This window comes from Nicotiana tabacum, chromosome 12, assembly GCF_000715075.1.
Source record: "Nicotiana tabacum cultivar K326 chromosome 12, ASM71507v2, whole genome shotgun sequence".
NCBI classification, from domain to species: Eukaryota; Viridiplantae; Streptophyta; class Magnoliopsida; order Solanales; family Solanaceae; genus Nicotiana; species Nicotiana tabacum.
The window spans coordinates 10,305,857-10,377,945 of record NC_134091.1 but is presented as its reverse complement, the minus strand read 5'-3'; the positions used below and the strand labels follow the sequence as shown (position 1 = coordinate 10,377,945).

The 72,089-nt window shown below is 35.1% G+C and overlaps 6 protein-coding genes across 11 annotated transcripts; 1 reads left to right on the top strand and 5 right to left on the bottom strand.

The window, feature by feature from the left end:
• Positions 1 to 6,947: 6,947 nt before the first annotated feature.
• On the bottom strand, positions 6,948 to 9,504 carry LOC107824991 (BEL1-like homeodomain protein 11). Of its 4 annotated transcripts, none has more exons than XM_075226126.1 (5): positions 8,541 to 9,504; positions 7,856 to 8,235; positions 7,700 to 7,760; positions 7,468 to 7,612; positions 6,948 to 7,386 (listed from the first exon to the last, which is right to left on the bottom strand). In XM_075226126.1, the coding sequence occupies exons 1-4, from the start codon at positions 9,252 to 9,254 to the stop codon at positions 7,469 to 7,471; spliced, it is 1,299 nt and encodes a 432-aa protein (XP_075082227.1). In that variant the 5' UTR covers positions 9,255 to 9,504; the 3' UTR covers positions 6,948 to 7,386; position 7,468. The 4 variants fall into 4 exon arrangements, with proteins under 4 accessions (XP_075082227.1, XP_075082230.1, XP_016507301.2 ...); XM_075226129.1 differs by having other exon boundaries at positions 6,949 to 7,313; XM_016651815.2 differs by having other exon boundaries at positions 6,950 to 7,329; positions 8,541 to 9,502.
• Positions 9,505 to 13,244: 3,740 nt separating this feature from the next.
• Positions 13,245 to 18,001, bottom strand: LOC107824990 (BEL1-like homeodomain protein 7). Of its 3 annotated transcripts, XM_075226125.1 has the most exons (6): positions 17,282 to 17,353; positions 16,396 to 16,735; positions 15,752 to 16,303; positions 14,443 to 14,810; positions 14,276 to 14,336; positions 13,245 to 14,020 (listed from the first exon to the last, which is right to left on the bottom strand). In XM_075226125.1, exons 2-6 carry the CDS (start codon positions 16,432 to 16,434, stop codon positions 13,463 to 13,465), a joined length of 1,578 nt encoding a protein of 525 aa, XP_075082226.1. In that variant the 5' UTR covers positions 16,435 to 16,735; positions 17,282 to 17,353; the 3' UTR covers positions 13,245 to 13,462. The 3 variants fall into 3 exon arrangements, with proteins under 3 accessions (XP_075082226.1, XP_016507299.1, XP_075082225.1); XM_016651813.2 differs by having other exon boundaries at positions 15,752 to 16,735; positions 17,282 to 18,001; XM_075226124.1 differs by having other exon boundaries at positions 15,752 to 16,735; positions 17,213 to 17,284.
• An 11,934-nt stretch (positions 18,002 to 29,935) lies between these two features.
• Positions 29,936 to 30,538, top strand: LOC142167005 (uncharacterized). Its single transcript, XM_075227154.1, has one exon. The coding sequence runs from the start codon at positions 29,936 to 29,938 to the stop codon at positions 30,536 to 30,538; it is 603 nt and encodes a 200-aa protein (XP_075083255.1).
• Positions 30,539 to 50,000: 19,462 nt separating this feature from the next.
• Positions 50,001 to 56,500, bottom strand: LOC107776490 (uncharacterized). The gene is made up of 10 exons (XM_016596389.2): positions 56,122 to 56,500; positions 55,939 to 56,006; positions 54,956 to 55,052; positions 54,750 to 54,878; positions 54,369 to 54,477; positions 54,125 to 54,269; positions 53,667 to 53,709; positions 52,425 to 52,598; positions 50,875 to 50,990; positions 50,001 to 50,705 (listed from the first exon to the last, which is right to left on the bottom strand). The coding sequence occupies exons 1-9, from the start codon at positions 56,356 to 56,358 to the stop codon at positions 50,889 to 50,891; spliced, it is 1,104 nt and encodes a 367-aa protein (XP_016451875.1). The 5' UTR covers positions 56,359 to 56,500; the 3' UTR covers positions 50,001 to 50,705; positions 50,875 to 50,888.
• Positions 56,501 to 57,497: 997 nt separating this feature from the next.
• LOC107776491 (putative ubiquitin-conjugating enzyme E2 18) lies at positions 57,498 to 61,761 on the bottom strand. The gene is made up of 6 exons (XM_075226130.1): positions 61,604 to 61,761; positions 61,375 to 61,478; positions 61,128 to 61,230; positions 60,363 to 60,426; positions 58,087 to 58,175; positions 57,498 to 57,973 (listed from the first exon to the last, which is right to left on the bottom strand). The coding sequence occupies exons 1-6, from the start codon at positions 61,631 to 61,633 to the stop codon at positions 57,878 to 57,880; spliced, it is 486 nt and encodes a 161-aa protein (XP_075082231.1). The 5' UTR covers positions 61,634 to 61,761; the 3' UTR covers positions 57,498 to 57,877.
• A 2,831-nt stretch (positions 61,762 to 64,592) lies between these two features.
• LOC107791003 (cytokinin dehydrogenase 5) lies at positions 64,593 to 71,273 on the bottom strand. Its single transcript, XM_016612981.2, has 5 exons — positions 70,165 to 71,273; positions 69,431 to 69,558; positions 68,549 to 68,824; positions 67,153 to 67,415; positions 64,593 to 65,112 (listed from the first exon to the last, which is right to left on the bottom strand). Exons 1-5 carry the CDS (start codon positions 70,742 to 70,744, stop codon positions 64,776 to 64,778), a joined length of 1,584 nt encoding a protein of 527 aa, XP_016468467.1. The 5' UTR covers positions 70,745 to 71,273; the 3' UTR covers positions 64,593 to 64,775.
• Positions 71,274 to 72,089: the final 816 nt, after the last annotated feature.

Here is a 72,089-nt window from a genome sequence, read left to right as displayed (position 1 = left end):
AATCATGTATGAATACAAGATTTATGATGTCTAAACCTTTGTTTTGATAACAGAAACTTAATACTATAATCTTGTGAATAACAAACCTTTAGTTGATACGGAGTATATTTTTTCTTATTATCACTGATGTAAAGTAAAATTATAATAGTAATTTAGTATTTATCATCACGGACCTTGCAAATATGCACTTTACCGCACCGTAAACTGCTCTGTCATAATTCAAACTCAAAGATGGGGAAATTCAAAATACAAATCAGTTAATCAGCATTAACAATTAGAAACTATTTTTTCTTATGCGTGAAATAGGAGGACATCTAATTATTTGTGTTTATATATACTGCCAAAACTTGAAAAAGTATAAATAAAAAAATTAAGATATTGTCATATTGATGATTATTGATGTGCGTTATCCTGCATTTTGTCTACTTTATCACGAGAATTTTCAGTTTACCCCTTCAACTTTTATGGGGAGTATAAATGATACCCCTTTATTTTGCATAAACATTTCAAAACTAAGGAATTAAAGGATTCTACTCCAGTAATAAATCAAAGTTGGACGATCAAACTATCATTAAGTGGAAGCTTTTAATCTAGCACCATCTTGAATTGAGCGAATAATTACACTTGACTAATTCTACGTTTGGAAACGATCTCTTCTATTGTTATTAATAATTAATAAAAGTCGAAATCCATATTACGCATCTTCGTTCACGAAAAATCTTTTACACACTCAACCTTTCAAAAGTGTGTCTAAGACACACCACTTTTATGCTTGACTAATTTTTCAGATAACGTGAAAGTCACGCCCTAATAGGGTCGTGACACGTGTCATTGACTTTTAAAAGGAAAAAAAATATTAGAAATTACAATTAAAACCCATCTTCTTCATCTTCTCTTTTTTTATCTTAAGCATCATTGTTGCTTCTACCATAGTTGTTTGTGAGAAAGTTTTAAACAACACCAAATTTCAACCACACTATCTAAAGAACTAGTCGAAATAATCGAGCAACAAATTGAATTCAACAACCCAATAATCAACAAGACCCAATTAAATTTTCAAGCTTTTTTCGATCCCCAACAATGATGGATTCTAGATTTTTTCTCCAAACCTTCAATACTACTGTTAAAACTTTTAAATCTTATCACAAATAAATGGTTTTCACAAAATTTGGACAATAAACCAACAAAAATCGCTCAATTTTAGATCTAAAATTTAATATTCTTTCAAAAATTCTATTTGGGGAAGAAGATGAGGGGGAGGGTGGTCTGAGGAAGAAGACCAGAGGGAGAGGGAGAGGGAGGAGAGAAGACAAAAAATAGGATTTTTTACGGTTTTCACGCATTTTTTTGTATGTAAACACGCAAGTGCTATCTAGTCAAAAATAGTGTCTTAGATACACTTTTGAAATGTTGAGTGTGTAAAAGGTTTTCCGTGAAAAAGAGATGTGTAACAAGGATTTCGCTACAATATTGATGGGTAAACTATGTATTTTGTCTATAAAATATTGATAAACAGTGAATATTTATTTGTATAAAAATTCCTTTTTCTTTCCTCTCTTTCTTGTTAGGTGGAATAAGTATTTTCTTATCCGTGAAGTATTTCTTTTTCTTATCTAACCCTTTTCCATTGGAGAAACAAGTAAACGGATTGTGTTATAAAATAAAAGTAACTTAGTAAAACATGAACAAGACATGTTGTTATGAAATAAAAGCAATTTAGTAAAACATGAACAAGAAATGGAGATAGAGAGAAGAAAGAGATTTTCTTCTTCAATTGTGTGTATTTTCCTATCTATTACAAGGCCTTTATATAGGCATGAAAAGTGAAGAAAAATATGTTATTGAATATGTCATTAAGCATAGAAATATGTCGTTGAATATGTCATTAAGCATTTGAGAAGATCATGGAGGAAGAGTAGACATTCACCATAATTTAATTTTTCTTATAACACTCCCCTTTGGATGTCCATAGATAATGTGCCTCGTTAAAACCTTATTAGGAAAAAACTCTATGGGAAAAAAATCCTAGTGAAGGAAAAAGAGTACACATGTTTAGAAATACGCATTTTGGTTGCCTCGTTAAAAACCATGCAAGAAAAACCCAGTGGGACAAAACCTTGTAAGGGAAAAAGAGTACAACGCGTATTAACTCCCCCTGATGAGAGCATCAATTCACATCCTTGAGCTTTGCATCCCAATTTTGTACACTAGTTTCTTGAACGTTGGCGTCGGTAGAGATTTGGTGAACAAATCAGCCATATAATCACTTGAACGGATCTGTTACACATTGATATCACCATTCTTTTGAAGATCATGTGTGAAAAATAACTTTGGTGAAATGTGCTTTGTCCTATCCCCTTTTATGAATCCTCCCTTCAACTAGGCTATGCATCTTCATACAAAATTGTAGGTAGTTTGTCACACTTCAAACCACATTTGTCTCGAATAAGGTGTATTATAGACCTCAACCATATACATTCTCAACTTGCTTCATGAATAACAATTATCTCAGCATGATTAGATGAAGTAGCCACGATTGATTGCTTAGTCGATCGCCAAGATATGGCAGTGCCTCCATATGTAAACACATAGTCTGTTTGAGATCGAACCTTTTGTGGATCATATAAATACCCAGCATCGGCATAACCAACAAGATCAGGACTGCAATTATTACCATAAAATAAGCCCATATCGATAGTCCCTTTTAGATACCGCAATATGTGTTTGATTCTATTCCAATGTCTCCTTGTAGGAGCAGAGCTATATCTAGTTAAGACATTAACTGAAAAAGTTATGTCAGACATTGTCATGTTAGAAAGATATATTAGTGCACCAATTGCACTAAGATATGGTACATCGGGACCAAGAAGCTCTTTATTATTTTCATGAGGCCGGAATGGATGTGCTTTATCCATATATAATCGCTTTAAAATTATTTTAGTGTATGCTGATTGATGGATAAAAATTCCATCTTTCATATACTCAATTTGTAGACCAAGACAAAATTTTGTCTTTCTAAGATCTTTCATTTCAAATTCTTTCTTTAAATAGTCTACTATTTTAGGAAGCTCTACTGCTTTAGGAAGCTCCCTAGGAGTTCCAATGATATTTAAATCATCAACATACACGGTGATTATAACAAATTTAGATCCAGATCTTTTTATAAAGACACAAGAACAAATTGAATCATTCTTGTACCCTTCTTTCAACAGGTACTCACTCAGGCGATTATACCACATGCGCCCTGATTGTTTCAATCAGTATAAGAATTTTTGAAGCTTTATTTAATAAATTTCTTGGAAACCTTAATATGCTTCAGAACAATTTAAATCCTTCAATAATTTTCATTATACGCATATCACATTTTTCTTGTATTGCCAGATTAAAACCTGAAATGGCGACATCCACCACAAGAGAACATGTCTCTATATAATCAATGCCAGGATATTTACAAATCTTCTTGTGACACAAGTCGTCTTTATGTCTATCGACTTGACCTTTTTTTCGCACAAGAACACATTTATATCTCCACTGGCTTTATACTTTCAGGTGTTGGGACTATCCGTCCAACTTCATATTTTTCATGTGAAATTAATTTTTATTGCGTATTTTTCATTTGGCCAATCATTTATCTGTCCAAATTTCATGACAGATTTGAGCTCAAGATCCTCGTCAATATTAATAATATTGAGCGCTACATTATATTAACAATATCGTCGACGATCATTTTATATCGGTTCTACTATTACCCAATAAAGACATAACTTATTGAAATCTCTTTATCTTATTATTTTCAGGTACCTAAGCCTCTCATATGAGGTCTTATGAAGTGTTATGTCATTGTGCTCTTCTAGAGCACTTGCCTCCTTATTATGACCATCTTGAACATTTGCTCCTCTCCTTCTTCAAGGAGTTTTATCTTTGGAACCGATTAGTCTATTATGCTTTATACATGCCATGGACTCTATTCATTATGAACTTTATTTTATTTGGAGCATTAGCAGCTGAATATGATATTTAGCTTTGGGTCAGCAAATACGCCTGGCATTATTTTTTCAGCTGCTCATTTTCTCCCACTATTATTGGGATCACCAACACATATCTCTAGCCTTATTTGGGGATTCATCTTTGTGCATTGTGGTTGAATAATTAAATCATATAGCACATTCATATTTTTAGATGGAAATTATTTGGTTCCTGACCCTGAACCGATTGTGATAGGGAGAACTTATCTTAACTTGGCTAGATGCGTACAAGTGCTATTGTATATTAAATAATACATCACATACCAAATTTTATTTTGGCAATTTTGTTCTCATAACCAATGGTTTAGATATAATTGGAGGCATACAATTTCTGCTAAACCAACTTGAATTTAAACTAGTATTATCAAGATAAATCATCATAATTTATATTCTGGAACTGTGCTCTAATAATTTGAGCAATCAATCTTGCAAAAGCCAAACTACAAGTTGATAACAAATGCACATGTGACCATAGAATAGATGCATCTTTTAAAATTATATAATAGTAAACGGTCCACATGGAAGATGACTGGGCCCATATATTTATCACCTTTTATTCGTTCCAGAAATCAAGGGATTCAATCCCAACTTTAACTGGTATATCATGAGAATAAGCAGCACAAGAGAATTCTTGAAGAATCTTATATTTCTTCAATATATGGCAATGTAATTCTCAATTAATTTTTTCGCATCATAATTGAACCGAGATGGTCAACCGGTCATGCCAACTAATATTTATTTCAGTAAACCTCTAGTTTACTTGTGGCTTGTGATTGCATCATCATGCTTATACTTGTGTAGTACAAATAGAAAAAAAGTCAGGTAACCTTTCATATTTACCCGGTATGATTATAGTAATATAAAGATATTCAATCTTCTTTTCATTTATAGTCTCAATATGCCAACCACTTTGGCTAATATATTTGTAAATTAAAATATTTCTTTTGAGACTTACTACAATATTAATGTCATGAATAATTTCATTCATGCGGGTAGTAACAAATTAGTTCTTTCAGAGCTCTTAACTGCTTTTGTACTACAAGATCTTTTGTCACACCATCCATATAATGAATGTCTACTTCACAAAGAGAATCTTATCATAATAATTGCTATGTTCAAAATCATCACAAGCAAAAATAATTTTTTGCTTTAATTTTACTTTTAATAACTTTCATAAGGCATGACAAAATATTTTTGGCGTATCACATGCATGCGACCAATGATATATTCATGTAACTACATAATAATATTCATTATCTTTCTTTGTCTCAAACCTCTCTTAGAGGTGAGTTGTAGTATTTATCTAACTATGCACAAGTACATTATTATGCATAATCTTTATCATATATATATTTTCACTTTCAGGAATGAGTATGCAATCTCAATATTTATCACAAGACACATTCTCTTCAAAGAATTTCTCCCTTTTTATAATTACCACAGTTATAACTATTATTATTTTGGCCTTTCGCACGCCCACATTCATTGGTCAATCACTTGTCTTTATTTAGACTTATCATGCACTGCTATCACATTCACTTCAAGAATGGAGTAAATCAAGTGGGACAAGCTTCATGCTTTTTCATGAAAATTACATTATTTTTTCTTTAGTTATTATTATTATTAATAATATGGTGCATTAGGACTCAAACCCAATGCCTTACTCATATAAAGGCATGCTAGGCCATAATGCGTTGGAACTTGAATCCAACGTCTTTTCATCAACATAGTGCGTTGGGACTTGAACCCATCATCTTACCCTCAATCTTTGGCATAATAGGCCAAAATTCACTAGGACTCGCACTCGAGCCTTTAAAATATTATTACTTCATAATTATAGGCATAAGTAAATTAACTTTCAAGAAGACATACATAACTATTTCAATCTTGAAACAGTTCCTCTGCAACAAAAATGCTAGTTAGGATATATGCTAATTTTGTTTTCAATGAAATACATCATGTTATGGTAAAAATATTATTACTAAATTACCTTAATAATTATCTATCATAGTATGTAAAAGGTCAGAACATATATATACGTTGGAATATTATCTTTGTCCTATAAGAGATGTAGCAAATAAAGACATACCTTTCCAGTTCTTTATTTCACTGGATACAATTGAAAAAAATATTTTTACTAAACACTGCACATAAAGTTAATGCAAAGATATGAAAATATGAACGTGTTTAGATGGATGTAAAATTTATCTTTGTATTATCATACAAGACATCTTTCATTGTACTTGATCTCATTGTCTGGTTATAATTTACATAGTCTTGACGTAGAAGATCATGAAATGAGCAATTCATGCTGATAACGTGTTATAAAATAAAAGCAACTTAGTAAAACATGAACAAGACATGTTGTTATGAAATAAAAGCAATTTAGTAAAACATGAACAAAAAATGGAGATAGAGAGAAGAAAGAGATTTTCTTCTTCAATTGTGTGTATTTTCCTATCTATTACAAGGCCTTTATATAGGCATGAAAAGTGAAGAAAAATATATCATTGAATATGTCATTAAGCATAGAAATATGTCATTGAATATGTCATTAAGCATTTGAGAAGATCATGGAGGAAGAGTAGACATCCACCATAATTTGATTTTTCTTATAACAACATTATATTTATAAATATTAATTTATTTTATCAAACATGATGGTGCTTCGTGCATGTTTCCTTGTCCTCTAAAACCTTTTATTGGTGATGTCTTGTTAGTTCAAACTTCAAAATTCAGCAAGATAACAAATTTCAAATGGTATTTGATTAAATTTCATTTTTTTATTGATTAAAATAACAAAAGATGGCATGTTACACAACTTGCAAAAAAAAAAATATATATCAGTAAATTATTTCGTAGTTGTACACTGAAGAGGGACTAATTTACATCACATAGTTTTATGTCTCGCCATGAGAGCGTGCTATAGTGTTTTTTATAATCCTATCATTTTTGTTAAAATATTCTCTTTTAACTAGCCTTTTTTTTTCCTACCAATGTTCGTGAATTTGTTAACAATGCATGCAATGCTTTTAACTTTTAACGTGGGAATAGGGCTACTCCCTCAATTCTCAAACCCAAAGGCTATGCTAAACATAGAATTTCAGACATTTCGTAAAAGCATTACTACAATTTTCAGACTCTATATTATACGTACTAGTATTTTGTAACAACAAGTACTAGGTACAAGAAATGCCACCTATTCAGGCTAGATTTTGTCTTTTCTAATATGTTTCTGCTTGCCACCTTGTACTTCTTCAGCTTTTTTCCACAGTCAAATCCTTTATCCTTCAACAAATTCCAACTGTAAAAACATAGTATTATTACATAAAATATAATCCTCATTTTACTCTCTTCAACCCTAAGAATTACAAGAAAAAACTACAATCAGTTAAGGAGATGTTTGCAAAAAGTTGGCACTCAAGTTTAATAAATATCTTACTTCATTCCTCTGCTGAATCTGTAACACCTTCTCTGTTTAAAAATGGATCTGAATCCACTGAAGATTCTGCAAATTCTTCCTTATACATTTCCTCAATCATGGGTTTCCACAGCCTAACTCGAGCATTAATAAACCAGTTTGAAACCTTAAAACACATCACAAGAAACCAAGTTAATTTATAATAATTCACTATTCAAATATATGTTCACTAAGTGGCAAAAGGAAAATTTACCTGATTTTTTGATAAGCCTGTCTGAGATGCTAACATAAGCTTTTCAGAATCATTTGGATAACTGCTAAAAAGACCACTTTCAGTAATCATTTAATCGAATAAAGGCTATAAATGTTGCAGACATAATTAAGTAAATAAAAGTTTAATAGCACGTACGGATGAAGGAAGTGTTCGAATAGCCAAGAACGAAGAATTGCCACCGATGTTTCTGGCAATCCTCGAATTGGTCTCCAAGCTTGTCGATTACTTTGGATAATTCCAAGTTGTTGAAGAGGCATTCTGTTCTGCAAAGTCTCTTTCTCAAATAAGCTCAAGTGTGACAGACCACTGCTAATTTTCGGCACATCTCGTGGCATTTTTTGTCTAATCACATTAATTTGAGATATGATTGCATCTCTTAAACAAGAAAAATGTCTAGACATGGCTTGAAGTGCAAGTGCTGTGTAAGGTTTCCCTGCTCCAAATCCTGCTATTACCTCAAATGTAGAAGTAATTTCTTCCATATGTTGATAATATTGCTCATACCTTCTTTCCACCTATAAATCCAGCAGTAAATTTTTAAACCAAAGAATGTCAACTGAAACATGGAAGCCATGTTCGAGATAGAATTAAGTAAATAAAAGTATAAAAGTGTGTCAGTATTAACAACTTAAGCTTTTAAACGAAATGATGATACAATTTGACATGATATGAGCACGTAAAGTGCCACCCATTATCAAGAGAATTTTCACGTTAATACAATTGTGACATCCCTAAATGTCTAAGTTTTAGACGAAATGGTTACACAATTTAACAACTAAGTCGATTGGAAAAATCAAGAATGCAGACAATTTCTGCTTACCTCCTCCAATAATGTAATGAGCTTCATGATTTTAACATAAAGTTCATGTCTTTCATTGAACAATTCATTGCTAGGAATCTCTGCTTTTAGCAAGGCGCGAAGGCTTAACGATCCTTTCTTGCTATTGCGCGATAATCTCCTGATAAATTTCTCATTACTCAAGTCAATAGTCTTGCCACCAGCACAAACCAATTCTTCCAAGAGGGATTGAGCTGGTTTCAAATATTTAGAGTTTCCAATGGCAGAAACAAAGGATTCAGTTCCACAAACATTGGAAAATGATTGGTTCATTGCAGCTGCAGAGAAAGAAAACTCATTGTTCCTTTGATCAATTTCTTGGCTTATATAACTAGGATTAGTAAAACTTGAACTTAAGGCTCTTTCTCTACAGTGCAATGAAGAAACAAGTGAATGAGAACTTAAAGAAAGTGAGAGTCTTTGAGCTTGTTGATTAGCATCATGTGAAGCTCCAAGTAGATCCATTAAATGTCTACTGTTGTTAACATCAGAATCAGTTGTAAACTGAGAAGGATTAACAAATTCTATGGATCTAGATAATACACCAGGAGGCTGATAAGTAGTAGTATTAGCACTTAAACCAGATTGATAAATGTCAAAATGTTGACTTCCAATTTGACTAGTGATGGAGTCTGAGTTTATGAATTGGTGTAAGATGCTTGAGTGTGTAGGTGGGGGTGAATCTGTTGAAACCATGTTGTGCTATAGAGTTCAGAAATGACTGATCAAGGAATGTTGAAAACTAGGAACCTAAGCATTGGAAAGAAGAAAAGATCACAAAGATTTCATGAAAAAAAATGACTCTTTTAATACTTATGAAATGTGATCACTAAAATCCTTAACACATAAAAGAACCAATGGGGATATGTGATATGAAAAGGAGGGGCAAAGAGGGAGAACAATTAATAGTATGACAGTCATTTAAATACTTTTGTACTATTTCTTTTTTGGGAAATGACGCTATATAGTCGATCTCAAAATAATAGCCGAAAAAATATGTATATATATATATATATATATATATATATATAATTATAATTATATAAATTTTATATATTTTTTCGGTTATCGAATGTAAATAATTTTTGGGTCGGGCTAAAAATGAAAAAACCCTTTTTCAGCCCATGATAGTAAAAAGGACAACCCGATGCATTAAGCTGCCGCTATGCGTGAGTTACTAAGATACGCATGCTTAGAATATATACTATCAGCCTCCTGATAATAATAAACATAAACTAGGGAAGTTATTGGTCTACAAAGAAAAACACCAGTTTATGAATGAAAACATACAAATGCTTAGGATTTAGGAAAACTACATTGAATGAAGAAAGCAAAGATTCCTCTGCATGCACTCTCTTTCTCAGTTTCTGAAGTTTAGCATACCCTATACACACTAGCAGCTGAAAGCTATAGAACCTAAAGTACTATAGACATCTTTCAAGCTTCATTTAAAACAAGAAAAAGCATATAACTAGCCAAACAGAAAATGCTGACAATGACATGAAATTTATGGTCCCCCTCTTTCTTTCTTTTTTTGCCTTGGCTAGTTAAAAAACAAGCAAAAGTATTTAACTCTTCATCTTAGGTGCATACTGTTGCATTTCTTTGGGATACTCAAAAAGCAACTTCAGACTTCTCTTTCTTTGTTCTTAGGTACACACACAGGGGTAAGGGGTAGATTAGAAAGGAACAAATGTAAATATGTATGATAGCAGTTTTGTGCTGAATAGATTTCTGTCATATAGAGAAAAAGAGAAGGAAAAAGTAGGCTATCTTTTACACACTCCCAGTTTTAAGATTGTCTGCTTGTGAATCTGTGAAATATATATTGCAATATCTATCCTCTTTTTCCTGTTCGCTGTTGTTTTCTTACATATTGATGTTGAAAGGACACTGCATGCACAATCCTTCCAATGGAAAGTGTGTCTATTAAACCAATGCGTGTTTTTAACTTTCTGCTTATTTTTTTTTTCTTTTTTTCTTTTTTTCATAAGGGTGGGGGATAGGTGGTGACTAGGGCCGTCAAACGGGCGGATTTGGTCAATTTTTGGCGAGTTAAAATGAGTTGAGTTAATAATTGGGCGGATTCAAAAATTACTTGGGCTAAGAGGGGTTAGGTCAAGATGGCTAAAATGTGTGTCATAACCCAACTTGCCCTACTCTTATCAAGCTTTACTTAATAAGTGTTATTTTCTTATGAATGGTATAATTACTAAATAAGATTTTTTTTTTCTTTTGTTATGGTCATATATAACATATCAAACAAAACAAAAAATTATTTCTAAGACATTTTGGCAAAGTTACTCATGGATCAATTTGAGCACAACTTTAAATGGGTTTAGATGAGACTCAGTTCAATAAATGGGCGGGTCAATAACATGCTCAATCTTGGATGGGTCATTTGGGGTGAAATTCAAAAATAGCCAGATTTACGAGTGATAATTGAAAAATAGCCACAGTTTCAAAAGTAATCGAAATTTAGCCATTTTTCATATAAAGATAAATCTGAACGAAAACACTGTTCAAAATCTGAAAAAAATTCCAGCATAATATACTGGAGTTCCAGCATAATATACTGGTCCAGCATAATATGCTGGAAGTTCATACACAAGTGTTCCAATCTCCAGTATATTATGCTGAAACTTTCTATGTGCTGGAGCCGGAAGTTCATACACAAGTACACCAATTTTCAGTATATTATGTTGGAACTTTCCGTGTTGCAGCAAAATAGTGACTATTTTTCAATGACTTTGCAAACGATGACTATTTTTCAATTACCAATCCGAAAATTAACTAGCCCGTGCTATTTTTACGTCATTGGGCTTGGGCCAAATTTGATAGCCCTAATGGTGACAATAGCAAATCCAACCATGAGTTCTCAAGTTAAACATAATCCAGTACTTCAAAGTCAAATTAGTGAGTGAGCCACAGTCTCAAGGGTGATTAATTGAATCCCGTTCTTTTCAACAAAAAAATTACTGTGTATATAAGTTAAAATTTTTACTGTACATATATTTACTATTTAATCTCATTCCACAAAAAGAAACCTTTTAACAAGTGCCAAATATTTTTTTACAAACGGGTTCTATGTATACTTTAGGTCATAGACGACTCCTAGCTGTGACATTTTAGTATTCTTTTAAAGTGACTTTGCCTTCGGTGGAATCTGTTATATAAATATAGTTGGATATGCATTTGTGTCCGAACACAACTTCTAACCTTCAATTATTTTCAACTCCAATTTCAAATACTTATTTTTTCAACTTCAACCAAATATTGTTCTAATATTTAAGCGTTTAATTTTTCAGCTTAGTACTCAAACAATAAACAAAGAGTAATATATACGCAAACTTTATATTTACCTTGAGAAGGTGGAGAGTTATTTCCGATAAACCCTCGGCTCAAGACAGTTTTAACTTAATACTCATAACGTTTAAATTCAGAATCCGGTGGAGAAATGGACCAACATACTGTAGTAATGATTACTATCTTTGTTCTATTGCCCCCTTACAGTTGTCACTTTCCCATTCCGTAGTTTCTATTGGTTACTACAAAAACCAAACTAAGGCCCACTCACTGATTAAAGTGCCTGCACAAATCTGAATATCTGAATGAATTTATCAGCAGAGAAAATTCTGCTTTTAACATTATCAAAAGATAATTCACTTTTTACCCCTTTGAATCATAAATGCAAGTTACACTAGAAAGAAAAGAGACACAAAATGAATGCTCCCTTGTCCTTCTCCACACTACACATAGTAGTGTACAGAATAGAAATCAAATGTTACAGTATTCTGGGCATTAAAGATTGTCAATCTTAAACTCAGAGCTCATGCTTCTATCATTTATGAATCATCAAAACCTAGACAAACTGAGTGTTCAACCATACCCTTTTAACAAAGTCTGAATATAATAAATAAATTTGAGAAAAAATTATTTTGTTGATGAATGCTCGAGTGCAATTCCAAGTATCTCTTAACTCTTGTGTCCTAAGTTGCTCGACTTGATTCGAGAGGTGAAGTAGCGTGTTTCTTGAATGAAGGATGATCTGTATTTGATCTACGAGAAGCACGAATTGATCGAGAAGGATTATTGTCTCTTGACCATTCCACCCTTGCTAGAGAACTATGATGTAGTCGATGTCTTGATACGAACCTCTCCCTCCACCACCATCCAAAAAAGAAAAGGAAAAAGAAAAAAGATATGTGAATCATATGTTGGTTGTGGATAGATTGTAGTGTACAACTAGCTTAGTAGCTGCTGCAAATTAACATCCATAATATATTTATATACAGAGAACATTGGATTACTTTTTTTATGTCATGCACCATAACCACAGACAAGAAAAAGGGCAGCCCAATGCACAATCCCGCTGATTCCACGGCTCGAACCCGTGACCTATAGGTCACACGGAGACAACTTTACCGTTGCTCCAAGGTCCCCCTTCAATAATCACAGACAGTTAAACAAAAGAATCATGAAGAAAATACCCATTGCCATAAACTGTGTTCACATCCAAGTCCAGTGCTATTGCCATAATTTTCATCTGCTGTTAGCTTTAGGAATCATTCAGGCATATCCTCAATGTTCCAGAGCAAGACATTAACCAACCCTAAAGAAAAATCATTGGTGCCTTAGAATATTATCTAGGTTCCATACACTAGCTGTAAAAGGGTGGAAGAGGACTTACCATTTCAAATTCTATAGGACCTTTATTCTCATATTCAAGCACAAAATTACATAGATGTATATCATTTGAGGATTCTAAGTCTAAACTATTCACAATCTCCTCACTATTATACAGACGGATTATCCATTAGTATATTCACATATTTGGTAACCCACTTCTCAATGATACAGTAAGTGGTAAAAAAGGTCTTATAACCAATATAAGCAAGAAATCATTATGCTACAAAATCGGATAGCAGATGAGGCCCTGAAAACCTCTCTTGCTGGTTTACTGGGTCGATGTAATAATATTCTCCTTTGCTAATGTCCAGAGTCGATCCTGTCTTGTCATCTTCCGCTAACTGTGCCCTACCAGATATTGGCTGCTGATCAATTTGACTGTTTTGTAGACGTAGAGCGAGTGATACTTGATTTCCCATTATATCACCTAACATGGAGGCGTGGTATGTATTGACAGCATCAATCTTCTCGTGTTCATAAGTACCGTCTTGAAAAATAAATTTGGTTGTGAATGAATTATTTTGTACATTCGTAACAACATTACTTGACTCGTCAGAGGGGTCGAGATGACTGCAATTAACAGCTGGTGTAGTAAAGCTTTCAGGAATCTCTTCTCCTGTGTTCTCAGCTATTGACTTTTCTTTGGACTCTTCTGGAGCACGGTCTGGTGAAGCTCCGGATCCTGCTTCCGCCTCACCAAACTCTTCCTTGTACATATCTTCAATCATGGGCTTCCAGAGGCGCACCCGAGCATTTATGAACCAGTTCGCCACCTAACTCAAGCACGAGTTTTGTTGGTTAGATAGCTGGCCATGGCCTAAGCACCACAATGTCTTCTAATACTAATGCTAAATTTAACACAGAACTAACAAATAAGAGATAAGCTAGAAGGCTAAAGGTTGTCCCAGGTTTCCTATAGTGTGTAAGTGGAAAACAGTAAGAGTAAGTTAATTCACTTGATTCCATACAAAAAAGAAGGGTGCTAAGATTTTTATGCTTTAAAGCGGAATAGCCATGGATTAGCATACCTGACTTCTTGTTAAACCTGTCTGTCTTGCCAGCATGATTTTCTCAGAATCTTTTGGGTAGCTGAAGAAACACGACGACCAAAATGAATCAGAATGCATGTTAACTGGTCCTAGATGGTGCATAGCACAAAGGTCACAGGAAAAAGAGAAGAGTGAGAGAAACATACGGATGGAGGAAATGTTCGAAAAGCCAAGCACGAAGGACTGAAACAGCAGTCTCTGGCAAGCCCCTCTGTGGCCTCCAAGGCTGGCGCATCATACCAAATTGCTGAAGGGACCTTTGCTGCCTCAGCTGCTGGTCCACGTAACGGAGACGATATAATCTTTCCCCTTGACTATCACCTTGCTCTCCCAAGCTTCGACGAGTAGCTTGAATCTGCTTCTTGATTGCGTCCCTCAAGCAGCGGAACTGGCGAGATATGGTTTTAAGGGCAAGTGATGTGTATGGTTTAGCTGCACCAAGTCCAGCAACCATCTCAAATGAAGATACCACTGCTTGCATCTGCTGGTAATATTCTTTGTATCTCCTATCCACCTATAACAAAAATATAATCACAATTCACAAGATAGCTTTTAGATAACGTTTACATGTAATCTGTTAATACTTAATAGCATATAAAAGATAGATGTCAAGTGGAAACTGAATTAGTCCAAGAATCTGCTAAGAGTTGGCATAACAAGCATTTGAGTAGCACAACAAAGGGAGACTTTGAAACAAAACCTGCGTATGACTTCAAGATTGGGAAAGAGAAATTTCAAGTTCTCAAAATTTTTTCTCCCAGTTGAAGTAAAATTACAGAAAACAAATCCTCTTAACAAAAGAACCATCAGTTTGGAGTTTTAATTCTCCTAAAAACTAATGCCAGTAGAATTATTTCAAGTAAAAAAGGACTTGCAGAGAACAAAAGCAATGACTTTGGATGTGCTCTATGTTCAACATCTGTCAAAGAACAACAATTTTCAGCGAAGTACTTGGCAACATAAGATCCAACTAAAATCTTCTGCAAAGTCTCATAGAATGCAAACACTTCATGAATATTTAGGAGGACCAAAGGAAGATTAGAGGAACATCCTAATTGTGAAATCAGTCAGATGTTAAAAGTTTTATAGGTGAGGAATACAAAGGAAAAAAATGTAGAACCTCAGTTGTCACTAAGAATGAAAATCTATTAACTTGTTCTGACCTAGAGCGCAAGCAGATTCCTAGTTCACTTTCACTAGGCAGTGTAATTTGCACAGATCATGTCACAACTAAATACAAACTGAAATCACCTTGGACCTGGATCCCTTGGAGTTATTACTTACTACTCCTACTAGATAAGGAAAAGAGTTTCAGCCTAGTCTGAGTCAGCATGTTGGAAAACAATGCTGAAAACAGTATGTCTTAGCAATATCTAAAGACATTACAAGCAACAAATGCATCCCCTCTTAGCAAAAAGTATCCCTTAAGATGAGTCAGGAGAAGTCCAGATTTACCTCATCCAACATGGAAAAGAATTTTGTCATCTTGCTCTCGAGATCATGTCGGTCAGCAGGTGAAAGTTCACCTTTAGTTGAATTATTATGATCACCAGATATACCAGAAGCTGAACAACTAGATTTGAGATCAGCCTCTTCAGAACGATCTTGCCCGAGCAAATTGAAGTTACGTAGTCTATCTGATTGTTTCAGTGCTTCCTGAACATTAACTACTTCATCAAGCAAATCTTGAGCAGCCTTTAGATATTTCGAGTTGTAAATGGAACGTGCACCAGAATTCATATCTCTGAGGCTCATGGAGTTTTGGGGATTATTTGCAGCTCTAGTTCCTCTAGATAAGTCAAATGACAAGTACTCGGCAACTTTAGATTCCTTGTTTTCAGATCCCTGCTCTGAGTGCAAAACATGAGTACCCACCAAAGAAGATAGACTTGAATTCGTATAGTCATCTTGATACGAATACACATGAAGCGAAGGTGGAACTTGCGTACCCAAACTAAGAGATAGTCCTTGATTTTGAAGGCTTTGCTCAACGTTGGGCACAAAAAGCTGTTTTGTTGGAAAAGAACGGGGATCCATCATAACTGAATTCTCCAAAAAATTGGGTGCAGAATTCACTGACCTACCAATTAGTTGCATACCTCCCGATTCACTGGTTGGTGGAATGAACAGCATCTCATCTTTGCCTCTTATTGTTTGAACTTCACCATAGTTCTGAGCAGGCAATTCCGAGTATGAGACCGTAGAAGAATGCTGGTTTAAATGAATCGAACTATCAGAAAGACCAGCTGAGTGATAAGAATCAAATTTCTGGTCTGGCAAAAAGGACATTGGCAAAACCTCTCTTTGATTGGACAAATTTGAATAGTAAGCAGACATTATATCTATCCCTATAATGTCTCAAGAATCACAACCTCCTGCTCAAGTGACTCGATCGAACTACAAATCATTAGCAGAGTGTTGGAAGAAATTGTTTGGAAGCTGTCAATGAAGAAGAAACAGAATTCATCAAACATGTTCAAATAGAAAGAAAACGAAGTTTCAAAGAAGCAATATCATCAAATGACCATTTTGAACTACTACTTGATATCAGAATCAACATCAAACTTTTCATTTCCATCAAATTCTAATAAAGAAGTATGGGGCACTAAGCTCCCGCTATGCGCGGGGTACGGAAAGAGTCGGACCACGAGGGTTTATGGTACGCAGCCTTATCCTACATTTCTGCAAGAGACTGTTTCCACGGCTCGAACCGTGACCTCCTAGTCACATGGAAACAACTTTACCAGTTACGGCAAGGCTCCGTTCAAATTCTCATAAAGAAGTAGAAAATGAAATGACCAAACACCGCTACGACAACAGTAGGTATAGGAATTCCACCATATTAAAAACTAAGAACATCAGAATCCATCATAACATAACCAAGAACAATACTTTATGAATGAAAATATTACTTACTTTATTGTACACGTAATAAAATATAGAAATGAAAAGGATAGGGCAAATAAAAGTAGAAATTAAATTTACCTGGAAAGAAAAACTTGTCTTTGTGCTTTCAACTAGGGGAGCACACTGCACAGAAGAGAAAAAGAGAGGAGCAAAGAGAGTGATTGAAAGCAGAACTTCCTAATTGGCTCAAAAACAAAGCTTCCCAATATGGAGACAAAAACTGATCCTAAAGATCCTAAGCACACCAACCCCTCCTTATCATAGAACAATGACACCAACCAAAAAAATATTCAACAAATAAACAAACAATAATGAAAAAACAAGAAAAAGCAAAGAATAATTAACTCCAACCTTCCATTCTTGAAATTTCATGAAAAAACAAAAAGCAAAACAATAATAATAATAATATATTCCTTTTCAATAATATCAAACTTTCTTAAGTGGGGTCAGCTCAAAAACTCCCCTAGAAGCTTCTGTTTTTCTTTAATAATTTTTGTTGGTTTCTACTAAGAATAGAAAATTGGTATTGTGGGGGTGGTTGTTTTTATCTTGGTGAGGAGAATATTTTGGTTTTGATGGTTAAGGGTCTGAATCGGTAACCACCAGTTGGTAGACCTAAACCAAGATTTTTTTTTTTTGATCTTTGGTCTTAAGACTTGCTTAAAACTAAACTATAAACAAAGTTGTTCTGTTCCTAGTAGTTACAAAGTGTTGTTAAACAGTTTGATGACACAGCTTTGCTATGGTTAGGTAGTTGGTTTTTTTTTACATTACATGTATAGGTGTGATTCACACCATACAGTAGGTGTATTTTCTATAACTCAAAATTCCTTGTAGTGGGGCCCCTAGAACCCACCTGTTGTTAAATGCTTGGAGGAGAGACTGCCGGTAACCTGGGCGGAGTTAGAGTACTACTTACGGGTTCGGACGAACTAGTAATTTTTGCTTAGACATTGGATTTGTATTAAAAAATTTATTATAACTATTTAATTGCGAACTCAGTAACTAAGACGTGTTCGATAATAAGTTTAGAACTTATAAACTTCAAATTCTAGCTCTGTATCTGCTGGTAATAGAGGATAATTCCCCCATAAAATCCTGCATAAAATATACTTTGACTACATGGATTAGAAATAAGTCCGGCATAATTTATCCAGCTTTTGATTGGCGTTGTAAGAAAAAAATTGCAAACTTTTTGCAGTAAATAATTATATTCATTAAGTTATGTATAAATTATATATTATTTTATGCTAAATAGAGCGTGAAATATGAATACATATATTACCAATATGGGATTAAGGTACTTTTTTAAAAATATCATTGGAGTAAGTAGTTCCTACGTAACATTTATTACTCTTTGCTTAACAATATTTATACTATTAACCATCGCAAAATAATCAATTTTGTATTATTAGTTTAAATAATCCTTGTATTATAATTTTGGCATAATTAGTGGGGCCCCCATCCCTTCAGTGTTTGGAAGAGAGACGTGTGGAAAGAGGTTAGGAAGAAAACAGTGACAAAAGTCACAGGTGAAGAGACGTGTTTGGAAATGTTATGGCTATAGACTCATAGGTGGTGGTAGTTTTTAGTTTTAGTTTAATGCTATTAACCTGTCCAATTCTTGTTAGTTTGGCGGCTATCAAACGATGTCTTATGCGCATATTTCGGCAAATACAAGGCCGGTTACGTGTCCTTTCTACTTTTGTGTTTAAGTTAGGATTTGAATGGTAGAAACTAGGTGTGCGTTTGGACATAAAAAATTGTAAAATTCTAAAAAAAAAAAATCAAATGAAAATGATATTTAAAAATTAGAGTTGTGATTGAATATGAATATAATTTTGGATTGTTTTTGAATTTTTGCGAGTGATCTGAGTGAAAAAACTTTGAAAAGCAACTTTTTGGAGTTTTTTAAATTTTCGAAAAATTTCAAAAATTCATCTTCAAGTGAAAATTAGAAATTTTATAGTCAAATATTGATTTCGAAAAAAAATAAAAAAAATTCAAAAAAAAGTAAAAAAAATCTTATGTCCAAACAGACTCTAGAAAGAATGTTATACAAATGAGATTTACTTAAATTGCATAATAATTTACTCATTGATTGGTATGATTATCACATTTTGGACTTTGGAGAGTATTTGATTTAAGGAATGTTTACATACATATACACTATTGAAAACTTTATTACCCTCCCTACTCAAGTTTCAATTTAATTACATCCTATATACAAATTTACCAATTATATACACTTTAGGAATTAAATGAGTATCCCTTTATATTAGGAATCAATTATTTCTCATCCTTATTCTCTCTCCCTCGTGCGCTCTCTCTCTCTCTCTACGTCTCTCTATCTCTCAATCCCTAATTCTAGTAATGTAGAGCAAAGGAAAGAGAGCAACAATTTTACCATTTATATCCATTCTCTCTCTCGCAATCCCTAATTTCAGTAATGTAGAGCAAAAGAAAAAAGAGCAGCAATTCCACCATTGACAGCCATTAAAAAGTTTTGAAGCTTTGAATTCGAATTTGGGTTTTCAAAAAATATTATTTATTTGAATTGGGTGTTGTTGCAAACAATTGGGAATTCTCTCTATGTCTCTCTCTATCTCTCAATCCCTAATTCCAGTAATGTAAAGCAAAGGAAAAGAGAGCAGCAATTCCACCGTTGACAACCATTAAAAAAATTTGAAGCTTTGAATTCGAATTTGGGTTTTCAAAAACCATTATTTATTTGGATTGGGTGTTGTTGCAAACAATTGGGAATATCGTTTGGAGTTTATATCTCAATTTTGAGGGTGTTTTGGTGAAGATTAAACTTGATTTTGGCTGAATTTCAGATTAAAACTCGAAGAAGAAGAAAAGAAGAAGAAGAAGAAGAAGAAGAAGAAGAAGAAGAAGAAGACATGACATACATTATACTTACGAAATTGTAGTAAAATTGTAGAAAAATTGTATTCTGTTTTTATATTTTTTTTATTTAACTATTGTATGAAAGTGGAACAATATTGTATAAAAATTGTATTTAAGTTATGTAATATTGTAGTTGTATATAACTAAGTAGAAATAATGTATGAAAATTATAGATAAGTTGTATAATATATAATTAGTTGTATGAAATTTATTTTTACTATGTATAAATCAGATACAAAATATACAAAAGACATATTGTATAAAATTTGTATCAAAATTATATTTACGTGGTATGATATTGTAGTTGTATATAACTGGGTAGAAATAATGTATGAAAGTTGTAGATAAATTGTAGATAAGTTGTATAATATATAATTAGTTGTATGAAATTTATTTTTAATATGTATAAATCAGATACAAAATATACAAAATACATATTGTATAAAATTTGTATACAAATTATATTTAAGTATAAGCATACTCTTAACTGCGTGAGTAAATATAAGCATTTACCAAATGTAAAGATAACTTAACTGACCAAAGTGTAAAGTCGCATCCGTTTACACTAAAAGAAGATTTGATTACACAAATTAATGCTTTGAAGTCTAAAGTTGTTTCAATAGGACAAACACAGAACCCCCTTAGATTAAGAAGTGCAGTTTTTCTAATTGTTAGGAATAGTAATTTTTAAACTCTAAATCACATTGGAGATTGGTATTATGTAGTTAAATTTTCAACCAAATTTTTATATAATATTCTTAATTTAAAGGATGGTTGGATTTTTTTCAGCTATTATCTGTATTATTTACAGGTTTACGTATTTAGAAGCCCTATTAGCTACTGTACCGCACAAAGCTTCCAAATTGTAGGAGTGCCATTGAATAAATAACGGAATAACTTCATAAACACATGAAGATAATGAAAAGCTGACAATTATTCAATAGACTACATCTCTCTCAATTATCATCACAAAAAGAACTCTAAGGGATTTGAATTTGTCAGGATTTTCAACACAAACATTTGAGTTTAATTGAAATCAGGTGAAGCTTCAACTTGAGGAGAGAAAAAGGTATAACGGAAGATCCGGAGAGAAAGGGAAAAGAGGAGAGAAAAAAGGAAAAAAGTACAACTAAGTCCCTTGATTGAAGGCACAGATAATGGATTGAGAGCCTTTTAAGGTGAATGTAAATACTAATACATGGACATTTTTCATAATAAGGTTTAGAATAGTGTATAGGAATGAAAAAATTCCTTGATTTAAAGACAAGTTATACAAAGCAGAAATTGATATATGAATTATTTTCTCGTTAGATGTTGAGTTTGATACACAGAGTATAAATTAATATGCAACATATACTTAGAATATGTAATTTATTTAATGTATGATTCAGTACCTACTATTTAAACTTACCGTTATAAGGGTTATTTCTATTATTTAGTGTTTTTGATTCATATTTTATTAATAGATGCATTATATAGGTCACATAACTTGAATAAATCTTACTACTATATATGAGGAAAAAGAAAAGGTACAACCAAACATATATATATATATATATATATATATATATATATATATACTAACAGTTTAAAAAACTTTTATATTATTACTGTAAAAATTTATTTCTTATTTTATTTTTCATGTTATCATATTATAGTTACTATTATAAAAAGCCACATAATTGTAGGTCTATTTGACTGACTAATGTGTAAAAAAGTTATGCACTACAAAAAATTATTAATTGTTATAAAATAAAGACAGTAAAGTAAAGACAAGTATAGAGAGAAACTAATATATTATTCAATCTTCAAACTTATGTACATAATGAACTGAATTCTCCTTTATTTATAGAAGAAAGGAAGTTGCTGTGTAAGCTGTTTGTAAGCTATTGTGTAAGCTGCTACTTTAAGTTGTTGTGCCAGATATAGATAATCTTCTACCATGGGTAATATTTATCCATAACGGAGTACCGAAAGGATAAACTTCTTCAGGAGGCTTATTTCCAATGGAGTACTAAATAGATAAATATATTTACGGCGGAGCCTCATATGGATAAGCTTCTTCAGGAAGCTTATTTATAACGGAGTACTAAATGAACATCCATAATATAATATATTTATAACACTCCCCCTTGGATATTCATTAAAAGATAATGTGCTTCATTAAAACCTTACTAGGAAAAAACCCAGTGGAAAAAAATCCTAATAAAGAAAAAAGAGTACACATATTTAGTAATACGCATTGCTAGCTGTCTCATTAAAAACCTTATAAGGAAAACCATGTGGTAAAAAATCTTAGTAAGGAAAAAAGAGTACATCGCGTATTTTACTCCCCCTGATGAAAATCTTGTTTCAAATATTTAAGTCTCCGCATTCCAATCTTGTATACCATATTCTCAAAAGTTGAAGTTGATAAAGATTTAGTGAATAAATCTGCCGGATTATCACTTGAACGGATTTGTTGCACATCAATGTCACCATTTTTCTGAAGATCGTGTGTGTAGAATAATTTTGGTGAAATGTGTTTCATTTTATCTCCTTTTATAAATCTTCCCTTCAATTGGGCTATGCATGCAGCATTGTCTTCGTATAAAATTGTGGATCTTTTCTCACATTCCAAACCATATTTTTCTCGAATAAAATGAATTATTGATCTCAACCATACGCATTCCCTACTTGCTTTATGAATAACTATTATTTCAGCATGATTTGAAGAAGTAGCAACAATAGATTGCTTTGTGGAGCGCCATGATATGATAGTACCTCCACATGTAAAAACGTACCCGGTTTGAGATCTAGCTTTATGGGGATCAGATAAATAACCTGCATATGCATAACCAACAAGATCTGCACTATCTTTGTTAGCATAAAATAAACCCATATCAAGAGTTCCCTTTAAATATCGTAATATATGCTTAATCCCATTCCAATGTCTCCGTGTAGGAGAAGAACTATATCTTGCTAGTAAATTAACAGAAAATGCTATATCAGGCCTTGTAGTATTAGCAAGATACATTAGTGCACCAATTGCACTGAGATAGGGTACTTCGGGACCAAGGAGTTCCTCATCCTCTTCTGGAGGTCGGAACAAATCTTTATTTACTTCAAGTGATCGAACAACCATTGGTGTACTCAATGGGTGTGCTTTGTCCATGTAAAAGCGTTTTAAGACCCTTTCTGTATAGGCAGATTGATGGATAAAGATCCCGTCTGCTAAATGTTTAATTTGCAGACCAAGACAAAGTTTTGTCTTTCCAAGATCTTCCATCTCAAATTCTTTCTTAAGATATTCAATTGCCTTTTGGAGCTCTTCTCAAGTTCCAACAAGATTTATGTCATCAACATAAACAGCAAGTATAACAAATTCTGAAGCCATTTTCTTTATAAAAATACATGAACAAATAACATCATTTATGTAACCCTCTTTCAGCAAATATTCACTGAGGCGATTATACCACATGCGCCCAGATTGCTTTAAACCGTACAAAGATCTTTGTAATCTGATTGAGTACATTACCCGAGATTTTGAATATGCTTCAGGCATTTTAAATCCTTCAGGGATTTATATGTAAATTTCATTATCAAGTGACCCGTACAGATAAGCTGTAACCACATCCATTAGATGTATTTCAAGCCTTTCACGTAAGGCTAAACTGATGAGATATCGAAATATTATGGCATCCATAACTGGTGAATATGTTTCTTCATAATCGACTCCAGGTCGTTGTGAGAATCCTTGGGCAACAAGGCGAGCCTTGTATCTTTTAACTTCATTTTTATCATTCCTTTTTCGTACAAAAACCCATTTATGACCAAATGACTTTATACCAACAGGTGTTTGGACTACTGGTCCAAAGACCTCTCTTTTAGCAAGTGACTTCAATTCTGATTGAATTGACTCTTACCATTTTGGCCAATCAGATCTTTGTCGACATTCTTCGACAGATCGAGGTTCAAGATTCTCACTATCTTGCATAATGTTAAGTGCAATATTATATGCAAAAATATTATCCACCACTATTTCAGATCGATTTAAATTAATCCCATCACCAGTAGAACTTATTAAAAGTTCCTCACTCACTTGAGTCTCGGGATCATTGATTTCTCCAGAATCTCAGAACTAATCAGATCTTGGGTCTCTTCAGGAGATCTCTTCATAATATCATTTTGATCATTTGTCGATTTTCTTTTTCTAGGATTTCGATCCTTAGAATCCAAAGGTCTACCACGCTTCAGGCGTGCTTTAGGTTTACTAACTCTCATGCTAGTAGATGGTCCTGCTGGGACATCAATTCGGATAGGCACATTATCTGCAGGGATATGTGACTTAGTTATCCTTTTCAAATCAGTATATGCGTCTGGTATTTGATTTGCTATATTCTATAAATGGATGATCTTCTGGACCTCCTGATTACATATAGGGGTACGTTGATCAAAGTAAAATAATGATGAAACTTTCCACACAATTTCTCTTTTGATTTCCTTTTTCACTCCCCATAATTGTGGAAAATTTATTTCATCCAATCAACAATCTACAAATCGAGCAGTAAATAAATCTCCCGTCAATGGTTCAAGATAGCAAATAATAGAGGGTGATTCAAACCCAATATATATTCCTAACCTTCTTTGGGGGCCCATCTTACTGCGCTGTGGTGGTGCAACTGGCACATATACAGCACATCCAAAAATTCATAGATGGACAATATTTGGTTCATGACCAAAAACTAATTGTGACGGAGAATATTTATTATAATGTGTTGGTTTGAGACGGATAAGTGATGTTGCGTGCAAGATAGCATGGCCCCAAACAGTAGTGGGCAATTTTGTTTTCATAAGTAGTGGTCTTACTATCAATTGCAGCCGTTTTAATAAATGACTCTGCAAGGCCATTTTGAGTATGAACATAAGCTACAGGATGTTCAACTTTTATTTCAACCGATAGACAGTAATTATCAAAAGCCTGAGATGAGAATTCTCCAGCATTATCAAGGCGAATAGCCTTTATAGGATAATCTGGAAATTGTGCCCTTAATCGAATTATTTGGGCTAATAACTTTGCAAATGCCAGGTTGCGAGATGATAGTAGGCACACATGAGACCATCTTGAAGATGTATCTATTAGGACCATAAAATATCTAAACAGCCCACTTGGTGGGTGAATAGGTCCACATATATCCCCATGTATACGTTCTAAAAAGGCAGGAGACTCAATGCCAACCTTCATTGGTGATGGTCTAGTGATCATTTTGCCTTGATAACAAGCATCACAAGAAAATTCATCATTTGTAAAAATCTTCAGGTTCTTTAATGGATGCCCACTCGAATTTTCAGTAATTCGTCTCATCATTATTGATCCAGGATGGCCCAAATAGCCATGCCAAAGCACAAAAGTATTTGAATCAGTAAACTTCGGGTTTACGATAGAGTGTGCTTCAACTGTACTAATCTTTGAATAGTATAAGCCAGAAGATAAAGTTGGTAACTTTTCTACAATGCATTTTTTGCCAGAAATATTCTTTGTAATACAAAGATAGTCCACGCTCATTTCATCTATTGTCTCAACATGATACCCATTTCGGCGGATATCTATAAAACTCAACAAGTTTCTTCGGGACTTTGAGGAGAACAATGCATTATCGATAATAAGTTTTGTTCCCTTAGACAGTAATACAGTAGCTCTTCCGGAGCCTTCAATCAAACTTATATTACCAGAAATTGTTGAAACATTTGCTTTTTGCTTATGCAAATAAGAAAAGTATTTCTGATCTTTGAATACAGCATGAGCTGTTCCACTATCAATTATACAAATATCTTCATTGGCCTTTGATCCAAACATAATTTGAGGATTATCCATATTCTTCAAAATGCCATAAATAAAATAAATATGATAGTAAACATCATTTTTAAAGCATAACTTTTATTTATGTACAATAATTACATAACCATACTATCTACTGCAAATAATAAAAATTAAAATATTTATATTTCTACAGATTCACTACCGATCACATGACTTGTTTTTCCTTCTGGGAGTGCAAAGTAATCAGCTACATCCAAATGCATGAAGTCTATATTATCTTTAGAAATAAAATTTGCTTCAGCATTTTTCTCTGTCTTCTTCAGGGAGGCTTGATACAGTTCAACCAGGTGCTTTGGCGTACGACATGTACGTGACCAGTGCCCTTTTCCTCCACATCTATAGCATGCATTTTCTGGCTTTGCTGCTTGTACCGCTTCATGCTTTTGTTCCTTTCTTTTCCACTGCCGGTGGTGAGGAAGGTTCTTTGGTGCATTGTTATTACCACGATTAGAGTTTTCTCCCCGACCACGGCCATGATCACGACTGGGGTCACGTCCTTTTCCACGCTTAGCTTGGTGGAAGTTCGTCTCATTCACTTCAGGGAATGGACAAGAACCAGTAGGTCAACTTTCATGGTTTTTCATTAATAGCCCATTATGTTGCTCGGCTACAAGAAGATGTGAGATAAGTTCAGAATACTTTTTGAATCCCATCTCTCGATATTGCTGCTGCAGGAGCATATTCGAGGCATGAAAAGTGGTGAAAGTTTTCTCCAACATATCATGATCAGTAATATTATCACCACATAGTTTCAATTCGGAAATAATTCTGAATATAGCTGAATTATACTCACTAATAGATTTAAAATCTTGTAGCCTTAGGTGAGTCTAATCATAATGTGCCTGTGGAAGAACGACCATCTTCAGGTGGTCATATCTATCTTTCAAATTATTCCACAGTATGACTAGATCTTTAACAGTAAAATATTCCATTTTCAGGCCCTCATCAAGATGATGGCGTAGGAATATCATTGCTTTGGCACGGTCTTGGTTTGATGCCTGATTTTTATCTTTGATGGTGTCTTCCAGACCCATCGCATCAAGCACCCAAGACATATAGCTTTTGCCAGATATATCCAGGGCTACAAACTCAAGTTTAGAAAGATTTGATATTATTTAGAAAAAGAAAGTTCGTACCTCTGATACTTTCAAAGTATTTTCTCGAGATGGCAGAGTCTCGTGCTGATAATGTGTTATAAAATAAAGACAAGTATAGAGAGAAACTGATATATTATTCAAACTTCAAACTTATGTATATAATGAACTGAATTCTCCTCTATTTATAGAAGAAAGGAAGCTGCTGTGTAAGCTGCTACTGCAAGTTGCTGTGTAAGCTGCTACTCTAAGCTGTTGTGCCAGATATAGATAATCTTCTACCATGGGTAATATTTATCCATAACGGAGTACCGAAAGGATAAGCTTCTTCAGGAGGCTTATTTCCAATAGAGTACTAAATAGATAAACATATTTACGGCGGAGTCTCATATGGATAAACTTCTTCAGGAAGCTTATTTACAACTGAGTGCTAAATGAACATCCATAATATAGTATATTTATAACATTAATGAAATTATAGTGATTTATTACAAGTTGTCAAATGTATTTAATATTAGTTCAAAATATAAACATATGTAAGCGACATGGTACACATCATCAGAATACATTCATTATTATAGCGACCAGCCGACCACGGACTGCGTCTGGACTCTGGAGGTTCTGGGATTAGTGAATGGAAATATCTTTGTTTTTCCCCCCACTATTTTAATTAGATTTAGAACTTTTTGAATTAATTGAGTAAAATTAAAACATTTATCATCCGATAAAAGTGGCTATTGAAGAGTTAAGCTTCCTAGTAGAAAGAACGGCCAAAAAATAAACCAAAGAGGAGGATTCAATTTTTCTTTAATAGAAACAAACTGCAGTAGCAAAGATCCTTAATTCCTTTATGAAAATGTTTTTAAAAAAAAAAAAACATTTTCAAAGCCTTGACAAGAAAGGAGAACAAATGGATATCTGCTCAAGAGATGAAGTTTATATTGTATATTTTAGAGGAAAAAAGTGAATATTCTAAAGGCAACAATAATAGCTTATATTTTAAAGCATTTGCCGTCTTATTCCTTAAAGAAACCTTAATAACAAAGTTATCAGTGGTCAGTCTTCCTTATTTTTTATTGTAGAAGACATGATATTAATATAAACGAAAATGTTTGACTTTGTAATAGAAAAACCCCAAGGATTTGCGAGGAGAAATATTAAGAATAAATAATATGTTTCGAAATTGATTTTCCAAAAGAAAGAATTTTAATAAAAAGGAAATGTTTGACTTTCGGAATAAACAAACCCTAAGATTTTCTAAGATAAGAATTAGAGGACATATTTTCTGAATTGAGTTTGCGAGTGACGACTTGGAAAAGATTTTAAAATCATTTTCCTTACTTGCATAAAGTCGGAGATCAAAAGTGAAAGGTTGACTAGAAGACAGGTTGATCATTCACTAGTTTTAATCAGATATAGAATTTTGACTAAATTTTATAATTCTATTCCTTACAAGTATACATATACATAGGTACCGAATTATTATACGTATTTAAATTCAAAGGAATCTACCTATATCATACATTTGAAAACTAGTTCGATTAACAAGAGCTTATAAGTTGTCATTTTATGTGTGGTATAACATAAAATGGTTTTCACTAAAATGTACCAATGCAACAAAGGTCTATTTACTCATTTTGTGTGTGTTATGTGCTAGGGGCTCGCCCACCTTTCGCTGTAATTAATGGTTTCATACAATAATAGTGGGCTAAATATAGAATTAACAAGATAACTATGTTTAAAAATGAAATTGTTCTTGTGCGATTTGACTCTTAGGAGGGGAAGAATGAGCTGCTACAAGGGGGTATATATCACTTTGACGATAAACTCTTTATTGTCAAAGCATGGAATGCTGACATGGAGTTCACTAGGGAAGAGCTGCAAATAATTCCTATATGGGTGAAGTTGCCAGGACTTGATTTTAAATATTGGAGCCCCAAGGGACTTGGTAAGATTGGGAAACCATTGATGGTGGATAAACAAACTGAGAAGAAGTTGGGACTGAACTTTGCTCTCTTATTAGTTGAAGTGGCTATTGATACACCACTTCCAGAAAAAATTATGTTTCGTAATAAAAGGGGATGTTTGGTGGAACAACGGGTACAATATGGCTGGAAACCTATACTATAAAAATGCTGCAAAAAATATGGGCACAAGGAGAAGGAATGCAGGAAGAAGCAACCACAACCATGGTCACCAAAACTGGTAGTGCAGCAGGAGGAATCAGGTCAAAAGGCAGAAGGCAAGGGTAAAGAAAGGGTGGAGGAAAAAGGTATCAAAGAAGATCATATAATAAAAAAGGTCAAGCCAGACAAAGAAAACACCAAGCCAAAAGAGTTGCAAGCAACCAAAACTAAGATACATGGGCAGGGGAAGAAGACAACACAATAAGTAGGTTGGGTGACTCCTTTGAACAATCAGAGACAAAGCTCTAGGCAAGTGCAGCAAGTGCACGTGAGGAATCCATTTCAAGTACTTACTAAAGATGGTGTGGATGGATAGCACTAGGATAAGAATGTTAGGAATGAAGGGGATACTCAAATACCTCATTCAGGGAATGGATAAGATGATAAGTTGGAACATTAGGGGCCTTAATGGCCTTAATAAGCAAAAGGATGTAAATATCATTTGCAATACGGAGAAAATAAGACTCCTTGGTCTATTTGAAACCAAGGTTAAAGCAAATAAAGTTGAAGCAATAGTAAATAAAATATTTTCTGGATGGAAGTGGATCACTAATTTGTAGCATCACTATAATGGCAGAATTTGGTAGTATGGAGACTTGACTATTTCAAGGTGGATCAAGTGAGAAGTAATGCTTAAGCCATCACATGTAGAGTACAGCAGGTCACCTTGAAGTTATGCTATATGGTAACAATAGTGTATGCTTATAACACTAAAGAGGAAAGGAGAGGGTTGCGTTATTACTTGGAAGCTACCAAGCAAGGTATTAATGAACCATGGATAATAATGGGAGATTTTAACTCAATTCTAAATATGGATGATAGGGTTGGGGGGAATCAAGTGACAGTAAATGAAGTGGTGGAGTTCCAACAATGTGTGGATGCTTGTGGGATAGTAAAACTACCACCAAAAGGGAGTAAATATACATGGTGTGATAGGCATGGTAGCAGTATGGTGTTTTCTAAAATTGATTGGGTGTTTGTGAATGATAAGTGGTTATATCAAATGCTTGACTTTGTAGCTGTTCATCTCCCAGAGGGGATCGGTGATCACTGCTCAGTGAAGATTGAGCAAATCGAAAATGAGAGACATGTTAGCAAACCTTTCAAGTATTGTAATGCATGGGAAAACCATCCCGATTTCTTGCCCAGAGTAGAAGCAATCTGGCAAGAACAGATTGAAGGGTGTATCATGTTGCAAGTGGTGAAGAAATTGAAGCTACTAAAACAAAGTTTGAAGGAGTTGAATAGGCAGCATTTCAGAAACATATTAACTGAAGTTGCATAGAGGACAAGGCGGCATTAGTTTCAGCACAATTAGCATTGCAGAACAATCCAATGGATCAAGAACTGCAAGAGCATGAGAGAAGAAGGTTTCAAAGATATAGAAAATCATCATATCTAGCTGAAATGTTTCTACAGCAAAGAAGCAAAGTCAACTAGATCAAACTGGGAGATAACAATAAAAAGTATTTCTATGATGTCATTAAGTATGGAAACTTCAGCAGGCAATTGTTCAGTTGACATATGAGGAGAATAGAGAGCAAACAGAACTTGAAGCCATATCCAACATCTTTGTGAGGTTCTACAAAGATCTGTTGGGGAAGAAGGAGAGGAATAGAACCAAGGCTTTACAAGCTTTCTGAGGAATGGGTATACTTTATCAGTGGATCACCAACTAGAACTGGTAAGAGAGTATACAATGAAGGAAGTTAAGCAGGCCATGTACAGTATAAACATAAAGAAAAGCCTAGGTCCAGATGGCTATGGTAGTGACTTCTTCAAGAAAGCATGGAGTACAGTTGTCACAACCCAAAATATCACCTGTCATGATTGCGCCTATCTCGATACTAGACAAGCCGATAACCTCAATAAACCACAATTTCTTTTAAGTTTAAAAATATAATATTTAAGGTCAATACAAAATCTCATTAATACCGACATAAAATACTCCCAAAACTCGGTGTCACTGAGTACATGAGCATCTAAATGATAACATAGTCTGACGTATAGAACACTGTCTGGAAATATAGAACAATACAAATAACTGAAAGGAAAGAGAGTCAAGTTCTGCGGACGCCAAGTAGCTACCTCGATAGTTTCTGCAGATAAAGCTCTGAATAACTAACAACCTCCGTGACCGGAGGTACCTAGATCTGTACACGAGGTACAGGGTAAAGTATGAGTACAACTAACTCAGCAAGTAACAATACTAAATAAAGAACTGAAGATAGTGACGAGCTTCATAGCTAAGTCCAATTGCAGTAATTTTCAACAATAGAAGGTAGGCATGCTTTCCAATTATACATTTAAAACTCAACAGTAATTTCATATTAAGTTCGACTAAAACAAGAGATTATATATTTCAGAAGTTTCCAAAACAGTAATATATGACAGTTAAAGTGCAACAATAATGAAATTAATGCATCCTCTCAGAACAACAGTCCCTCAGTACTCCCATTCACTCCAACCTCACAATCACTCTTTCCTCCCAATCACTCTTTCCTCTCAATAACTTAGCACTCGGCACTCGACACTCGCACTCAGTAGGTACCTGCGCTCACTGGGGATGTGTAGAGACTTCGGAGGGGCTCCTTCAGCCCAAGCGCTATAATAAGCCAATCATGGAATAAATCAATGAAACATGATGCGGCGTGCATCCCGATCTCATAAATATCCTCACAATCAGGCCCTCGGCCTCACTCAGTCATCAACCTCTCCAGTCTCTCGGGCTCAAGATGTCATGAAAATCAGCCCAAAAATGATAATATGATGTATTAATAAATAGCAATAGAGACTGAGATATGATATGAAATGAATGAACATGACTGAGTGTGAAATTACAATTTGAACATATAATTCAACCGCAAAAATGACCTTAGTGGGTACCAGTAATAACAGCATATGCCTAAGCATGATATTTAATACGAGTCTCAGCTCAATTTCTCTAACACGTGGAGGATACGCGGATAATAGCATGATTCTTTAATTTTACAACTCCACAGAATTTATTTAAGTCACAGTTTCTATGGTACACGCCCACACGCTCATCACCTAGCATGTGTGTCACCTCCAACAATTGATATAACACAGAGTTCAGGGATTCATACCCTCAGGACCAAATTTAGAACAGTTACTTACCTCAAACTGTGTAATTCTTTACTTCGCTATGCCTTTGCCTCGCGAATCGGCCTTCGAACACCTCAAATCTATTCACAATTAATTTGATTCATTCAATACATATTATAGGAATTAATTCAATATGAAAATACTAATTTTCCAATAAAATCCGAAATTAACTCAAAAATCGTCAGTGGGGCCCATATCTCGGAACATGACAAAAGTTATAAAATATGAACGCCCCTTCAACCACGATTCCAACCATACCAAATTTACCAAATTCCGACATCAACTCGACCTCCAAATCCTGAAATCAAAATTTTAAATCCCTAGGCCCAAACCTTCGAATTTCACCCCCAAAACAAGTAATCTAGTCGAAATATTCGATTATAATTCTATATTATTGACTAACAATGACCACGAGTGACTTACCTCAAGTTTTTCTGTGAATTCTCGCTCAAAAATCACCCAAAAACGAAATTGAAAACTTGGGTATGGAACCTTACCTCTTAGATGAAGAACTTGAGGGATTTCTGGTTGGATTTCAAGGCTTGGACAAGATTTTGATGAACAAAGCACTTGAGTTTCTTCCTCTCTCTCTAGAACACTCTCACTTCTCTCTAAAATATCAGATATTCCCTTCAAAAAGGGTCCCTTACTTCTATTTAACGAGATAGGGTCGGGTTGTAAAGATTGAAGAATGGACCCTCCAAATTCCGGACCGGGCTACAGACCAGGCTAGGATTGCTCTGTAGCGAGCTACAGACCAGGCTTTGCGAGCTCTGTAGCAAGCTACAGACCAGGATTCATGAGGTATATAGCATGGTCAAGCGCACTACAGACCTGGCTTCGTGAGGTATATAGCACGGGCTAGAGCGCTACAGACCTGGCTTCGCGAGGTATATTGCACGGTCTAGCGCGCTACAGACCTGGCTTCGCGAGGTCGAAATGATTCAACTCCCCAACATACTGTTCAACACAAAAGTCCAAAAATGCAATACAAACTTAGTCGAGGCCTCAAACCACGTCAAACAACATCGAAATTATGAACCGCCCATTGAATCGTATTATGAGTTTTCAAATCTTCCAACTTCTATATTTTGGGCCGAAACATATCAAATCAAGTCTGATTAAATTCAAATTTTGCACACAAGTCATAAACAACATAACGGACCTATAAAAATTTTCAGAATTGGATTCCGACCCCGATATCATAAATTCAACTCCCTGGTCAAACTTCCAAACTTAAATTTCTCATTTTTGCCATTTCAGGCCTAATTTAGCTACGGACCTCAAAATAAATATTCGGATACACTCCTAAGTCCAAAATTATCATACGGAGCTATTGGAACCATCAAAATTCTATTCCGGGGTCGTTTACACAGATTTTATTATCCGGTCAATTATTTTAAGTTAACCTTTCATCCTTGAGACTAAGTGTCTCAATTCATTCTGAAACCTCACCGAACCCGAACCAATTACCCCGACAATTCATATAACAATTGTAAAGCACAAAATGAGCAGTAAATGGGGAAACGAGGCTTAAATGCTCAAAACAACCGGCCGGATCGTTATGTTCTCCCCCTCTTAAACAAACATTCGTCCTCTAACGGGTTTAGAATTATACCTGGAGTCTCAAATAGGTGTGGATATTTGTTCCTCATTTCCCGCTCAATCTCCCAGGTAGCTTCTCCGACTGGTTGGCCTCTCCACTGCACTTTCACTGAAGCTATGTTCTTTGATCTCAACTTTCGAACCTACCGATCTAAAATAGCCACCGGCTCCACATCATAAGTCAAATTACCATCCAACTGCACTGTGCTGAAATCCAAAATGTGAGACGGATCCCCGACATACTTCCGGAGCATAGATACAAGAAACACTGGATGAACACCCGATAGACTAGGTGGCAAAGCAAGTTCATAAGCCACCTCTCCAATCTTCTTAAGTATTTCAAAAAGTCCAATATACCTAGGACTCAACTTGCCCTTCTTCGCGAATCTCATAACACCCTTCATAGGCGAAACTCGGAGTAGTACCTTCTCTCCTACCATGTAAGCAACATCGCGAACCTTTCGGTCGGCATAACTCTTCTATCTTGACTGTGCCGTGCGAAGTCGTTCCTGAATCAATTTAACCTTTTCTAAGGAATCCTGAACTAAATCAATACCTAATACCCTAGCCTCACCCCTGCTCAAACCAACCCACTGAAGATCTACACCGTCTCCCATACAAAACCTCATACAGAGCCATCTGAATGCTTGACTGGTAGTTGTTATTGTGAGCAAACTCTGCAAGTGGTAAAAATTGATCCCAAGAACCCCCCAAATCTATAACACAAACACGTAGCATATCTTCCAATATCTGAATAGTGCGCTCGGACTGTTCATCCGTCTGAGGGTGAAATGTTGTACTCAACTGAACCTGTGTACCTAATTCTCACTGCACTGTTCTCCAAAACTGTGATATAAACTGCATGCCAATAGTTGTTCATAAACCTTCTAATCACTATTCTAATTTATCGCGCACATACCCGGGGGTGATCCCACGCTACCTTATTCCATAGAGGCCTGACAATACCACGTAATTGAAGATCATTACTTCAACCTTAGCCCATAACCCTTGGAATTCAATTTCCAACATTCAAAATTTCTTTTCAATATTATCCTCCCAATATATCGTAATAAAATCTGATAGTACACATTCTAGGTCCAATGACCATATATTATTAAACACAACTATCCCACATACATGCCACACCAATACAACTCAAGCCAACACTGCGCAACCTTGTACCCAAAATAGAAGATGTCTCAAAGAAGAGAACCGTATTGCAAGTTCAACAAGCACCACCACAACTGCAATGCAATAAGCTCATTATATATAGTAGAACCAAGACACAAGAATTTAATAACAGTAGCTAGCTCTTCTAGAGCTCACATTAACATCACTCGCACGGACAACTCACGTGCTATAGTATCAATATCTGGACCCATACGGACAACTCACGTGCCAATAATATCAGTATGTGGATCCGCACGGACAACTCAGGTGCCAATAATATAATCTGCCTAGCATGGTCACAGGCCTCCAGTCCAAGCATATCATACATGAGCAATCAAATAAGTACACATGTATATGATAAATGAATTAAGATTCTCATGCTCCTGGACTGGTATAAATAACACGCCATAGAGTAGGCAGGTGCAAAGTGTGCTATCACCAATCAAATCGGCAAGTTAACGCATAAATAGTAACTACCCAATTTATTCAGGGAATTAGCCTCTTTGTAACCTCAAGTGTAGTCCAGATAGTTCTCGACAAAGGTACGAATACAAGAAACATTATAACTTTACGCTTAACAGTCAACTCTAGGCATATCTTTGCCTAAGCATTCTTCCGAGTATGAATACTTGCCCCGATGCCCGCACATGGCTCAAACCTCTCATATGTATGCACTCGTGGCGCGCAGCTATCATAAATAATTAACGCAATTAGTTCCTCCACTGATTTTAAATAAAATACTCACCTCAACCAGGTCGCAACCCTGAAACAATTTGCTTCTGAGAACTCCTAGTCCCCAAAATTCATAGAACACATGAACCACCGTAACTGATCACAACTCCAGCACTCGAATGACTATCACATTCTTCATGCACGATCATCCCACTAGGAATACTTCCATAATTCTTCTGTGCCGCATAGCGATAATTGGAATATCAGCAGTCTATCACCCAGGTGAGTACCGCAATACTGATGAACATCCGTAAGTCAAAACACAATGCGCCTTCTAAAATACACACCCTTCTCAAGGATTATCGAGCAGTTATAACATAAATCTAAATATTTAAAACTGACCGTTCTGTCTAGAATTCATGACCTTCCCTTCGAGAATAAACTGTCACCTTGTACATGTAAATCTTAATCCCGCATAACACACCATATCTATCATGTCATCATATGACAAGCACGAAAATCTCATTATCAACTCTGAGTCACCAGCAAATTACATACCCGGTCAGTTAGAAACCTCCCTCTTACTTCATTCCAGGAGAAAATCATAATACACAATACGTTACCCACACCGGTAGAAAATATCCGGCTCAAACCATGGTAGAAACCATCAAGAACACTTTGAAATCCATTTGCACATAACCAAACTATCAGAACTGAATTCCTCTAACTTGACCAAGCCACGCAGGTCACCAAACCCAAGAATATTGCCACCAAAACATCTGTAAAGTCTCACCACATCATAATTACCCAAAAGAACCGAGCATACCATTACCATATTGGTCTAGCCTACGACCCAGTTGTCTTATTTACTTCGAGTTTCTTCTGAATTACCCTCAAGTTGACACTTCTCCTTGTCAGAACACTACGATCCTTACCCAAAGCTCACTACAAGACATCCTAACATAAAACCATACCGTCCTAAGGCCCATAAGTCAAGCACCACAAAAGTACCACAACCGAGACCCCCACACTGAAAAGACCTTATGTGGACTTAAAATTGTATCCTTTTACCTTTCTTGCACTGAAATGTAGAATCCATAGTCATACAGAATTATCGCAAGTCCCGGCACCATCCAGTGTAAATAACTGATTCTTGCGATATACAAATTTCAAAAAAATTTCAATTGACACATATACATTTTGAATCCATGAGAACCCTTTCGAAAGTAACCCATTATGCTCAAATCTAAATTGCACCGCCCAAACGGGCCGAAAGACACAAGCTCCATTAGCAAAACAGCCCCCAAAAAAGTAACCCTGCCTTAACACCACCAATCAAATTCATACTTCGTACGAGCTACATCCTTCAAAATAACAATTTAATCATTTCATGATTTTTTTTCTTCATATTTTCATACAGTGCAATATAATCCGCATACAAGAAATTTTCTTACTCGAGTCATCCCCGATCTCAACCTCGGCAAGTCATAACTAACCAACAAGTATGCCTTGGACCAAAACCAATACCGCACATAATCGTGCAATCAAATCGTAGATAGCAGACTGCCCCACTTGGCTCAAAGCCATATAACAAAACATCTGATAACTCACCATACCCATACTCTACTATTGTCATAATCCTACAGTCAATTCCACGAAAATTCTTCACAAGCTCAGGTAACACAAATCATAAAATACCTCAAATCATCTACTAAGCTCGCCTTCATCCCCGTGACGGTCAAGTCAACTTTCTCAACTAATCCAAACTCAAATCTCAACACATATACCCCGCTGGGAGAAAAGAAACCCTCCACTCAACATTATAATGAACACACATACGTATATTACTCCGCAGGAGAACCTGCTTAGCCTCAAATTGGCATCTTGCTATACCCTTTCTTAGCCACAATTACTACGGAATCATTTAATATTTTTGAGTTTGAACTTATCAAAACGACATGAAAATCTACTTCGCTCTACAATTAAACAGCATGACAGATCCCTCAACGCACTCACAACTCAAGACAGTACGTCACATCAAAACAGGAATCAACTACCCAATAACAAACTCTTGAGTCACAAGTAAACTTTATTTGTCTCATTCAACCCATCTGAACACATCCCGCATTCACATCATTCTCATTATATAATCATTCATCCGTTCATCGAGCCACAAATTTCACTCATAGGGATACTACCGAATGCATAAGACCAAACGCACAAGTTCTCACAACCGAAACTACCAAGCTTAAGCTGCGGTCTAACCTCGGCCTCAAGTCCTCCTGACTGGACCATCACCAAAACAAAGAATACTCATCTCGAACCTCGTTCATGAAATCATAAGTCAGCGATGCACATGCGATATCGAGCGCTCACATGCGCACATGAATGTGTGGAAGGGATTCAAAGAGTTATGTTTCAAGCTGAATCAATGCCGCACGATAGAAGACAAGAAAGTGAAATTTCCTAAAGGTTCGGCAGCCTCTCTAAGATAAGTACAAATATCTCCGTACCGATCTGCATCTCGTTAAATAGACGTAAGCGACCATTTTTGAAGGGAATATCTGATATTTTAGAGAGAAGTGAGAGTGTTCTAGAGAGAGAAAGAATCTCAAGTGCTTTGTTCATCAAAATCTTGTCCAAGCCTTGAAATCCAATAAGAAATCCCTCAAGTTCTTCATCTAAGAGGTAAGGTTCCATACCCTAGTTTTCAATTTCGTTTTTGGGCAATTTTTGAGCGAGAATTCACGGGAAAACTTGAGGTAAGTCAAGCTTAGTCAATAATATGGAATTATCATCGAATATTCCGACTAGATTACTTGTTTTTGGGGTAAAATTCGAATGTTTGGGCCTAGGGATTTAAAATTTTGATTTGAGGATTTGGAGGTCGAGTTGATGTCAGAATTTAGTAAATTTGGTATGGTTGGACTCGTAGCTGAAGAGGCGTTCATATTTTGTAACTTTTGTTGGGTTCCGAGATGTGGGCCCCACTGACGATTTTTGAGTTAATTTCGGATTTTGTTGAAAAATTAGTATTTTCATATGGAATTAATTCCTATAATATGTATTGAATGAATCAAATTAATTGTGAATAGATTCGAGGCGTTCGGAGGCCGATTCGCGAGGCAAAGGCATAGCGAAGTAAAGAATTACACGGTTTGAGGTAAGTAACTGTTCTAAATTTGGTCCTGAGGATATGAATCCCTGAACTCTGTGTTATATCAATTGTTGGATGTGACGCACATGCTAGGTGATGAGCGTGTGGGTGTGTACCATAGAAACTGTGACTTAAATAAATTCTGTGGAATTGTAAAATTAAAGAATCATATTATTATCTGCGTATCCTCCACGTGTTAGAGAAATTGAGCTGAGACTCGTATTAAAAATCATGCTTATGTCACGCCCCAAAACCGAGGAGCGCGATCGACGCTCAACCGAGTGAACCCGACCGAGCAAGCCTGTTAGATTTCATTCTACCCAAACTCATCCACGAATGGAGATAAGGCATATTTTCCTTAATTAGACAAAAGGTGTTCACGTCTACAATACCAATTCATTTCCAATAGTTTCATCATTTTTAAAGTCTCAAATGGACAAGTAATACAACTACAACATAATATATATATTTTGACTTTCCCAGCACCAATACAAAACCCACACTATATCTACGGAGCCTCTATAGATAAAGAAGAGTACAATGATAATGCCGGAAATAAGGCCCCGGCTATACCGGCAACAAGTCCCCGGCTATACCTCAAATAGAATACATAAAGTACAAAAGATTCATGACCCCTGAATGAAGTGGGGCTCACCAAGTCTGCTGGGAAGAAGGTGCACTGCTATCACTGATCAATATCTCCTGCTGTGGAACCACCTGCATCCATTTAAAGATGTAGCGCCCCCGGCAAAAGGGACGTTAATACCATTGAATAGCACTAGTATGTATAACTAAACACCCTCTCAATAGAATGACAAATAATACAACAATATTATCATAATATCAATGAAAGCCTTAATCAACATTAAACCTCAATTTAGGATCAAAACAATGTTCAAATTAATTTCCATATCTCACATTAGGAGATTTTCAGTATCGATATACCAATGTTCACAATACCGATGTTCACAATACCAATGTTCACAATACCAATGCCATCGTACTTTTAGCACGGAGTCCGATCACGACCCGATCGACTAGGCTATCTCATTAGAGAATCAACCACAATTACTATCAATACCAATACCACCGTAAATTTAGTACGGAGTCAGATCACGACCCGATCGGCTAGGCTATCTCATTAGAGAATCAACCACAATTACTGTCAATATCAATACCACCGTAAATTTAGTACGGATTCCGATCACGACCCGATCGGCTAGGCCATCTCATTAGAGACATCAACCACAATTACTATATTACCAATTTCCAGCACAATCACCACCATGTGTGTGACATGGTGTCCGATCACGACCCGATCGGCTAGGTTGTCTTATTTGAGACATCAATCCTTTTATATCAATCATCACATTTCATAATATTTTCACATCTTTTTATTTCATTGGCACTAGTGGCCATAATTATAAGATCATTCTTGGCACGTTAACCATATTCAGTATTTCATGCTCACCTTATCAATTTCAAATATCATTATCATCATCAACAACAAATACAATTCAAATCAAGGTGTGTAGTACACATGTGAGCAATTTATAGTCTAAGGCGCATAGATATGTTTCACAAAATTTGGTATAATAGCCTTCATTTGAACTTGACTTAAAGTCGAAATATTATTAATGCCTCAATTGGTAACATAACATGAATAAAGCATTTGGGATGCTTGTTGAACATATATCTTTCAACCCAATCTTACTCGGAATAGCCAGTTTCATAATGAATCACTCGGGACTTACATAATTTACATAAATATCGTGGGATTTAATTCTAAGAGAAGAGTTTAGCCAACATACCTCAATTGAGCTTCCTTAAACTCTAAAATATTCCAGAATTCTTAGCAACTTCAATCTATTTTAGAAATATAACAAATTGAATCAAAATTAAGAAGATGATCATGGTTCTGGCTCATTTGAGCATTTTATCAAACACTAGGTGTGCACAAGGTTTCAAGGTCTTTTTATGGAGAATTCCATCATCCCACAACCCCATCTTTACCATGCTTAGTTCAACAATATTCCTACACCCCTTGATATCACATGCATGTAAAATAATCAACTCTCATGCCCAAAAATTATCTTGCTAATTACCCATTTTCAGATAATTTCGAAATTAGGGTTTAGGGTGTAGAATCTTACCTCTGGGATGAAAACCTAGTGAGCTTCCCTTCTTAATCTTCCAAAACTTGAGCAAGAATTGAAGAACAATAATTGAAGAACACCTTCTCACTCTAGGGTACTCTCTCTCACTCTAAAATGTCACATTATATCTCAAAAATGGCCCAAAATGTGTATTTAACGAAGTAGGGTCGAGTTTTAAAAATCCAAAAATGAAGCTCCGGAACAGGTTCTGCAGTTGCATATGCGACCACATAGTGATTATGCGGATCGCATATCGGTCGCATAATTGGTGTCCAAAATGACCAAAAATCTGCCTGAATCTGCGGTCACTATGCGGTCCGCATAACTGTTCTGCGGTCGCATAGTGCACCGCATAACAGTTATGCGGTCGCATAGTCGACCGCATAATTGCTTCCAACTGACCCCATTAACCGCCTCACTCTGAAGCCATTATGCGGTCCGCAGAATGATTTTGCGGTCGCATAATGGACCGCAGAAATGCACTTTTCTGCCAAAAAGTTTTCTTTATTTTTCGGTGCATTGTTCAACACGTAAAGCCAATTCGGCACCACGAAACATTATTTTTTTTTGCAAAATTTTACGGGGCTTTACACTTAAGTACTTCAAAAATTTTTGGGGTGTTACATTCTCCCCTGCTTAGGGTCATTCATCCTCGAATGAGGGTAAAAATCCGTCATTAGCATCTTATGCAACTTATTTTGTTTTATACCACAAACTAGCAGCCCCAAATTTGACTAACTCCCTAAATTTCAAAAATTTCGCCAGAGTTTCCTTTATAATTTGTCCTATCCACCTGTCAGAGAGCCCCAGAAACACATCCTAACAGTATATACATAATCCAACGACCTAACATAATACGAAACAACACCAATTGTGGCCTCATAAGCAATATATTTTCAGAACGGAACACCCTCAACATCAAATGTACAAATCATATATAATTCATAGAAAGTAAGTTTTTTAATTTTTTCTAGATCACAACTTTATAAATACATGTTCATTCAAATAAATAAGGATACTTTTTCTTCATTTCTTCCTCAGCCTCCCAAGTAGCCTATTCAACCTGTTAGTTTTGCCACAACACTTTCACGAAGGTAATTTTTTTATTTCTCAATTTCCGGACTTGGCGATCAATAATAGAAACCGGAATCTCTTCGTAAGTCAATTTCTCATTTACCTCAATAGTCTCAACCGGAACAATGAGTGTCAGATCTCTAACTACTTTCTTCAACATAGACACATGAAATACCGGGTGTACTAATGACATCTCAGGTGGTAGTTCAAGCTTGTGTGCCACCTCACCGATCCTCTGAATGATTTTGTACGGTCCGACATACCTCAGACTCAATTTCCCTTTCTTACCAAATCGCATTATACCCTTCATGGGGGAAACTTTCAAGAATACCCAATCATCTTCTTTGAACTCCAAATCCTTACGACAAACATCTGAATAGGATTTCTGATGACTCTGAGCAGTCTTTAACTGCTCCTTAATGATTTTAACTTTTTTCATAGCCTGATGCACGAGGTCTGGCCTTATCAACTCTGCTTCCCCAATTTCGAACCACCCAAGGGGAGATCTACATCTCGTACCATATAAGGCCTCAAACGGTACCATTTGAATGCTAGCATGATAGCTATTGTTGTATGCAAATTCTATGAGTGGTAAATGATCATCCCAGCTACCTTTGAAGTCTAGAACACAAGCACGCAACATATCCTCAAGCGTCTGAATAGTCCGTTCTGCCTGTCCGTCAGTCTGCGGGTGAAAGTACCCAAACCTTGCTGAAATTTCTTCCAAAAGTTAGCAGTGAATTGTGCTCCCCGATCAGAAATGATGGAAACTGGGGTGCCATGCAACCTGACTATTTCTTTGATATACAATTGAGCATACTACTCCACTGTGTCGGTAGACTTAACCGGCAAAAAATGTGCTGATTTTGTGAGTCGATCCACAATCACTCAAATCGAGTCAAACTTACGAGGAGTACGAGGCAATCCTACCACAAAGTCCATATTAATCATTTCCCACTTCTACATTGGAATTTCTATATTCTGTGCCAACCCACTGAGCTTCTGGTGTTCGGCCTTCAGCTGCTGACAATTTGGACATCTCTCCACAAATTTCGCTACATTTCTCTTCATATCGTTCCACCAATAGACCTCCTTAAGATCATGATACATTTTCGTAGAACCTGGGTGCACGGAATACTTAGAAGTGTGAGCCTCGGTCATGATTCTTTCCCAAAGACCATCCACATTTGGAACACATAACCACCCTTGGTACCTTAGTGTACCATCATCCAAGCCGAGAGAAAAAGACATAGTCTTATGTTTATGAATACCCTCTTTCAATTGTGCCAACAATGGATCATTGTATTGCTTCTCTTTGACTTCCACAACAAGCGATGATTCAACCCTATTTTGCACAATTACCCCTCCTTCACTAGAGTCCGCAAGACGAACTCCTAAATTAGCCAATTGGTAAACTTCCTTGGCCAATGGCCTTTGGTATGCCTCCAAGTGTGCTAAGTTACCCATAGATTTCCGGGTAAAAGCATCCGCCACAACATTGGCTTCCCCGAATGATATAGAATATTGATATCGTAATCATTACGTAACTCATAACATCTTCTCTACCTTAGATTCAATTTCTTCTATTTGTAAATATATTGAAGGATCTTTTGGTCCGTGAATATGTCCACCTGGACCCCATACAATTAATGACGTCAAACCTTTAATGTATAAAACACAGCCACAAGTCCTAAGTCATATGTTGGATTATTTTTCTCATGATTCTTGAGTTGCCTAGAGGTATAAATAATTATCTTGCCATATTTCATAATTAGTGGAACATCTATAGCAGATTTCTCTTTCATATGACCTCCTAGGAATTGAGTTCTACAAAAATTTCCTTGATACGGTTACGATCTTATTAGTACTTGCAACTTGTTTTTTTCAAATTTCTCAACAAAAGACATTACTAGGCTAGTTTTCTTATGGGACCATCTGTTTCAAATGAATAACATCTACTAGCTTGCGCGCACACCCTGATAACATCAACCTGCATGGCATTTCCTCAATATGTGAAGTAACATAGTGCTCAAACCTTTCTTAGACATCCTCTTTCCTCATTATAAGTCTTATAGGATTTTAAGAAACCACTCTACTTCCCTGGTGAACATTCTCACGATTCCTCTTTACTGCTAAACACTTCCCAAAATACATATCGATACCCTTTATATATATTTATCCCGAACAGGGCCTTTTCTGAAACTTGAGATCCTCCTAAATTCTTCAACGATGACTTCTTGTTTTCCTTATAAGTGTAGGACTTAGTCCACCTGATTCCATCCTCAATGAGTAACTCACCTTATTCCCCGTATTGTAGTTACCAATAGAGTTTCCTGGTATTGCAGCCTAAGAGCTATCATGTTAAACATGTTTGGTTCGTAACAAGTGTTCATCCTCTCTTAATCTGTTTCAAACATTTCCCATTTGGTCTAGACAATATGTTGATACTATATTTCCTTTGTGACTAGAGCATTCACTCCCATCCCATTTTGCCCTTAATTCATAGTTGACAACCTTATTGTGCCACACACTTGTTTGCCTCCCATGAACTCGTAGTATCATTCTGTCTGGTTTGATGAGTTTATCACACCACCACTTCATCACCAGTAGTCTCACTTTCCAATGTAATATGTAGATATGAACTCCCTCTATATCTTTTAGTTGATATTCGGCGTCACTCAAGTCAGCTGCATTACAGTTGATCCTTTATATCTTCTATTAAAACTTGTGCTCTAGGCGAGTCCAACATTCTGCTACGAACTATTTTGCGATAACCATGACCATCTCAATTTATAGATTTTCTTCCAATTTTGTTCGCCTCATTCTCCCTAGTTATTGAATAGCTATGCGCCCTTCCATATGTTACGTGGTCTTTTCCCTTAGTTGGGAATTCATCCTGCTCGCCTCTCGACACTTGTTGGGATATCCGTGGAAAAGTGTGTTCATCCGTGTATCACTTAACAATTCCTTGATTGTAAGATTCTTAAGAGACTCTCCATCAAGTACCTATGCACTCTTGGGTTATTATAACATCACATTTATCTTTCCCACTCGTTCTGTCTTTCTTAAAGCCTTAGAGGTTTATCTAAATCACAAATCTGTGATTAACTCATTCTAAAAACTCGCAACCTTTCACATTTGACCTATATTACTTCCTTGGGTTCCATTGTTCCTGACCCCCTAACAAGTATAAAATCCCTTTGTAAACATACTCTTAGTTTCTAGGATCGTTGACCCTGTCATTCATATTGCCATGTATGAAGAATTTACCTTCATTAACCTTCCACCTTTTTGGAGTACTAGTGGTCTATCATTAGCATATCCTTTCAGAGAATCATGCTACCCATTATCTCTTTCCTAGACTAACCTGTCTTTCAACAAAATATTCAAACATCATAGCTACATGGTCTTACTCTTGTTTCATTGTATTTAAGTGGCCTCTCTATGTCCCTTCTTCCCCCACTTGGGGTGAATGATTCACATTTTGACACAAGTCTTGAATTTAGCAACTTCAGGGATATATGTCTCATGTCTCTATCCCTCATATATATGTTCGACTATTAGGAAGATTTAAGTCACCATGGTATTAACCTCATACGTTTTTTACTCTTATTCAGCCACATAGGCTTGGGATCCAACTCCCTCATGTCAATATCCTTTTTGGAGTGTAATTACTGTTGAGTTTTAAATGTTGAATTGGAAAGTATGCCTACCTTATATTGTTGGAAATTACTGTAATTGGACTTAGCTGTGAAACTCGTCATTATCTTCAGTTCTTTATTTAGTATTGTTACTTGCTGAGTTGGTTGTACTCATACTACACCCTGCACCTCGTGTGCAGATCCAGGTACCTCCGGTCATAGTTATTCAGAGCTTTATCTGCGGAGACTATCGAGATAGCTGCTTGGCGTCCGCAGAACTTGACTCTCTTTCCTTTTAGTTATTTGTATTGTTCTATATTTCCAGACAGTGTTCTATCCGTCAGACTATGTTATTATTTAGATGCTCATGTACTCAGTGACACCGGATTTTGGGAGTGTTTTATGTCGGTATTAATGAGATTTTGTATTGACCTTAAATATTATATTTTTAAACTTAAAAGAAATTGTGGTTTATTGAGGTTGTCAGCTTGCCTAGTATCGAGATAGGCGCCATCATGACTGGTGAGATTTTGGGTCGTGACAAGTTGGTATCAGAGCCTAGGTTACATAGGTCTCACGAGTCATGAGCATGTTTAGTAGAGGTTGTAAATATAGAAGAATGGACCCTCCAAATTCCAGACCATGCTAGGCACGCTCTGTAGCGAGCTACAGACCAGGCTTCGCGAGCTCTGTAGCAATCTACATACCAGGCTTCGCGAGGGATATAGCATGGTCTAGCACGCTATAGACCTGGCTTCGCGAGATATATAGCACGGTCTAGTGCGCTACAAACCTGGCTTCGCGAGGTATATAACACGGTCTATCGCACTACAGATCTGGCTTCGCGAGGTCGAAATGATTCAACTCCCCAATGCATTGTTCAACCCAAAAGTCCGAAAATATAATACAAACTTAGTCGAGGCCTCATACCACGTCAAACAATATCGAAATTACGAATCGCGCATCGAATCGAATTATGAGTTTTCAAATCTTCCAACTTCTATATTTTGGGCTGAAATATATCAAATCAAGTCCGATTGATCTCAAATTTTGCATACAAGTCATAAACAACATAACAGACCTATAAAAATTTTCAGAACTGGATTTCGACCCCGATATCAAAAAGTCAACTCCCCGGTCAAACTACCAAACTTAAATTTCTCATTTTCGTCATTTCAAGCCTAATTTAGCTACGGACCTCAAAATTAATATCCGGACACACTCCTAAGTCCGAAATCATCATACGGAGCTATTAGAATCATTAAAATTCTATTTCGGGGTCGTTTACATATATTTCATTATCCGGACAATTATTTCAACTTAACCTTTCATCTTTAAAACTAAGTGTCTCAATTCATTCTGAAACCTCACCGGACCCGAACCAATTACCCCGACAAGTCATATAACAACTGTAAAGCATAAAATGAGCAGTAAATGAAGAAACGGGACTGAAATGCTCAAAATGACCGGCCGGGTCATTACAATAGTAGGGGGGATGTGACCAATGCAGTTCTACAAGTTTTTAGAACAGGAACACTGTTGAAACAAATAAACTCTACTATGATAACTTTGATACCCAAGGTAGTAGAACCTCAATTAGCAAGCCAGTTTAGGCCCATCTCTTGTTGTAATGTACTGTATAAGTGCATCTCTAAAATGATATGCGAGAGATTGAGGAAGACTCTAACTCACTTAATCTCTGATAACCAGGCTACTTTTGTAGAAAGGAGATCATTGGTCCACAATATTCTGATATGTCATGACCTCATGAGGCACTATAATAGGCAAACTTCTCCTAGGTGCCTAATGAAAATAGACTTAAAGAAAACCTATGATATGGTCAGGTCGGATTTCATATATGAAGCACTGAAGGGATATGTCTTCCCTGAATCCTTTACTCATTTGATTATGGAATGTATTACCTCAACAAAGTTCTATGTGAAAGTAAATGGAGAGGGATATGGGTATCTTGAGGGGAGGAGAGAACTAAGGCAAGGAGATCCCATATCTCCATTATTATTTGTTCTTGTAATGGAGTATCTATCAAGAATGTTGAAGAAGATGACTACACTGCCTGATTTTAAGTATCACCCTATGTGCAAAACACTCAAACTCACACACCTGGTGTTTGCAGATGATCTTATGATCTTTTGTAAAGGAGACAAAAGATCAATACAAAGAGTAATGTAAGCATTAGACCATTTTAGTAGTGTGACAGGTCTGGAAGCTAACACTGAGAAATCAAATATTTTCTTGGCTGGGGTGACTGATGAGGTGCAGGAGGAAATATTGAGCATGACAGGATTCATTATTGGGACTCTACCTATGAGATACCTTGGGTTGCCTCTATCATCAAAAAAATGGAGTAAAATGGAGTGTCACCAGCTAGTAGACAAGATCACAGATAGAATCACAAAGGCATACTCTAGGCAACTATCTTATGCTGGAAGATTGCAGGTAATCAATGCAGGTTTATTTTCCATTTACAACTTCTGGGGAGTTGTCTTTATACTGCCCCAAAGTATCCTTAAAGAGATAGACAAGAGGTGCAGAAATTACTTGTGGGGCAATTCAGTGGAGCAGAGGAAAGTAACATTGGTAGCATGGGAAAAGGTATGCAAGCCAAAGAAGTTTGGTGGTCTTAACCTCAAGGGATGCAAGAAATGGAATGACGCTTCAGTAGGTAAGCTACTGTGGCAATTGAATGACAAAAAAGACATGTTATGGGGAAATGGGTGCATGGGATTTATATAAAACAAGATGGAACCAATGGGGGCATACTCCACCACAAGACATCAGCTGGTATTGGAGGAAGCTAAATGCACTAAAAGGTAATATGGCAGAGTGGTATCAGAATGGAAGGTATACACTAACTACCAATGGAGAATATTCTGTGACAAGGAGCTATAATGCAATGATAATAGACTTAACCAAATTATAAGAAACTGACTTGATATGGACCAAGGCAATGATGCTAAGGCATAGGTTTATAGTATGGCTTGCATACCAAGATAGACTTCTTACGAAGGAAAGATTACAAGGCTGACCAAGGCAATGATACCAAGGCATAGATTTATAGTATGGCTTGCATACCAAGATAGACTTCTTACGAAGGAAAGATTACAAAGGCTGCATATTCAAGTTGATGATGGCATTTCTCAACTATGTAATATTGCAGCAAGAGAAACGCAAAAACACTTGTTCATGGAATGTTCTTGGGTTACAACAGTGAGGGATCAACTTAGCACATGGTCAGGTATACAATTAGGAGCAGAGGGGTGATTCAAAGACTGCACTGGTTGAAAAATAGGAAGTGGAAGCAGATGAAGAAGGAAGTGGCCTCAGCTATATGGGGAGCACTAATATACCATACATGGAATGCAAGAAATTGGAAATTTTTTTAGATCTTGTGGCAGCACAGATACAAAGAGAGATCAGAGGAAGGCCGGAAAACTTACAAACAATAAAGAAGGCGCAAAAATGTATTTCTTTGATTCAACATATCTGTAGATAGCATAGAGGACAAAATAGTGAGCTTTTTCGTTAGCTTTTCTTTCTGTCGGAATGTATTAGAAGGAGGATAAAGATGACAGGGGAGGTCCTTTTGGTTATATTAGTGTAACCTGAGATGCTCGTAGGCTGTATTAAACTGTTGGTTTGTTACGGTAATATATTCACATTTATTACCAAAAAAAAAAGGTTTATTTTGAAAAAATTAATTTGCAAGTTATTTTTTGGTGTTTGGTCAAGTCCCTAACTCGATTTGACTTGTTTTGTCGAAAGCTAGTAACTTGAAGGTTTACGATAATAAGGTAACTTATACTAGTAGAAGAACTTGGAGATAATGGAAATAATTTTGAAAATTAAAGCTAGACATTCTATATCCTAATTGAAACAAATAACTTAAAGCAACAATTAAGATCATGTTATAACAAACTAACTTGCATCCATTAATGAAACAAGTCAGTTTCTCCAATTTAGTATAAAAATATATTTCTTTAGATTTACTTTTTTCATGAGCTAAGACTGAAAAAAATAACAATTCAAGGAAAACAATCTTTAGAAGAAATATTTTACCCGATACATATTTAAAAGAAAAAAAAGAAGAAAAAGAAAAAACTAAAGGCATGTAATGAATCGTGTGAATACAAACACAAGTTGCTTAAACATACGAAAATGATTATTCACTACTAACTCAATAACCAAAATGGCACCTAACAAAGACCAACATAAAACTACTACTTAAGCTATTACCAAGAAGCCTAAAGCAAAACGTAGTTTGCACCTAATACACGTGATTTATTACAAAAATCAAAAACTAATCAAAAATGTTATCGGATACCAAGTTGCAGCTCCAAGTACAATAAAAAGGGTAGCACGGTGCACAAGGCATCCCGCATTCATTTAGGGTCCGGGCACTGTAAGGGGTGTGATGTAGACGGTCTACTCTAATGCAAGCATCAGCGGCTGCTTCCACGGCTCGAACTCGTGACCTATAGGTTACACAGAGACAACTTTATTGTTGTTCCAAGGCTCCCTTGCGCAGGTCCAAGGACAATAGAGTAACAATAAAAAGAAAATGATAATCAGATGTGATATCTGTGACTACAACTATAGACTGCTTAACAAACAATTTGCTACTAACAAATCATGTTGATCTCTACCAAATTTGATGTCCTTGTCCTCCAATAAAGCTTTTAACTCCATGGTATCCACATTGGTATAAAATAACCTTTCTCTCTAGCAAGAATTCAGTCAAACCGTCATGGATAGATAGTGTGCTGCACTCTCTTTGCCTTATTTCACACTCTCGTATCATTCGAACGGGGAAGATATCACAAAAATCCTTTCCTAATCAAAGCAGTTGGAGAAAAATATCAAACTGGTCAACATCAAAACAACCATAACACATAAGTTGTTACTTAAATTACAATGAAAGCAACAGAGTAATCTTGCCGTTTGCTTAATTTTGGGAGAAGGGTGAAGTAATAGTAGTTGGGAGAGGGTAAGAGACACTCACCGGATAGAGTTAGTCTATTCATCCTCTGATTCTAGTTGCCCTCCAAATTTCCTCAATGCAAGAGAATATATTGCTTTTCGTTTCACCGACTTCCCATTTGCTACCAACTTGACGGCCTGTGATCAAATGATATCGTATAGGTCGTGAAGTTCAAGCTTCAAATCATATATAGACAATTGTTGCAAAGAAAAAAACAAACTCCAACTTCGGCGGTGGATGTCAATTTGTTGCTAAATATTATGAGTTCCGGTATCATTGTCAAGTATATATTTATATCATTCGAGTTATATCCACTTAATGATATTTAGTTCTCCTCCTTTCTGCTAAAGGGAAGAGCCTCGCAAAAAGGCAGTATAAAATAACTGTGCACGGTCATGCATGACTGAGCAGCAAAATCACTAATATCGGCTATATAGATTTAAATCATCAGGAAATTGAGAGAAAACAGAAAGTAATTACGATAGTTCGTTGATCATGAAGCCAAAAATTACAAGTATAAACAGAAGTATGAGGTTGAAGTTGGAAACAGATTAGCCATATCTGTAATAGCTACGTTTCCAGATAAACTTGAAAGGTGTTTGCAGTTAAATCATTTACAACAAATTGATGTGACACAGCTTCCGAATCCTTAAGCAAGTGAATTTGCAGAAATGTCTCTTTCATGGACTTAACCACCAAATTTTGATGGTAAAATGTAACTAAAGTGAACACAAAAAGAATGGAAGGTAGGTGGAGAATTACTTATTAAACAAGACCATAGACTGCTGAAATTTAGTAAAGAAAATAGAAACACGGCAAAGTAGAATAAAGATCATGCTTAGAAAACAAAAAATAAGTCTACCAATATTAGGTGACCCACGAGAATTCCATTAACATCTCCAGAAAAGTTATTTCCATGCTGAAAACATCTTTTCAGTAATATCCAAGGCACCTCCTCAATAGATTTTAATTCAATACAAAATCATAGGGTACTGAAATTTCATTTAGAGTTAAAAATAAAATAGGAATAAGGCAAGGTAGAAAGAAAAGCCATGCTTACAGAACAAAAAAAAGTCTACCAAATATCTCCAGCAAAGTCATTTCTAAAGTGTCAGTGTTACTAAAGTAAACACACGAGAATTCCATTAACATCTCAAAAAAAGTTATTTCCATGCTGAAAACGTCTTTTCAGTAATATGCGAGGTGCCTCCTCAATAGATTTTAAATTCATTACACCAAATACAAAGTAATGAGTAGTCCTCAATTGTAGGTTTTCTGTTCTCAGATATAATAAAAGAGTGGAACCTCGATCTACTATAATCCTTCACAACCTACCTAGACGAAGAGAGCCAGCAAAAACACTGGTAAAACTTTAGCAGAAATAAGATTGGCCTAATAAATTTAAGAAAGTTGATCAAAATTATTATGCTATTAACTCCTTACTTCTCTTTATGAGATTTTCACGATAAGTGTGGTTGTAATCATAAATCTTTGTTAAACTACTATGTAAACACATCAGGAAAATTTCAACTTCTCTGCACAGAATCTGCATTTCGGGAAAAGATTAATACCATTGAAAGAGAATGTCCCTCCGAAATCAGCTCTCTCAACTCATTCTCCAGCTGGGACTCTGATGGACTCTCATCTATACTGATCGATTTGCCTTCAATCAAGAAAGTAATTTCGCCCTTCAGTTGGCGTGCCAAGAATGCCTCTTTGGCTTCGCCGATGGTGCCACGCCAAAACTAATCAATATAAAAACAAAAAAAATAAAAATTAAAGAGTAACATTTTGGACTAAGGTAATAAACGATCACAACGGATCACCATAATAACTGTGATATTAGAAAAGGGCAATTGGAAGGAAAAAAATATGAACAAAGAAGGTTATTGAATCAAGAAGCTCATTTTTTAGGTTCCACCTAAATAATGAGAAGGATTTTTATCCAATTGTCCGGAGACATGCACATTTAGCAGATGGTGTTAGCACAAACAACGTACACTTATGAAAACATCATAGCTTAATGACCACTACCCTTCATAGAAAAGGTAAATTAAGACGGAATTCCTCAATGTTCCTAAACACAACACTGTTTTCTTCCCCTTGTGCTTTTGCAATGAGTCACTTCTTGTCAATTGAGCAGCTCAAAAAGATTTATAAAATCACAAACTAGGTTGCAGCATCAGAAAGAAAGAATTCAAGGTACTTGAGGAGATACTTCGCTGATTTGAACATCAGTATTACTTCCAGTTTAGGAAGAAGTCGGGTGTACTTGATTCATAAAATCTCAAATACTTATTATTAAAAAAAAAAAATTACAATCGTTTCGATGAATTTGTGCAATTCCTAAATTGACTGCTAGACTGGTTCAGCGAGACCATCAATGTTTGATATCTATAATGAGATTAGTCTCTTTTTTGAGGAGAGTAGTCCGCCCTCATTTCTGTATCTTCCAAATTATGTTTCCACTGTCAGTAGCTCTTCTATAATTCAAATCAATCTTATAAATAATACAAGCCAGTACTGATATACAACAAGAGAGTACACCAAAAACAAGAAAGCTAAACCTATTCACTTATTATGAACTATTTTTTAGTGTTGAAACATACAATATAAAGAAAGAAAATTCAGCCTGCTCTTCTTTCAAAAAAAACAAAGATTAACCCCTACCCCTCTTCGAAATATCCTTAAGCTCCCTTACCCCTCTTCCAGTTTAGACAGTTACTTAAGCACTACCATTTAAATCTAACAAGCATGATAATGAAAAAATGAAAACTTTCAGGGGATAGTAAGTTTAATTCGTATACAATTACCTCCTCATGAACTTTGGTCATCTCCCGAGCCATAACACACCCCCTACATGGAAGCATAAAATGTAAAATAGTAGCATGTAAAAGTAAAAAAACTGTAAAATTGGAACTTCGAATTCTCCTTCCCTCTTTCTCTTTTTATCTTTTTGTGAGAAGGGGGAAAGGGAGAGCTGGATGGGGTATGTTTACACCTCCTTCCCATCCCATGCAGAGGTTCCTCCACAAACTTAAGGTAGCAATTTTTAGAAAAGAAAATATTACGGCTAGAATAAATTTCTGAAATAGCAAAGAGGAACGAAAAGATTGCAACCCCTGATTCCCATGCCATGCAGCTAACCAGGATATGATGAGGATATTAAAATGAAAGCGTCAGTTCCTATTTGTTAGAAACATTGTCAGGAACACCCTTGGATTCGCGCATATGATAGTTGATTATGAAACCATGAACCATAGATATTTACCTACTCTCACCAAATATAGCAGCAGCCTCTTCAAGAAATTGAGAAAGCCTGTGAGGTGGAATGAAGAAAATCTGTGTGGCTGATTCATTTGCTGAAAGTATCAGCCTCTCTTTCCTCGAAGAATTATGCTTTGGAAGAAAACCAACTGCATAATGAGAAAATTCGTGAATCAGTTTTACCAGTATTTCACTAAATATTCTTGAAATTTCTAGTAACTAAAACACATAGTGTATCAGAGCATTACCAAATGTGAACTCATTAGTAGGTAAGCCAGAGGCCGAAAGAGCAGTTACCACAGCAGAAGGCCCAGGAATCGGAACAACAAGTACATTTTTATCCACGCACAGCTTAGCCTACATTTAAAAGATACATCATGTGCATATCTATCAAATAGACAAGATGTGGGCATGAAGCCTGAAAACCTCATTGCTGCTCTTTCCTCAAATATATAGAGAATGTTCAAGACAAACTACTTCACAACGGTATGTCAAGACAAACTTCCAATGGTGCACAAACAACTACTATATTTCCCCTAAGAAATAACCAATAGAAATGGATGTTCAATACAATCTGAAGAAAGGAACGAAAAATCCACAAGATTACTGACAAGGATATACTTGCTCACCAGTTCCATTCCAGGGTCACTGATGCCTGGTGTGCCAGCGTCGCTGATCAGGGCGACAATTTCACCATCTTGTAGTTTCCTCAGCACCATTTGTGCTCTTTGAGATTCATTGAACTTGTGATAACTAAGCTGAAACCTAAAGCTTATTGTTCGAGACAAACGAGCATTCTAATTGAAGCACCATGCATAACCCAAAAGTGACTTACAAGAGGAGTTTTAATGTTGTAATAGTGTAGCAATTTTCCAGAATGCCTTGTATCTTCAGAAAGAATCACATCTGCCGATTTCAAGACTCGCAAAGCCCTGAAAGCATCAGGGTTCACCAACAAGGCAGAGAATATAGAAAAAAGAAACAATCTTGACATCAGTGTTCAAGATTAGAGCTTCAAAACACCAACAACTAATTCATTCTTAAGCAGAAGCACTATCAATATTATATCAAATTGTTCAACTATAATATCCATGATAAAAAAGGGCAGCCCGGTGCACTAAGCTCCCGCTATGCGCGGGTCCGGGAAAGGGCCGGACTACAAGGGTCTATTGTACGTCGCCGGTAGCCTTACCCTGCATTTCTGCAAGAGGTTGTTTTCACGGCTCGAACTCGTGAGGCCAGACTTCCCGGTCACATGGCAACAACTTTACCCATCCGTTACGCCAAGGCTCCCCTTCATAATATCCAGGGGCAAAGCCATCTTTTATAAAGGGTGGTCAACTGACCACCCTCACCGAAATATTACGAAAAATTACATTGTGTATATAAATAACATATTAATTTTAGATGTATAAAATATATATTCAACGCCCTTTGTTGGAATTTTTTTTTTTGTTCTTTCAAGTCTGAACACCCTTAGAAACATTTCTGGCTTCGCCACTGATAATATCCATGATACTTGTATGTAAATTGTAAAACATAAAGAGAACCTCTAATGTAGAGAACTCATATTAGAATGAAACTAGGTCCAATTGAACAAAATCTGAGGATTCATATAGCGGACTTCGACTAGCTTGGGATTGAGACATAATGGTAGTTGATGTATAACATCCATGAAACTTTACAGGTGGAATGCTATTCATCTGCTTTGTAATGTTTGGTTTAAACTTAGTGTGTGTGCGCAGCTATAATGCATAGTGCACGTCAAAGGCCAATACAAAAAAGGAGTTAAGTAAAGTATGCAAGTGATTTTATTACCTGAGAGTAATATCTTCAAGATTGCCAATTGGGGTTCCAACTAGATATAAACCTGGTTTCAAAGGACCCTAAAAACAAAAGGGAAATGTAATTAATTCACACTGGCACCACCCCTAAAATATTTAGAAGAAAAAAAGATTCTTTTTTTTATGAAATAAAGAAGACAAAAGTTAGCAACTTTACTTGCTTAGAATTTGATAGGTGATGCTGCAGTTCATCAGTAGTGGAGCTTTCTGCACTGTTAGTAGAGTAGAATGAAGTGGTGAGAATTGTGGGGACACTGGATATGGTGGTACAAAGAAGTGAAGGTGGGAAGTGGGGTCGCAACAATGGAAGACGACATCTCCTAAACTGCCGGTGAACTGGGCTGAAGACGGCGGAGGATAAAATAGACATGGGATTATAACGCCGTACCAGCATTCTTGATTCTGCTGTTTAACAATTCAGAGCCCTTTTGCCTCAAATTACTGACTTGAAATTTCAGGGGTTTCTATTATTAGAATTTTAAGAATCTGACTGCAATTCGAATAAAGTGTTTTAGTTTGTGATGAATCGCAATGAAATGTTAAGCTTTGAAGGCTTTTTAGTGAATTATCACTGCTTATTTGCCTTCAATTTTTGGACAAAATTATCAGTTTTTACTGAGTATCCTAACTCTAGATAAGAATTTGATTCATAATTTAATCCATAAATATGTCTATTTTTACTCATATGTTCAATGAAATGCGGGAAAAAAAGGAATTGTTCTCATGAGATTTATAACTATTTATGTGAAGAATTGGCATAATGTAAAATAGAATAGATAATTCTTATGCTGTATAAACTAAAACTATTACTAGTTACTAGTAAAAAAACAGAAATGTTTCCACCAATTTGGAACATTAACCCTCAAATGTGCCTTTAATTAGGAAGGTAAGTTTAAACAAAATTGGTTTTCATAGTTGGATATTTTTCTTTTTCAGGGAGCGGGGAGAAGGGATTCCTTACAATGTTAAAATTAAAAAAATATCTTTTTTTAAATCTCTTATATGTAAAAGTAAATCTCTCACGTGTTATAGAAAAAGATAGGGTCATAAAACCAAAAACCAAAAATAAGTTTGTAAAGATTATTAAGACAACATATATATCACAAAATTTATACTCCCTCCGTTCCAATTTATACGAACCTGTTTGACTGAGCATGGAGTTTAAGAAAAAATGAAGACTTTTGAAATTTGTGGTCCTAAACAATTCAAAAAGGGGCCAAGAGTATTTGTGTGGTTATAAAAGCTTCTCATTAAGGATAGAATTGTAAGTTTAAGCAAAGTTGTTTTCAAATTTAAAAAGGAGTCATTCTTTTTTAAACGGACTAAAAAGCAAATAGGTTCACCTAAAGTGAAATGGAGGTAGTAGTTTTTAATCTAAGTAATCTCTTGTGTTTAGGATTTGGTAAGATGTTATTCTTATATTGAACATAAAGAGTTTCAAATTTGAAGTTTTAAGCTTTTGGTTCAATACCTAAAGATGATAAATATTGGCTGCAGAGAATCAGGTACTGGAAAGTCATATTACACTTATAGTAAAACTCTTAACCCCAACTTATAATCAAGCAAATAAAGTTAGATTACATGGTACATCACATAAGATGGGTGAAAGGGTCAGCAATTTAAGGCCACACCCATTATAACATAAAACATAATATTCCAACATATGCTGCTGTCTCACATTTAAGCAGAAGCACTAATACTGCTATACAAGTAGGCTGCTTTACAGCAGCTTTCAAATATTGCTAAGCTCAATCAATGTAAGCTGGCAAATTCAGAATTGTCAGTTTTTTTTGTTCTAGTACTTGTTTTTATAAAACCAATTTCTCTTGCTTTTCGGAAAGGAAGAGAAGAACTTTTTCAGTTGGCATGAGAGTTGGAGTTTCTTGTGTTGCAGTCATATGTAGCTTGTGTAACTACACCTTATCGTCGTGGAACCACCATCTCGTCTCCTTGGGAGACCTGCCATTTTTGCAGTTCTTCACGTAGCGATCATTGTCCGCAGGACGTTGCTGTTCAAACAAGCAAGGTAAAATTGACCCCTCTACTCAAAAGGCTAAAAGTTCAAGAACAAATAAAGAGATGACAAACGTAAAATTCAATTGAAGTTTAAATGCTAACAGACCTTCTCAGTTGAGCTAGACAACATTGAGAGAATGCTGATGCAGATGGAACTAACAGTCATCGCGGGGGACCATGAATCATAAAGGATGTCTGCAAACATAAACAGTAAATGCTGAATCGCAAGTGTTACGATTTTTTTTTTTTTTTTTTTTTTTTTGTGGCGAGCACAAGAACCAAAATCATCTGCTGCTACATAACAGAGGTCATACAAAGTAATATGTCACCATATAATGCATAAGACTATTAGTTGAAGGAGGAGGTAGCTGTGCTACAAATTATGCCATTCTCCCGCTAGTAGAATTGACTGTTCTAAAATCAATTTTCTGGGGATTGATCAACTTTTGTAAGTAGCAAATATATTCCTTCGAGAAATAAACTGTGTACATTTAGAAACTAGATGACAACTGCTACTAACTACTAAAAACTTTTAAAGCAACTTTATTTTATAGATACATTTGTTTGAATTTTTGAAACAGTAGGTCAATCAAACAAAATCGGAGAGCTAGTATGAAATTTCACCTATGTTCTCTAGTTCACATATTTTCAAATGTGTTAGTGTTCTCTTGATCATCTCTTTTTTTTTTTTCTTTCTCACTTAGCAAGTAAGACGAAAAGCTAACTGAAAAGAAGATCAAAACATGGTTCAGTAGCTGTCCAGGAAGTAAATTTGTGTTTATATGAGAAGTCTCAGGTTAAACTTGTGGGCTGTGGTTTCAAAAACAAAGGGCTTAACAATCCGGAGGAGCCAATATATATGCTGATGATTAAAGTCTACGCCTCTCCAACATATATACAACAAGACTTGACAATTTCCAGTATTTCAAACATGTGATCAAAATAATGGTACACATTCTCATTGCAGGTGCTACGTTCCCTAGTCTTTGCAAAATCAATACTCTGCAGCACCCGACACCTCTTCCAAACGGACCACAATACAGAGGTGACAGACTCTACCAATTTACCTGGCAGTATTGGAATAAGAGTAAACCAGCTATACTAGTGACCCTTAACTAGACTACTCCTAGCCCCTAATAGTGACCACCACAGACACACACACACACCCTCCAAAATAAAGAAACAAAGTGGACAAAAGGAAGAAAAATATTAACAATGAGAAGAGAACATATAGTTTGTCTCAGCAGGGCCCAATCAAATGATGGATGCACAAGCACACAATAAAACAGTTTCTAATCTTAACCTAAATGATGCCAATAGGTACAAGGATGATATAGACATGGAACAGGGAATACAAGCATCCCATCAGCTCCTAAGCATGCTAAAACAGGAGGGTTATTGGTACAACTAATGAACCCTACGATTACCTTTTTAATCCTGTAAAGAAAATTTTACCTAAAAATGATCTTGATATGTAGTTTAAGAGGATTTTTCCATGGAAAAAGAATATAACAGGAAAACAAGAAAAAGAGAATATCAGTCTTAGAATAATCAGAGTCAAAACTATAATGTAATACATAATATGTAATAATGGACAGAACTCACTAGCCTACTATGCTAAGATACGGTAGTAGTTTAGTTTTGGCCTATTTGCTTTATGTTCAAAATTACCAAGTTCATCTTAAGAAGGTTAATATCAAACTACCAGGCCAGTTATTTCGACCAATCTTTTTTTTGATGAATCAATGGCATCTTCAGTACTCTGACAATCTTTTACAGATTAAGTTAGAAGAGGCTGCTAAATAAGATATAATCATGGTGCAGAGCACTAAAGTGATCAAGTGGTATTATCTGAATTCATTTGTTTGCTTTCACTAGTAGATTTGACAAAGAGATTCACTTTTAAGCTTCAAAGTGCCCAATGAAAATAGATGTTAAACAATAATAGACTCCTTTGGTGTTCATTTACATGGTTTCAACAGACACATACAAACGAAAGAATGCACAACAAGTCCAAGGAGCTAAATAAAAAATGCCACCATGTCTAGGCTAGATTTCTCTTGTGTAGCAACACGAAAAAAGAGAACCATAATCAAGGATGCAACAGCCACAACAACAAGACAGTTGGCACAATTGCAATCCAATTGCAATCCAATTGTCGTACAAATTCATGATACCATAGGAAAATGCCCATTCTGACAAAATAGGGGGAAATGCTTCTCAATCATCTCATGTTGTGCAATTATAGGCTATATGTTATTTTATCCTACGTGTACTGCTCGATTTCAAGTGTTACGTTGATTACTTATCACTTTTGCATATAGGAAGCCAATTAAGACCAAGTGAGCAAATAAATGCTTGGCATAGGATGGGAAAACAAACCTAAACAGATATGCCCATTGCTATAAATATGAGGATGTAATGGCGCTGGAGGGATAAAAACAACCTGCCAAATATAAAAATAAAATGCTACAGTAAAAATTAAATATACTGAAAGAGGAAACTAATAGGAATATCAAATAAGCAACAGAATGCTTTGCATTTTGAGACATATGATGTTAGATATTAGATCCAAGTTGAAGTATTTAAAGCAGTTGAACCCAAGCTGATGGAATAAGAAAGTTAACACATGTATAATATAATGTACTTCTATTAGTTAATAGTAAATTAATTGAGAAAATTCTGAAGGGCTTTACTTTATAAATCCATGTACACTTCACCATAAGCCTAGGCATTTCTTACTAGTAATTTTTTGTTAACAAGGGAACCCACAGCCGCTATCCTTCGGGTGCGCACAAGGTAAGCCCACAAACCACACAGGATGGTAAACCGCACTAGGCAACCTCGTGCGACGGGCTCGACCGAGGAGGTATGCAAATGGGTTTCAAACCCTAGACCTCCCATTTGGGAAATCCCCTGCTCAACCAACTCGGCCACCCCGAAGGGTTAACATTTCTTACTAGTACTAACTGATCATTGCCTACTGCTTAAGTCTTCACTTAAACAAATTTTTAGTCCTTAAGGACTTCACAATTTCTTCTCTTACTGATCATTTCAATCCATAAACTGATATAAAACAGAGCAAGAGAAAGTTTTATTCAAAATAACAAAAATTAAACAAAATATAAAAAAAGGAGAGAAACTCACTTGTGGGGCTTCCATAGGGTAATGCTCAGGAAAATCAACCTGAAGCTGATACATCTCATTTGCATACAAAGTCCCTGCTGCCCCGTTGACTTCAATTATCCATCTACCACCCCAACAAAAAACATAAATTGAAAATGATTCACGGGAAAAAACAATAAAGATTAAATCTTTTTTCTAATTCCACCCTTAATACATGAAAACTAAATAAATTTATATAAGAAAAAATAAAAGATAAAGAGCTCTTTACCTTTGAAGATTATCAGTAACTTTGTGTTTAAATCCAGCAGGAGGATTAACTTGCCATTCTACAAGCTCTTTCTGCAACCGATTGCAAGCGATCTTGCTCAAAGCCTACTACATTCCAACTCAATCAACAACCCCATTTGCCAAAAAATTCAAAAAAAAAAAACTAAAATTTTGTTCATATAAGCCACAAATATTCAACAATATTTTACATATAGACCCAAAAAACAAACCTTGCGAGAAGAAGCAGAAGGGTTAGTCATGGCTTTGACGAAGTGGGGTGGTTGAGTTCTTACAGGAAGAGAAAAAGATAGTGCGAGAAAACAACTGTCTGCGTAGAGTGGACGTCGGTGTTAATCTTTATTAATTTATTGGGGGTATAAAATGTAATGTGATGAGAAATTTTCGGGCTGTTTTATAATTTGATAAGGTAATTGGATAATGTTGTAAATTCATAAAGAAGTAGATTTTGTTCAGAAACTGATCAATTGGGACAGCGGTTTTTTGTGATGAGATGGATCATCACGTGCGGTTTCAAAGTGAATGTAGACACGTGGCATATATTCTAGGCAGTTCACGTGACCTAAAGTCCACGTTGGATTTTGACAAACCTTTATTCATTCATTAGAGGATCAAATTTAGGGGAGTATATAAGTCGGGTTGGTTCAGATTTTTCAATTATCAAACCAAATCAATAGTATCGGGTTTTTAAATTTATAAATCAAACCAAACCAACAAAGTCGGATTTTTCAATCTCGATTTTTCTCGAGTTTTTCGGGTTTTTTTCCGGTAAAGTCTTCATAGCATAAAATATGTAACTTGTGCTCCAAATATTTCTTAAGTCCTAGTAAAATACAACTATATAATGTGTTTTCCAATAAACTAACACAATAATATGAGATAAGTCATAGCATTATACTAAAATATTCAATAACAGAGATAAAATAATAAAATTAGATAAAATAAATATTGCTAATTAATACGTCATAATGAAAATTAACATAATCTTACTATATAGGTCATGCTAAAATAAATATAGCTAATAAGTACTAATATCAATTACATAACTAAACACTAAAGAAAAAGATAAACTAAATTATGCATTTTCATTATAAACCAATATAAAACTAAAATAATTATCCAACACTATCGTCATTCCTAATATGAATTGAATTTCTTTTGTTAGCATTAGTATTGATTTGAACTTTGTTTGAGTTACTACATTTATGGGCTATAAAATTTATTTATCATTCAAGAATTTTAAGTCTAAACTTGAAATAATACGTTAAAAGATAAAATTGTGAAAAAGTTTAAGAAATATTTATAAATTACATTACAATAAATATTTATATGTATAAAATATTTTTAAAAATTATATAAATGTGCTATCGGGTTGGTTTGGTTTCGGTTTGACCTTTTTTAGTTAAAACCAAACCAAACCAATTATGGTCGGGTTTTATTTTCCAATACCAAACCACATCGGATTTTTTTTCCGGTTTGACTCGAATTATCGATTTGGTATGGTTTATCGGTTTTCTTTGTACTCCCCTAATCAAATTTATTGCATTAGATTCGGTTTAAATTTGACATTTTTTTATTTCAGATATTTTGCATTTATCTTTTATTATGTGATGAAAACAAATCGCTAGTCTATGTATAATTTATGTATAATATGTATATAAATATGTATAATCAATAAAGAATATCGGCTAGAAAAAATAAATAGTAAATTTGACTACTATTTGTGTAACAGTCCCATTACTTTTTGTAGGACTTAATTTGGAGAAATTTTTTCATTACCAGTGTGTGGAGACTAGTCGTTTTCTGTAACTTGAGTAAAAAATTTAATTCCTCTTTTCTATCCAGCTTAATGGAGCTTGGTTTATTACTTTATTTACACAAAAATAAAGTATCCTAAAGTTAATTCCCTTTCATTTTCCTTGTTCTAGTAAGCTAGAAAATTGCTCAATAAAATAGAAGAGAGGATTTTTATCATCCCAAAATTATGGTGGGATGAATAAAGCTCGTCCACTCTTTCTGGCAATTTCTTTTTTTCTTAAGAGATGAGCTCTTTTCCGGGGACAGTACACAAACGTCCATTCTGCTATTTAGAAATTAGTCAATACTTATTTTATCCTAAAAATTTAAATTTAAAATTTTAATTTCAGGATAATTTAGGGTATTTCTATCCTGAAAACTTAAACTGAAAAACTAAAATTCAAGATATATTGGCTAATTACTAAATAGCAGTTTTTTAGAGCGGCTATCTCATGGCATTTCTACCTCTTTTCCCCTATATTAACATCCAAACGAAGTTTACGAGATATTGACACCCAAATTGGTTACGTTACAAATCATATTGGGCTTTTCATAAAGTGGGCTCATATCTGAAAGATATGGCTACTTCATGTTGAAGGCTGCCAAACTTTTCGACTAAATGGGTTCCATCAAATCCAATATTTATCTCTTTTCCACCTTGAGATTTCATTTGAACTGAATAATAATTATAGTATTTCAACTTACAAGCTTGTGCAAAAATATTGGTTATATGAATATGAGAAGAATTTTAATTAGACTTTTGAACGATAACTGAGAAAGTAGTCAAAAGGGTTAAAAATGAACTCTATTGAATTTGAATAACTAATGAAGACACTATTAATAAACAAAGGGTGGAGATAGCCCTTAAACCATTTAGTAAGACATGATTTATTGATTGGAAAGGTATATGTATCACCAAAATACTAACTTGGTATGCAAAACACAGCACGTGGTCCTTGTCTAATAAATGACGACTTCAATTTCATTCTTTTTTTTTTCTCTTCAGTTCTTCATTATAAGGAGTTGAGTCGCTGTCCATCCCTACTTATTTAAAAAAAAAGACTTGATCACTAAGTCACGAAAAATTCTATCTTTCTTTCTATTATCCAATGCTCATACATTCCTTTACCTCGTGATCAATTATAGGATCTGAATACCCTACAAATAATGTCCCAAGTCACAAGGAATATGGCAATTCATGACTAAAAGACGCAGTCTTTTTCTTCTATATTGTCATTTAAAAATAAAATATTCTTGAAGACGACGTCTTACACTATTAAATAATTAAATCTCATACGTGTAAAATGACAAATTATTGAGAGCCAACCACTCTTCAACCGTACTACACGAATAGAAAAAAAAAAGGAAAAATAAGAAGACAAAAAAAAATTACAAGTCCAAAAATTTGTAACCCAAGCGGAACAATGCTTCTCTTTACTAAATAATTAAGTGAATTAATTCTTGTTCTTTTTTCCACTTGATATGTACAACAAATATATTAGACATCCTTTCAATCTATCACTAATTAAATTTGATCATAGTCCTAATTAATCCTAATTAATATCTTAAAACAGACTATAGCATGCGTCACCAAGAGGCAGTATTAGGATTAAAAGAAGGCATGAAAATACGTTGGCCGGTAGCTAAAATATGTCTTGGGTCAAACTCTAATTTCCTTTGCTGAAATCTGGTCCAATACTTATCTCCAAAATGGTCCCTCCATTCTCTTTGTGTTGTGTAATGAGGCAGGTATTGTTTGATTTTGATATTTGCATCTTCACAAAACTTCAATATTTCGTAGTTTTGATTGCTGAGGTACTCTAATGTCTGTGTCTCGTCACTGTTTGTCAATGCCGACCTCAGAAATCCCACTAAGTAAAAAACCTCCTCCTCTGGTGTCACTACTGAACTCCTCTCGTCCCACCTATACATACATCAATGTCAAGATAGTGAGCTTTATATAATCTCGAGAAAATGCGTAACCTCTATATATCGAAAGTGTAAAAAAAAACTATACGATTAACTTACTCACAATAAATAGAACTAGTTATCTAGAAAATAGAGTAGAAACATGCCACAAATCCATAATAAGTTAGATTATGTATGCAAATATATAAAATAAAAATTTATACTGTTAGAATTATAAGTTTTATAACGGTCTCTTTCATTTAATAACTTAAGTTGTTAGACACAAAATTTGTACCAAAGAAGCATATTCAAACGTAAAGACAACTTAATAAAGGTGTTTCATATCTAATTATATAGACTTTTAAACTATTTTTTAAATAATTTAAAACTTTTAAATAAGAGCGTTCATATACTACAATAAATTTGTCGTATTGATTGGACTGCCGTACTTAGAACAAGATTTTCGAAGATTCATGGGTTGTTTTTTGATAAGGTTAGGAAGTATAACTGTTACATGAGCCATGAATTGGTCCCCAAAGTGAAGATCTTCCTGACAAGAGGATCTTGATTGTTTTTGGACCATTTCTGTACCTTCGAATTTTTTTTTTGGATTTAATAGACATAAGGTTCATAGTTCTAGCTGGACTAGTATAATGCATGCATGCCACGTGTTTAGATGGACATGCCACTTATCATACGACATATTTTATGAACTGAAATAGCCACTGACCCCAAATTAAAGCATTGGGATGGTTCAAGGGGCGGATAGCATATATATTATTATGGATTAGATAAAATTTAATAATATTTTTAAAAATCAACCCTAAAACACAAAGCATTCTGCACTCGCGCAGAATTAAAGGAAGAATCGCACCTCAAAGACTGTACTATAAACAGTTTATTCTAATACAATCATAGTAACTACTTTTTTAAGGCTCTCCGCAGGAAATCGAACCCATGCTATAAATATAAATTCTAAAAGTGCATGAATCAATGCTAAAAACCTAAAAAAGAAAAATACTAAAATCATTAAGTTTGAATTTGAATTCGCCTTTAAGTGGGGTCATTAGGGGGGTATGGTGTTTGGTATAGAACGTCGGATTGTCACTATTCATATCTTTTGGATTCACGCCAATTTACTAGTCATTTTGCTGTCTTTTTGCTGGGACAAAACAAAATTACAGCAAAAACTGAACGATTGCTCAAGCAATTAGCAGGGGAGGGACCAATGGACCATAATATGAAGATTGGTTGAAAATTTGGTCTTTACGTTTTCGTAATTATCGATAAAATTACAGAAATCGGGTGCGATGTCTAATGAACATAATCCAAATTGTGAGGGGATGTACATGACATGGACATATAGCGAGTTCTACCAAAGTTTGTGTCATGAAAAACAGCACAAAGTATATATGTATTACACATATGCATAGCATAGTACATACTACATATTAGTGTTTTTTGCATGCATGCACTGCAGACAACCAACGTAAGAAACAGACAGAGGTAGATGACGGTATGTATATATCAGAAGAAGAAGCCATAATTGTAAGAATTCAACTATTATATAACTGACCGTGTAAAATATTTTTACATTATAGTATACTTCAACTAGCTGCCAAATTTGATTTATTTTTTAAGTTACTAATTAATAATACGTAGTATATTTTCTTATGAACGATTACTTATAGTATATAGACATTAAAGTCAGATTGATTATGGGACTGCTGATATTGTCTTCAAATTAATTTTAATCACTTAATTATGGCTATTTCGTAATTATTAAAGTTGATGTCATATGACCAGGAAGTCACGGGTTCAAGTCGTGGAAACGGTCTCTTTAGAAATGCAAGGTAAGTTAAGGTTACTTACAATAGACCATTTTGGTCCGACCCTTCCCCGGATCCCGCGCATAGCCGCAGTTTAGTGCACCGAACTACTTTTTTTTTTTAAATTATGATTCTTTCATTTGCATTTTGATATTTATCATTTAACTATAATAAAATAAATATATAAATATCTAGTGTAGGAAAAAGAATTTGGATTAAGAACTTACTTGTTCTTGTTCATGGGGTAGATGAGTATGGGACCACTGGTCTTATTCCCCAAAATGCCCTTAAAAACTCCTTTATCGAAGTCCACAATTCTTGATTTTGGAACAAATAGGTTTAGCCATGGGTGTGGCACTTCCCACAACCCTTTAGACCGGAGTTTCAACTCTGCCTTGTGAACCCGGTCCAAGAAATCCACGTAAGGAAGGTCTGTTGTGAAAACTGATGCTGGTATATATTTTAGCTTTTTTAACAAAGTCTCTATCTCCTGCATTTCATTACAAAAAAAGAAAAAGAACAATTACAATTCACGTTAACACACATTAAAATATTGCAAACAAAGTACAGAAAAGGTAGTTGCTGCTTAACTGTTACTTTTGTCAGGATAACCTTTAATTAGTTTTCATGCAACTCCAATTAAAAATTCATTTCTATAAAACAGAATTATTAGACTTAATGGAACAAATTTTGGTGGGTGGTCAGTGGACGGCATAGATATAATCATATTATAATATAGTTATATTATATAATACTAATAAACAATTAAAGTTTGCGTTCTATCTTAGGATCTGACAGAGCTGATAGATTGTGGAAGATCTTCCATGTTTTCTTGTGCATGTTGTGTTCCATCTTTTTACGACGAATGTTGTCATCGAATAATCAGAGTGAAGAACAGATAATATAATAATCTACTTAAATTATTCCTAGAAATAGCTTTGGATATGTACCAAACAGGAATAGCGACAACTAAATTTTGTAGAAAGTTCTAATTAATTTTTCTATGTCAGCAATTAAATAACTTACCACATTTCTTAATCTATCTTTCTTTTTTAATAGTATGAGTTTAACTAATATATACATCCGCAGTGTTACAAAATTTATACTATGTGTCACTTAAATTGGTAAATAATATTAGGCTATATATTACCACAGAGAAAGCTATACTAATAATATTAAAACTTTTACAGATGTATACACTTTTAAATTTTTAAAAAAAAAATATGTTATCAACATGTAGTAGTAATATTTAGCATGTAATTGAAATAAAAGAAGAAAACAGGCCTCCTAAGGTATAGCTTCGCCACCTATATAGCTTCACTTAGCAAAACACTGTCTACTTTACAGGCTTTATTCGCACTAAACATGCATTAATCAGAGAGCTAAAGGTTAACTACTACTAGCGCATCTTATAATAACTTTATCCAACTTTTTTCTTTATATTCAAATGTCAATACAGATGGGAATCATGTGTGCAGGAATCAAGAAACTAAACTAAAGATACTTTACTTAATATAATCTATCAGGAAATAATTAACTAACATAATAATGATTTAGCAACAATAGAATATCTGTAACGAAACATGCATAATAATATTCAAATAGAGTAGTGGGTATACAAACCTGATCAACGATATCAGCATTTGAAAGGTGATAATTTTTGGTGATTTCTAAGCAATATAAAACTCCTCCGTCAGCCTTAAGAGAAGAAATCTTCACAGGGTTACTTGGGGAGAAGAAAGAAGATCTCCAGTTGTTAATGAGGCCTTCATCAACTATAACAAATCCTTCAACATAGTCAAATTTTTGGGAAGCTGGTTTTGCCTGTAGAGATATTAGATATTCTTGGTCTTCGGTAAATGTTGAAAAATTCGAATATAAAACTCGGATCCACCTCACCTGCATGTACATTAAATAAATGAGTTTACTTTAATTTGACAGAATTTGACAGTCAAAAGACTTCTTACATTATTATGTTATTAAAAAATAACTATAGGTAATCGTCTTAAAGAGAATGTTTACTCTATCATATCACGTAAAGATAAATTATAAGTAACCGTTCATTAATAAAAGGATTAACAAGCTAAAAAATTAGATATGTTACTTGTGTTAAAGCACACTTGTCTATACAAGTTAAACGCTAAGAAAAGTAGATTTTTTGTTTTAATTATTCACGAGTTATGAAGAAAAATAAAAATGAAAATAGAAAGTGAGATAACATTTTTAGTGGGAAAAGTAATATGTCAACAACAGTGCCAGCTTAAGAACAGCGGTTTAATATGAAGTTGGAAAAAGCTACTAACAATGGACCCATTTTCCTTACTCTTATGTCATGAATTATACAAACTACCTTTCGTGTCTTGTCCAATAACTAATACTAAGAAAAAAATGTCTTCAACCAGCCAAAACCCCACCATAGAGAAAACAAAAGGCAATCAAAATAGTGGAATATTCTCTATTTAGTACTAGCATTTATATTAGGACAAAAAGAAATTAAATACTTACCCTTTGGGGAGCTTGTTCAAGTGCAATTCTTGCCCTTGTTATGATCCCAAATTGTCCTAATCCACCAAGAGCAGCATGAAACAGCTCGGAGTTTTCTTTTTCTGAACATGTTAATAGCTCACCCTTACCTGTTTTCAAACATTCCATGCGTCACATCAAATATATGATAAAAATGGTTCTAATTATATACTTTTGTTTTCTAATTTTACCCCCAAATCCAAAAGAGTGGTGTGTAAAACAATCAATTATTATGACAATCTATTGTCATTGCTCTTAAGAGAATAAGAATTATTGGTACTAATGACAATGATTACACCATGCCCAAAAGTAAGAGATTCTATTAGTATAAGAGAGATGAGTTAAGCATAAAAACAAAAACACCCCATGTGGTACTCACACAATTTCAAGTACATATCTCTAAACATATTCTGAAAAAAAGGGGTTCCTACTTAACACAAAATAAAGTTATTGATAAAACACCACATCTAAAGATATTACAAGACAAAAAACCATCCTAACATCCCATGTTATTGTTCTAAAGTAACATATCTGGCATCTACTTTCTTTCTTAACAAATGCTATTAGGAATTAAGTATTAAACATAAGAATGTAAGAATTATTGTTTTTGGCAATGATACCATAAGTGAATATTTTACGATATTATTTAACTTTTAGAGGAGTTTCACTTGAAAAGAAATTTTTTACATGCAATGGGGAAATTAAATTAAACGCACCTGTAACAACATCAAGCTCATGAACATTGTTAATTTGAGGGCCATGATTGAAAGCTTGTCCACTAATACCAGCATTGGAGAGAGTACCACCCACAGATAAGTACAAGTAATCAGTCCATGATTTTGGTGCAAGTCCATACTCTAAGGTGGACGTCAACACATCTATCCATAACTCTCCACCCCACACATCAGCATACATGAATTTCTCCGAAACCTCGGTCAATAACTTCTGCTTAGAGTTAGAGCCGCCGCTCATTTGAATCACAACTCCTTTTGTTGTCATAGCCTGACCATTTATAGAATGTCCGTGTCCTCTAGCCGACACGGTGAAGCCACGAGCCGAGTCATACGCCGCTTTCACAAGCCGCGCTACGTCCTCGGCTGTAGCTGGGTGAAGAACCGCCATCGGCTCGGCTCTATGCAACCGGCCGAAGTCCACGGAGGCGGTTTCTAAATCGGCTGCCGCTACGCTGAGGTTTCCGTTGAGCCCGAGCCGTAAAAGCTCGGTCGGGTCAAACGTAAACCCAACGGTTACAATAAGCCGACATATAGCAAGTGTCAACAAAAGTTTAGTAGCCATAGGTAAAGAGGAAGGCTTTGTTTCTATACAAAGAAGTATAGCAAAGTGAAGATAAAGGAAAATGGTGTGAGGGATGTGTTATTTAGTTAGATAGGAGTACTAAATATATATACGTGAAAACTATTGAAAGTTGGTATAAATAGAGTACTATGTTTTTGAAAGTTTTGAGGTGACACTTAGGGAAAAGGGAACAAAATCTTTGTGGCAGGAGGAGGAGTACCAAGAACAAGAGAAGGGGCGTCAGCAGTAGCGTGGGACTAACGTAAGACAGATTACACTTTAAAGATTTTCACAATCTCAATCTTTGTTTTTCGTTCTAGCTATAGATACTAGCTACTTTTCATTAATAGCATCAAAAGATACAATGAAGAAGAAGAATTAAGAAGAAGAGGAGAAATGAGAAATGCAAGATTGAGAGGTGGTAAAAATGGTGGTAGTATTGTGTTTTTAAAGAGGAAAAGGATTCATTTTGTTGAATTTGTTTAGTTAAGGAACATTTGTTTATATGACTTTTGGGATTGTCTAGGATAAGAGATACAGGTTGGGTATTTATAGGACAAATAGAAGGAAAAGAAGAAGGAGGGAAAGAGAATGTCACGTGCGAGGGATGAGGTCTGACACGAGTGAACTTCTAGGGCCCACAAGAGAGGTAATTGTAGGGGCCCACAAAGGGATACAGAGGATCTGTGTGGGGACATGAACAAAGGAAACCTTCACGTGGCGGAAGGACTGGTCGACGGGTTTCTTTTTCCTTTCTTTTTCCTAAGTTTTTATTTTGGAATTGAATGATTGGCTAATTCAAAATTAAGTTATGCATTGTCGGTTTTTTGGATAATATTTAAATTTGAAGTTGAGAAAATTAGGAGTAGTATTTAAGGTTGAAGCTGCAAAAAAATGGTAGAAATTGACTCTCAATAGGAACATCACTTAAAACAAAGTTTGTGGGTGAAATTTGTGGGAAAACAAATCCAGCATTTCAGTGGAGATACACCGTCAAATTAGTATTTGAATGAGTTAATCACTTTGCAGCCGACGTTCAATATTTGTAAATATTGAAATTTGACGATATTAATTTTCAACCTTTTCTTCTTCATATATTAGTAGATTAATACAGAGGTGTCCAATTGGATGACAACAGATAATTGTTTGCATTTCGAACTCTTGATTGTTGAACTGTTCTCTTCAACAATTTTAATATTATTTATAGTTGACTTAATCAAACTTTATAAAAAAAGTCTCGTATTTAAGAAAACACAAGTATTAACGATTGAGAAATATAAAAGACTATTGGAGGGGTTGCACGCCATAACGATATATATATATATTAATAGGCACCCAGTTCCGG

Coding starts and splice junctions, on each gene's coding strand:
- LOC107776491 (XM_075226130.1), bottom strand. CDS start 61,633: ATGACTAACCCTTCTGCTTCTTCTCGCAAG. Junction 61,231..61,374: donor GTTACTGATAATCTTCAAAG/GTAAAGAGCTCT, acceptor TTGGGGTGGTAG/ATGGATAATTGAAGTCAACG. Junction 57,974..58,086: donor TGTCTAGCTCAACTGAGAAG/GTCTGTTAGCAT, acceptor TTGTTTGAACAG/CAACGTCCTGCGGACAATGA.
- LOC107824990 (XM_016651813.2), bottom strand. CDS start 16,633: ATGTCTGCTTACTATTCAAATTTGTCCAATCAAAGAGAGGTTTTGCCA. Junction 14,811..15,751: donor TCTTTTCCATGTTGGATGAG/GTAAATCTGGAC, acceptor TTTTTGTTATAG/GTGGATAGGAGATACAAAGA. Junction 14,337..14,442: donor TTCGAACATTTCCTCCATCC/GTATGTTTCTCT, acceptor GTGTTTCTTCAG/CTACCCAAAAGATTCTGAGA.
- LOC107776490 (XM_016596389.2), bottom strand. CDS start 56,358: ATGCTGGTACGGCGTTATAATCCCATGTCTATTTTATCCTCCGCCGTC. Junction 54,478..54,749: donor GTGACCCTGGAATGGAACTG/GTGAGCAAGTAT, acceptor TTTTAAATGTAG/GCTAAGCTGTGCGTGGATAA. Junction 54,270..54,368: donor TACTAATGAGTTCACATTTG/GTAATGCTCTGA, acceptor CTCATTATGCAG/TTGGTTTTCTTCCAAAGCAT.
- LOC107791003 (XM_016612981.2), bottom strand. CDS start 70,744: ATGGCTACTAAACTTTTGTTGACACTTGCTATATGTCGGCTTATTGTA. Junction 69,559..70,164: donor TGAGCTTGATGTTGTTACAG/GTGCGTTTAATT, acceptor GTTTGAAAACAG/GTAAGGGTGAGCTATTAACA. Junction 68,825..69,430: donor TTGAACAAGCTCCCCAAAGG/GTAAGTATTTAA, acceptor ATGTACATGCAG/GTGAGGTGGATCCGAGTTTT.
- LOC107824991 (XM_075226126.1), bottom strand. CDS start 9,254: ATGGTTTCAACAGATTCACCCCCACCTACACACTCAAGCATCTTACAC. Junction 8,236..8,540: donor TCATTACATTATTGGAGGAG/GTAAGCAGAAAT, acceptor CTGGATTTATAG/GTGGAAAGAAGGTATGAGCA. Junction 7,761..7,855: donor TTCGAACACTTCCTTCATCC/GTACGTGCTATT, acceptor TCTTTTTAGCAG/TTATCCAAATGATTCTGAAA.
- LOC142167005 (XM_075227154.1), top strand. CDS start 29,936: ATGGTAACAATAGTGTATGCTTATAACACTAAAGAGGAAAGGAGAGGG.